The sequence below is a fragment of the Salarias fasciatus genome, chromosome 16, assembly GCF_902148845.1.
Source record: "Salarias fasciatus chromosome 16, fSalaFa1.1, whole genome shotgun sequence".
Lineage (NCBI taxonomy): Eukaryota > Metazoa > Chordata > Actinopteri > Blenniiformes > Blenniidae > Salarias > Salarias fasciatus.
The window spans coordinates 6,773,634-6,844,685 of record NC_043760.1 but is presented as its reverse complement, the minus strand read 5'-3'; the positions used below and the strand labels follow the sequence as shown (position 1 = coordinate 6,844,685).

At 45.1% G+C, this 71,052-nt stretch overlaps 4 protein-coding genes across 4 annotated transcripts; all 4 read left to right on the top strand.

Moving 5' to 3' along the window:
- The first annotated feature begins 2,689 nt into the window (after positions 1-2,689).
- LOC115403337 (ileal sodium/bile acid cotransporter-like) lies at positions 2,690-6,128 on the top strand. The gene is made up of 6 exons (XM_030112199.1): positions 2,690-3,057; positions 3,773-3,891; positions 4,030-4,118; positions 4,249-4,424; positions 4,554-4,711; positions 5,980-6,128. The coding sequence occupies exons 1-6, from the start codon at positions 2,690-2,692 to the stop codon at positions 6,126-6,128; spliced, it is 1,059 nt and encodes a 352-aa protein (XP_029968059.1).
- Positions 6,129-15,377: 9,249 nt separating this feature from the next.
- Positions 15,378-21,935, top strand: LOC115403334 (ileal sodium/bile acid cotransporter-like). The gene is made up of 7 exons (XM_030112196.1): positions 15,378-15,745; positions 16,992-17,110; positions 17,212-17,300; positions 17,431-17,606; positions 17,737-17,894; positions 19,725-19,899; positions 21,878-21,935. Exons 1-7 carry the CDS (start codon positions 15,378-15,380, stop codon positions 21,933-21,935), a joined length of 1,143 nt encoding a protein of 380 aa, XP_029968056.1.
- A 6,456-nt stretch (positions 21,936-28,391) lies between these two features.
- klhdc3l (kelch domain containing 3-like) lies at positions 28,392-37,364 on the top strand. The gene is made up of 8 exons (XM_030112855.1): positions 28,392-28,442; positions 32,242-32,424; positions 32,530-32,612; positions 32,697-32,775; positions 33,092-33,138; positions 33,248-33,368; positions 33,477-33,666; positions 35,209-37,364. The coding sequence occupies exons 2-8, from the start codon at positions 32,265-32,267 to the stop codon at positions 35,822-35,824; spliced, it is 1,296 nt and encodes a 431-aa protein (XP_029968715.1). The 5' UTR covers positions 28,392-28,442; positions 32,242-32,264; the 3' UTR covers positions 35,825-37,364.
- Positions 37,365-41,023: 3,659 nt separating this feature from the next.
- On the top strand, positions 41,024-51,154 carry LOC115403665 (inhibin beta B chain-like). The gene is made up of 2 exons (XM_030112641.1): positions 41,024-42,141; positions 48,869-51,154. Exons 1-2 carry the CDS (start codon positions 41,760-41,762, stop codon positions 49,705-49,707), a joined length of 1,221 nt encoding a protein of 406 aa, XP_029968501.1. The 5' UTR covers positions 41,024-41,759; the 3' UTR covers positions 49,708-51,154.
- Positions 51,155-71,052: the final 19,898 nt, after the last annotated feature.

The window sequence follows — 71,052 nt, the reverse complement described above, 5'->3', positions numbered from 1 at the left end:
GGATTATCTGGATTATGGATCATCTGTGATTAGTTATGAGCTTTCAAAGATGAGTTGTGCTGTTTACTTTATTTGCTGTTTGTTGGACAAATGTGTTTATATTACCCGCTGTGGTAATCACATCTGAAAGTGGTTTATACCAACGGATTCATGAGAATATCAGCTTTCTAACAGTACATAGTGTGTCCGTGGAATTTGTAAAATGCGTCTTCACATTTGATAAATGCATCGGGAGACGTTTACCAGCCCGTGGGCGGGCCGGTCTGAGCTTAAAGGGCTAGCAACCGCTCAAATAAATTAACTGTTTTAAACTCCCTTTGATTAGCTGAAAAATACATCATTATTAACTGTTGATTGAACCACCCAAAAGTGTACATATTAGCTAAAATTAGCACAAGCTTAAACATCTGCAGTAGTAATATACAGTATAATAATCCAAAAACATCCCATACAATGGCAAGCACTTTTCATTCATATTTCATAAAGGGTTTGTCGTCTTATCCTGGAATGCAGCATTGATTTTGCTGTCTTTCATTTTCAGTGCGGTTGTGTTGTTGGTATTAATGGATAGCCATGACAGCCGTGGTGTGTCTGCGCTGGAAACGGGGCTCGAACTTCCTACATCCGTTAGCGGGGCAAATGCTCAGACCAGCACCGGACCATCGGGACCCACGCCCCCGATCTGCAGCTGCTGCGGCATGCGCTTGACGCGCTCCCCCCGGAGCCATCGCAACACTGCTCTCACGAAACACCGTTACCAGCCAGCACCAACCCGGAAGTGCAAGAACCAGAGGACAACACAGACGTACGAGGGGGTTTTTATAGTGCCCCCAGCCAATAGGCTGAGAACAATAATAAACACACCAATCCAGCCACATTCTGATATCCATGACTTGAGTCGACTCTGGTTAGCAGTAGAATCAAGGAGCAGCGACTAGCGCGCATAGATAGACGTGAACGCTTCTTCTGGACAGGCGGCAGACTGTTGGCTGCTCTCCAGCGCATGCTGCCACTCTCTGGTGAATTCCATGTGCATGGAACTCAGAGCACCACACTCCACAGGATTTGCGATCAGAAATATTAAACATGTTCATTATCTACGATCTCCCCTTCCGACGCCTCCCGAGAGGCTCCAACCGGAAAAAATCTCTCTGAACCCCCCGAACACTACACGAAGATCGGACCCGAACTCATTAGCATACTCCCGGACCTTGTCTTCGGTAGGGAGGAGAAAATTGGGGCAAAATTCGGCCTGATCCTTCTGTAGTGTGTGCTGGACTACAGGTTGACGTGACCCGCCCACGTTTCCCGCCGGCAAAAACCAAAACACAGGCGACAGAACTTCCGGGTCACGGAGATCGAAGAAATTGAAAAATCACATTAAAGTCTGCTCTGTGGCCGTATTTCAACTTTCCTTTATTTGATCTGTCTTAACAAACGGGATATTGAAAAACGAACCAATTTTCATTTATTTGTTTTCATTTTAAAAACGAAAAAAGGAAAAACGACTCATTTTTCAATATTTTGTTTTTTGATTCTAAATTGAATATCAATTGAACGAATGATACACGGATTCATACGAGCTTTCAGTACCGTTTGGTCCTTGCTCATTGTACCTCCACCTCAATCGTGAGCTTGTGGTTAGTGAGGAAGACATGGGACCAGAACGTCTCTGGTTTGAGACCCGCAGTGTCCCTATGGGTGATCAGCTCCATGGAGCAATTTATTATGAAGAAAAGGTATTTCCTCAAGATAATATAAATATTTAAAAGAAAGCAGAGCAGTGCAGCCGCTAGAAAAGTTACAGGTGTCAGCAGTAGTCTGGGAAATTTTCACTATAGTTCAGGAAATATTATCTTATTGATCTTCTTTATTTGGTCCTCCATTGAATCAAATATGTCGCTCATCAGATGTGCCTCTGTCAGTATTATGGGTGACACAGGTAGTCCACCTGTACATTTACTGTTATGTTGTGATCACCGGCCTCGGTCACTACCACATCATGTTGAATCTGGATGCAGGTGAAGCCACTGCAGGTGTCATCCAAGTAACACCAATACTGAAGTCTTAGTGTTTTGGTTTTCAAGAAACAAGCTCGCCTTTTGTGCTTTGGTCTTGTCGAGTTTTTTTCTTCTGACTGTACAGAGTGAGTGTTTCTACTGATGAATGTAATAATCCATCACTTTGCCATTTCCTGTCTGAAAAATAACAAAAACCCCAATAAAATAAGGATACCTTGGAGGTGATTCTTATGAATGTTGTGCAGAGAAAGCGTACCTGATGTCCTCGATAATGGACGTATGCAGGCATCCCTCCCCGCTGCCAGTACATTGTAATGATGCTGCATAGTATAACTGTCCAATAGTAGGTACAAGGTACAAGTTTTGGCACAATAGCTTTTCATATTTCAACATGATTCTTCTTTTATAGTATGTAGCAGCGCCTGAACACTGACCTCATAAAACATTAAGTATTGGTTAATTTTTGATTTTTTTTTCATCTGATTTCCTCCCTCCCAGTCGTATTGGGCTGCCACAGTGTAGACATAAAGAGCGGCAGGCAGGACACTCCTTCCACCGTCTCTGCTGGATATCAGGGAGGAACTGGGGACGTGTCTGATCAGTGAGGAAGCTACCTCCCAGCCGGGAAGACACTCAGAATCTCAATGTCTGTACTGCGAGCAGCAAATATGGCCACCTGCGACGCTGCCGCCACGGTTTGCTCAGGCACCGACTGTCTCGTTCCTCCCAGCACCTACAATCAGACCCTCAGTACGGTGCTGAGCGCCGTGATCACCGTCATGATGGCCATTGTCATGTTCTCCATGGGCTGCACGGTGGACGCCAGGAAGCTGTGGGGCCACTTGAAGAGACCCTGGGGCATCATCATCGGCTTCCTCTGCCAGTTTGGCCTCATGCCCTTAATCGCGTTCCTCTTGGCGCTCGCCTTCGATGTGCTGCCAGTGCAGGCGATTGTGATCATCATCATGGGCTGCTGTCCTGGAGGTTCGGGGTCGAACATCATCTGCTACTGGCTGGACGGAGACATGGACCTCAGGTAAGAGTTTCAGTTTCAGTTTTGACAACTCAGAGGTGAGTTTTCTGCTGTTTCGATTCTTGTCTGTCCGTACTGTTAAAAACTGACAAATGAAAACTTGACACTTTTTCACTTCAGTTAATTTTGTTACCACTTTTTTAAATGTGCTCCAAGTGATTTAGAATCATCCAACAAGATTGGAAACTAAGACTAGTAAATCTGCTTTAGAAAACACTCCAGCAAAATTATTCAGTGTAATATCACTTACAACACATTCTAACCCATGTTTCTCCATAACATCTCCAAATTTTCAATCTGATGGTCAGATTGCTTAATTCTCTACAAAACCATGTGGAACGTTTGAGTACAAGATATATTGTGAGACAACACAATATGCAGTGTGATCTGATTTGATGTGATATAAACTCATCATGGTTTTGTTTATTTTCCGGACTTTCCTTAAATATTTTCATAGACTATCTTAACAAATCCCCCATCTTGCATAATAATTTTCTAGTTTTCTCCATGAATCTGTTCATTGAACAAGAGACACATTTCCAGCCTCCACAGCAGGCACGTCTCGCTGCCTCAGTGACATGACGTCGCCTGTTTTCTTGGAAAGCCTCCATGAATACAGACTCTCACTGACGTTTCTTCATGTGCTGCTTGAGTGTCTGCTTGAGTGGCTGCTTGAGAGGTGGTTGCACCAACACAGTGTGTTTTCTCTCCTCCTCAGTATCAGTATGACGGCCTGCTCCTCCATCCTGGCTTTGGGGATGATGCCCCTCTGTCTGCTCATTTACACCACCGTCTGGACCAGTGGCGGCACCATCACCGTCCCCTACGACACCATGTGTACGGGAGTGATTTATTTATCCAGATTGGTTGACTTGCATGTCGTCTATTAGTTTTGATGTTTGACCACAACTTACTCTTGCCTTCAGAATCATTTTAAAATGTATAGTCATGCTGTTGTGAAACCTGTGTCCACAGGCATCACGCTTGCATCTCTTCTTATCCCGATTGCTGCGGGGATGATTGCGAAAACCAAGTTTCCCAACTTCGCAAAAAAGATCCTCAAGGTTGGAATGATTAACATGTTCTACAAAATTTCATGAGTCGTTGTTTGAATTCTCCTAAATCGGCTTCCTCAGGCAGTACGAATCCTGCACCTTGGTTCTACTGAACTGCTTGTGTTCCTGCTGTGCACAGATCGGGTCCATTTTCGGCTTTTTGCTCATCGTTATCATCGCTGTGGTTGGAGGAGTCCTCTACCAGTCGTCTTGGGAAATTGATCCGACGCTGTGGATTATCGGAAGTATCTATCCCTTTATCGGATTCGGCCTGGGGTTCCTCCTGGCCTGGTTTGTGGGTCAGCCTTTGTACAGGTGAGCATTCAAGATGGTCTGAAACAATCTTTCTTCAATAGATTTCATTTCCTCAGTGGCGCATCGGTAAAGATTTCCGATCAAAGCAAATGACTCACACGGTTGTTTGTCACTGCATGGTTTGTTCAGGTGTCGGACCATTGCTCTGGAAACGGGCATCCAGAATGCCTCACTGTGCAGCACCATCGTCCAGCTGTCCTTCAGTCCCGAGGAGCTGGAACTCATGTTTGCATTCCCACTCATCTACAGCATCTTCCAGATCGTGGCCGCCATCTTGGCAGTAGGAGGTAAGACGCACACGTGGACATCATCCATCCATTCATCTATCTATCCATCCATCCATCTGAATACTTGTTATCTATCGTAACCAACCAGACTGGAATCTGCTTTGAGTACTTGGCTTTGAGGGTCTTGGCAAACTCTTTACTGAAGATGTGAAAGGCTCCTGTCACAGTAGCTAGCATGTGTTACTGCAAAGTCATTCTAACTGTTGCTATTAGAAAAGTTAAAGGGGCTGTATCATGAAAAATTCACTTTTTGTATGTTTTAACCTTGTTATGTGGCTATGTACTCACCAAAAACACCCCAAAGCGTTTTTTTCCTTCGTGCCTGTGCGTTTGAGCTTTCCTCCTGTTTCTGCTGCTCAGAGAGGCAGCCCCTCCCGCACCCGTGAAAACGCTGTTTTCCCACGTTCACGTCACACAGTGAAGATGGCTCCCCTGAGCCCCCCTCCCGCAGGCCCTCGGCAATCAGCATTGCCGCTTTTTTGTAACTCTGATTACGGAGATAAACTTTAACCATCATCTGAAAGCAACAGTCAAGCAAGAGCAAGAGTCTGAAGGGTCTGCGCTTGGCGAGTTTCTAACAGGAAAAGACGTTTTCGCGTGTATTTCCGTGTAGAGAAGCTAGAGCTAAAGAGCTAAAGCTAACCCTTAGAGACGCTAACGAAGCGCTGATTGGTTGAAGTACGCTGTCAGTCAAAGTCCACAGGGGGAGAGGCGGGATTTTCAATGAAACAGAGCGTTTTCTCTTCCGGGTTTCAGAATTTGCCCCAGAAAATCTTTTATTTCACACAAAATGACTTTTCCTTTGCGCCAAAAGTAAACTATTACCATGTTAATGCAATTTCTAGGGTTTGGACTAGCTAAAAAAGCATGATACAGCCCCTTTAAACACACTTTGTGCCACTTCAGCTAACAAATTATGTTCAGGTATGATAATGATCCTTAAGTTTTTTTTATAGGCCAGATGACAGGAAACAATAGTTTTTTACAGGTGCTTTTTAACAAAAAAAAAAAAAGGTTGTTAATATTCTTATTCTTATTCTTATTATTACTATTATTATTATTGTTATTATTATTATTATTATTATTATTATTACTATTATTATATTGTCTTTTATTTAATAACATTTTACATGTCTTACCATACAGCATTGCTATTTTTGACCTCACTGAAGTTTTACTGGACTGGTTGTCACTTGGACAGCACAGTGTCTTTCATGTGTGTTTTAAATTGTCAGTCTTTCTGACTCCAAGCTTCATGTTGTCTTCAGGTTACCTTTGCTACAAGAAGCGCTGCTCGCGCAATGTGGGCGAGTCCGTCAGTGAGGACGGCGAAGTTCAAGAGGACATTCAGAAATACAGGAGCCGCGCTCAGGATAATTACGGCTTCGAGGGCCAAGAGATGGACAGGGGCAAGTGAAGAGCATTGACAAGAGCACCATGATGTGACCCTGCAGACCCAGACAACAGAAAGACTGAACTCACAGCGCCCCCTGCAGGCCCCAGGACTGCTGTGCACCTCCTTGTCAAGGATTCTGGCCTCAAGACTGTTAACGCCATCGAGGGTGGGACTGACCGACACAGCCTTTGTGTTTGGACATGAGGACCCCCACCCCACCCTTTAATTTATTCTTATCTTGATATTTAAGCTGACGTTCCTCTGCGCTTTCTGAGGAACTGTTTTTCCTGAGTGTTCTTCTTGCTATCAGTGATTTCATTAAAATGTCTGATCTAACTGCTGTGGATGCAACAAGAAAATGTTTTTGTTTATTTTTTAATGTTAAGGATTAGATTCCTTTAAACACACGGACTAAAACAGTCCTACTTCATATGAGTCCTCACACTTTATCTCTTCCTGCAATCATTTTTGTTTAAATCTCTTTTTTTCTTCTGCAATGTCTAACGTTGTGTAAATCTGTTTTGTTGCTGCTGATGCTGTAAAATGTGATCTATTTCATATGTCGGTGAGGGTTTCTGCAGCAGTTTGAGCTCCCAGGCCACCTGGACTACTTCTCTTCCTACCCCGCAAAACACCTGCAGCGTGGAGACTCTCTGGCTGCATCCTCATCTCAGTTTCTACAGATATTTCAACTTCCAGCAAATGAAGCTTTGAAGACCACCTGCTTCCTGATACAGCACCACCACTGACAGACACATGTCAGTGGTCTACTGTTATGGCAACAATGGTCATATTCTGATAAATGAAGAAAACTAATTTGCATTTTGGCATTTTCCAACTCAAGTTAGCTACCTCAGCTTATTTTCTGAAGTCAGTTCAACTCCGACAAACAGTTTTTTTCTTACTAATAAAATGAAGTTTTGCTGACTGATGTTTGATTGTGAATGATTTGACACAACAAGGAAGATTGACATCAGCCTTCCTCTTACCCTCATTTCAACCAGTTTATCACAGCAAACGTGAAAAGTCAAGTGTGTTGAACTTGTGGCAGTTTGTGTTGGATTTATGTAAATAATGAGAAAATATGGCACTCTTCATTTGAATATATCCACTTTAAACTGAGCTCTTCTTGGATTTTTGCCTTTAAAAATGACCTCTTCCTGAGGACACTGTAAATAATCTACACACTGTGGCTCTCTATCCATTTTTGAAAAACTCATCACAGAGAAAGTTTAGCTGTAGCTTGTTTTGACTTGGCCTTGTGAGACATGACGATGGACGTTGCGTGACATTAAGTAGAAAAAAAAAACAGATCGGAGAAAAAAAAAGTGCAGCTATATTATCCTTAGAAGTTTATAGTTTGTTTTAAGTAGGTCTAGTATTGTTTTAGAGGATATAGTTTAGTGAAATTGCCGTTTTCATGCAGAGCTCAGGGAATACACATCTTGCTGCTCTCGATGGCCCCCCATCACAGTGAAAGTTTAAACCTTTTAAACAAACATTATGGTAAACCATTTCCCACTAAGATTCTTTATTTGTACAGTACATTATAAGACATGCACTACAGGATTCACAGTGAATGTACAGCATATTTAACATATTTAAAATATAAAAATACAAGAATTAAATGCATTGAAACATTCTTTTATGATCACTTGTATACATAAAATATAACGCAATGAAGTAAGTTATTAACTCCATCTGATTATATCAGTTGATTCCAGTTGACGAGAGTGAGCGCCTGATCCTGATCCAGACAAACACGTCCAAATTTCAGCCATGAAAATGTAACACAGACAATCGTAGACCCTGATTGGATGAACGTCACCGGGCACAATTCCAAAAAGCAGCGCGGGAGGAAGGACCTGATCCAACCCCAGTGGTGCGTCGCTGTCAGACTTCTGGTATTGTCACGGATTGTCAAAAAAAGACACGTTTGAACTCAAGGCTACTTGGTACCAAAGCTCCCTGGTTTCAGGTCGATAATTGCCTTTATTGTCATTTCACTTGATCAGACCCTGATCAGAAAGTGTCTGAAGTATTAATATTTACATCTAGCGCTCAGCCAGAAGGTTCCGGTTCAAAGTGATTTAAGAAAATAATGAGCTCTGTGCTTTTTTTATGATGTTGAGAGGGTCTGTCGTCCTCACAGTCCCTCCACTGGTGTGTGTTTTTTTAAATCCTCTGACAGCTGCCTCTGTATCCTCAGACATGGACCTCTGGACCACATCTCAGAAGTGGAGTTCCCCAAGAGACCCAAGTTGTGATTGTGGTGCCAGGAAAGATCAAGGAACTGATCAGTTGACCCGTGTAGCTTTTGGAGACCGAAGCCTCTGACATATTTTAATATTTGATCTAATAGGTAATACATTTTGTCACTTTAGTTTATTAAATCAATATTAGCTTCGAGCTCCTGCAGACCACAGGAAGTGATGAGACAGACCAAATATAACCCTAAAGTTTCAGTTTCACACATGTATCATGTTTGAGATTATCTAGCTTAACCGACTGGTGTCTTTCGATGTTAGATAAACAGGGATTTGTGATCTTCTGTGTAGGACTGAGGACCAGGTTCAAGAAAACATCCATCCATCCATCCATTCATTTTCTACCGCTTATCCGTCGCCGGGTCGCAGGGGCAGCAGTTTCAGCAGGGATGCCCAGACTTCCCTGTCCCCAGACACTTCCTCCATCTCCTCTGGGAGGATCCCAAGGCATTCCCAGGCCAGCCACGAGACATAGTCTCTCCAGCGTGTCCTGGGTCTTCCCCAGGGTCTCCTCCCAGTGGGACATGCCTGGAACACCTCCCTAGGGAGGCGTCCAGGAGGCATCCTAAACAGATGTCCGAGCCACCTCAGCTGGTTCCTCTCGATGTGGAGGAGTAGCGGCTCTAGTCCGAGCTCCTCCCTGGTGACTGAGCTCCTCACCCTATCTCTAAGGGGGCGCCCAGCCACCCTACGGAGGAAGCTCATTTCGGCCGCTTGTATCCGGGATCTTGTCCTTTCGGTCATGACCCAAAGCTCATGACCATAGGTGAGGGTGGGAACGTAGATTGACCGGTAAACCTTCTTCACCACGACGGACCGATACAATGACTGCATCACTGCAGACGCTGCACCGATCCGCCTGTCAATCTCATGCGCCATCCGTCCCCCACTCGTGAACAAGACCCCAAGATACTTGAACTCCTCCACTTGGGCTAGGGTCTCTCCACCAACCTGGAGGGGGCAAGCCACCTTCCTCCGGTCGAGGACCATGGCCTCGGATTTGGAGGTGCTGATCCTCATCCCTGCCGCTTCACGCTCGGCTGCAAACCGCCCCAGTGCATGCTGTGGGTCCGGGTTCGATGAAGCCAACAGGACAACATCATCTGCAAAAAGCAGAGATGAAATCCTGTGGTTCCCGAACCGGACCCCCTCCAGCCCCTGGCTGCACCTAGAAATTCTGTCCATGAAGATTATGAACAGAACCGGTGACAAAGGGCAGCCCTGCCGGAGTCCAACATGCACCGGGAACAGGTCCGACTTACTGCCGGCAATGTGGACCAGACTCCTACTCCGGTCATACAAAGACCGGACGGCCCTTAACAAGGGGCCCCGGACTCCGTATTCCCGGAGCACCCCCCACAAGACACCACGAGGGACACGGTCGAATGCCTTCTCCAAATCCACAAAACACATGTGGACTGGTTGGGCAAACTCCCACGAACCCTCGAGCACCCTATGGAGGGTATAGAGCTGGTCCACTGTTCCACGACCAGGACGAAAACCGTATTGTTCCTCCTGGATCCGAGGTTCGACTATCGGTCGGATCCTCCTCTCCAGTACCCTGGAATAGACTTTCCCGGGGAGACTGAGGAGTGTGATCCCCCTATAGTTGGAGCACACCCTCCGGTCCCCCTTTTTAAACAGGGGGACCACCACCCCAGTCTGCCAATCCAGAGACACTGTCCCTGACCGCCACGCGATGTTGCAGAGACGTGTCAACCAAGACAGTCCCTGCACATCCAGAGACTTAAAGTACTCAGGGCGAATCTCGTCCACCCCCGGTGCCTTGCCACCGAGGAGCTTACCGACCACCTCGGTGACTTCAGCTTGGGTGATGGACGAGTCCACCTCTGGGACCTCAGCATCTGCTTCCTCTACGAAAGACGTGGCGATGGGATTGAGGAGGTCCTCGAAGTATTCCTTCCACCGTCCTATGATATCCCCAGTTGAGGTCAGCAGCTCCCCACCTCCACTGTAAACAGTGTTGGCGGAAACCTGCTTTCCCCTCCTGAGGCACTGGACGGTTTGCCAGAATTTCTTCGAGGCCGACTGATAGTCCTCCTCCATGGCCTCATCGAACTACTCCCAGACCCGAGTTTTTGCCTCCAGAACCACTCGGGCTGCAGTTTGCTTGGCCAGCCGGTACCTGTCAGCTGCTTCTGGAGTCCCACAAGCCAACAAGGCTCGATAGGACTCCTTCTTCAGTTTGACAGCAGCCCTTACTTCCCGTGTCCACCACCAGGTTCGGGGGTTGCCGCCACGACAGGCACCGGAGATCTTACGACCATGGCTCCGGGCAGCTGCAATGGAGGTGGAGAACATGGTTCACTCGGACTCAATGTCCCCAGCCTCCCTCGGGACATGAGCGAAGCTCTCCCAGAGATGGGAGTTGAAAACCATGCTGACAGAGGGTTCCGCCAGACGTTCCCAGCAGACCCTCACAACACGTTTGGGTCTGCCAAGTCTGTCCGGTTTCCTCCTCCGCCAGCGAATCCAACTCACCACCAGGTGGTGATCGGTCGACAGCTCTGCCCCTCTCTTCACCCGAGTGTCCAAAACACGCGGCCGGAGGTCAGATGACACGACAACAAAGTCGATCATTGACCTCCGACCTAGGGTGTCCTGGTGCCAAGTGCACTTATGGACACCCCTGTGCTCGAACATGATGTTTGTTATGGACAAACTGTGACTAGTACAGAAGTCCAATAACAGAACACCACTCGGGTTCACATCAGAGAGGCCGTGCGTCCCAATCACCCCCCTCCAGGTCTCACTGTTGCTGCCCACGTGAGCGTTGGAAGTCCCCCAGTAGAACAATGGAGTCCCCTGTCGGAGCACTGTCCAGCGCTCCTTCCAGGGACTCCAAAAAGGCCAGGTACTCTACACTGCTGTTCGGCCCGTAAGCCGAAACAACAGTGAGGTACCTGTCCCTGAACCGAAGGCGCAGGGATGCGACCCTCTCATTCACTGGGGTGAACTCCCAAACATGGCGGCTGAGCTGTGGGGCTATAAACAAACCCAAACCAGCCCACCGCCTCTCACCGCGGGCAATGCCAGAGAAGTGGAGATTCCAGCTCTTCTCGAGAGGTTGGGTTCCAGAGCCCAGGCTGTGTGTGGAGGTGAGCCCGACTATATCTTGCCGGTATCTCTCAACCTCCCTCAAAAGCTCGGGCTCCTTCCCCCAAACGAGGTGACATTCCATGTCCCTAGGGCACTGTTTAGGCTCTTAAAATATACTAAATTACCTCGTTAAGAATTAATTATGGACGTTACGCGCTCAGGACACTTGGATTACAGCGGACGAGCAGTATGAAGGAAAATGGGCACGCTTTGTGGACTTTATGGACCATTTTTTCTGTCGGGCGCTGTCGGTCCCTCTTTGTTGACTACGAAAGTCCCCAAACATCTCCAACTGCATTTTAAACATAAAAAAAACTGCTCCAGAGTGTTTCTCAGCATGAGGGTGAGTAGAAAATGAGGCCAAATCGTTTTTTGGGTGGAGTATTCCTTTAACGTTAAGATTTTATAGTTTTCCAAAAGTGGAAAAGACAAACGTGAAAACTTTTGCTAAAAAGCAGTATTGCTAATAATGGCGTTAGAGCATAACGGTGTTAGTAACGGCATTATTTCTTTCAGTAATGAATAATCTAATTAATTACTTTTCTCATCGTTGCAACGCCGTTACCATTACTGAGAATATGAAGTTGCGAGTTACTACAGTTAGGTTGAATGAAGCACGAGTGTCAGCTTCTGCTGCACACATCAGCTGCAGGAGAGAGCAGGGAGGAGGGAGGGAGAGGGGTGGGGGTGATGAAGACACAATAATAATTGGCTGGTGGGCGGAACATGCCCTGCTCACGTGTCTCCCTCACTGCACGCGCTGACTGGTAAACACAACAAGACAGAGACAATGGCGTCGAACTCGAGCCCAGGACGTTCAAAGGTAGTGTTCTGAAACTGGAAGTCTCACTGGAAGACTTTATCCACGTCTGTCTCGAGCAACTCGAACCTTATGAAGCACCTCAGGTCAAAACATGCTAGCATGACACTTGTTGCTGCTGCTGCTGCTAACCCCACCCCAAGCCCGAATGCAGCCAGGAGGGAAACGGAGCCGCTCTGTTAAAACAAGCAACGCTCAATTTTTGGGGGGGCAGCAGATGACCAAAGCTGAGCTGAACACACTGATTGCCAGATACACTGGTACACAGTAGGCCTAATGTGCAGTTACAGAGATTTGCACTACTTAATGGCCAGAAGTTTACATTTGTGTTTTCTTAACAGGCTGCAATTTAGTTCAAATAAATACCAAATGTTCTAAAATACTGTATGAAGCGTTTTTTTTCTTCAATCAGTTGACATAAATATATTTGATGTTATAGATGTTAGAGACTGTAGCAACATGAAACAACATGAAAAATAACGTCAGTTACTTTGCTGAGTAACTAACTACTTTTACAATGAGGTACCTGAGTTACTGATTCAATTACTTTTGGGGAGAAGTAATTTGTAATTCTAACTAATTACTTTTTAAAACTAACTTGCCCAACACTGCTAAAAAGAGAATTATCCGATCAGGATATTCCGAGCCTGTAGCAGTTGGGAAATGATTAGCAGTCTGAGAGTAGTGGGCCTGAAAAACGCCCACGACCTCTGCCTTGGACATGTGCAGCTGTGGTCTGGCTGACGCACTCGGTGCCTCTGAGTCCTTCCTCTTCATCACTGCTCATACTTACTGCTTTCTCCCGACGGCTGCACTGACTTGACCTTTGAGTTCGGGATCTTTGCCGTCTTATCTCAGGCTTCGGTGATAGCAAATGCCAAACAAAATTCCAGAGTAGTTCTGTTTTGATGCTGAGAGTTTAACGCAGAAAACCCAAGATTCCCGGTCTGGTTTCGACATGTCTGCTGAGGAGTGACGGTGTCGCCACTAAATACATCCTGAGAGACACCATCAGAGGTCTGGACTGTGTGATCGCCACACATAACCAACAGATCAAAGCATTCATTTATCCATTAGTCCACTGATGCATTTAGTCCATCATTTCATCCACCCATTCATTCCTCCTCCGTCAATCTTCAGATTTATTCATCTTTTCATTACAATTATCCATCCATTGTTATCCTATTGATAGTGAATCTTCTCATTGACCAATTCATCCCTTCATCATCGATCCATCCACTAATCTATCAATCTATTTATTAATTTATCAATCATCAATAACTTACCCATCCATATAACTATCTGTCCTTCCATTAATCTGTTGATACATTCATTTTCTTATTAATTTCTACAAAATCCATGCATCTGTCACTTTCACACTCATCCACACATCCATCTACTTTATTTATCAATTTATCCATCACAATTAATTCATTTATCCATTAATTCATCTCTCCATCCACCCAGTCATTTCTCATCCATCCCCCATCTATTTGTTCATTCGTCCATCTTTTGTAGTCTCTTCCATTGAGTGATTTGTGAGCGGCGGAGTGAAGTGAGTTCTGCGATGTTCTTTGTTGCACACTGTTCCGACAGTCTTTAAAAACTGGTGCAGGTAAAGTTACTCTATAAAGGAGCAGCACCAGCTCATTAGGCAGAGCGAGTAGAGATATTCTGTTTTGGTTCCGTCCCGTGACCATCCATGTGCAGATGGACAACACAGTGGTAACGCCCACTGACCTTGTAAAGTGTGCTGGGACTGTTAAACACTGTGTAAAGAGTTTATATGCTGGAACAGTTCAATTATAATTGATAACATGGGTGCAAATGGACGAGAGCCAGGACGATGGAACATCATCAGATTTTTACGTAAACAAGACTGCAGACAGAGAAAATCCAGACATGAGCAAAGCCGAAAAAGGGCTGAATACGAGCTTTCAGTACCCTTTGGTCCTTGCTCATTGTACCTCCACCTCAATCGTGAGCTCGAGGTTAGTGAGGAAGACATGGGACCAGAATGTCTCCGGTTTGAGACCCGCAGTGTCCCTATGGGTGATCAGCTCCATGGAGCAATTTATTATGAAGAAAAGGTATTTCCTCAAGATGATAAAAATATTTAAAAGAAAGCAGAGCAGTGCAGCCGCTAGAAAAGTCACAGGTGTCAGCAGTCATCTGGTAAATTTTCACCATAGTTCAGGAAAAATTATCTTATTGATCCTCTTTATTTGGTCCTCCATTGAATCAAATATGTCGCTCATCAGATGTGCCTCTGTCAGTATTATGGGTGACACAGGTAGTCTACCTGTAAATTTACTGTTATGTTGTGATCACCGGCCTCGGTCACTACCACCTCATGTTGAATCTGGATGCGGGTGAAGCCACTGCAGGTGTCATCCAAGTCACACCAATACTGAAGTCTTAGTGTTTTGGTTTTCAAGAAACAAGCTCACCTTTTGTGCTTTGGTGTTGTCGTGTTTTTTTCTTCTGACTGTACAGAGTGAGTGTTTCTACTGATGAATGTAATAATCTATCACTTTGCCATTTCCTGTCTGAAAAATAACAAAAACCCGAATAAAATAAGGATACCTTGGAGGTGATTCTTATGAATGTTGTGCAGAGAAAGCGTACCTGATGTCCTCCATAATGGACGTACGCAGGCATCCCTCCCTGCTGCCAGTACATTGTGATGATGCTGCACAGCATAACTGTCCAATAAAGTTTTAAGACCCATGGGGTCTTAAAACTGTAAAAGGTACAAGTTGTGGCACAATAATTTTTCATATTTCAACGTGATTCTCTTTTATAGGTAGCAGCTCCTGAACACTGACCCCATAAAACATTAAGTATTGGTTAATTTTTGATTTTTTTTTTCATCTGATTTCCTCCCTCCCAGTCGTATCGGGCTGCCACAGTGTAGACATAAAGAGCAGCAGGCAGGACACTCCTTCCACCGTCTCTGCTGGATATCAGGGAGGAACTGGGGACGTGTCTGATCAGTGAGGAAGCTACCTCCCAGCCGGGAAGACACTCAGAATCCCAATGTCTGTACTGCTAGCAGCAAAGATGGCCACCTGCGAAGGAGCCGCCACGGTCTGCTCGGGCGCCAACTGTCTCGTACCTCCCAGCAACTACAATCTGGTCCTCGGTACGGTGCTGAGCACCGTGCTCACTGTTATGTTGGCCATTGTCATGTTCTCCATGGGCTGCACGGTGGACGCCAAGAACCTGTGGGGCCACTTGAAGAGACCCTGGGGCATCATCATCGGCTTCCTCTGCCAGTTTGGCCTCATGCCCTTAATCGCGTTCCTCTTGGCGCTCGCCTTCGATGTGCTGCCAGTGCAGGCGATTGTGATCATCATCATGGGCTGCTGTCCTGGAGGTTCGGGGTCGAACGTCATCTGCTACTGGCTGGACGGAGACATGGACCTCAGGTAAGAGTTTCAGCTCGAATCCAGAGAAGCATTTAGAGTTTTGACAGCTCAGAGGTGAGTTTTCTGCTGCTTCTGTTCTTGTCCGTCCGTACTGTTACAAACTCACAAATGAAAACTTGACACTTTTTCACTTCAGTTAGTTTTGTAACCAGTTTTTTCAGCTGTGCTTCATGTGATTCAGAATCACCCAACAAGATTGGAAAGTAAGACTAGTAAATCTGGTTTAGAAAACACCTCAACAAAATTATTCAGTGTAATATCACTACAACATATTCTAACCCATGTTTCTCCATAACATCTCCAAATTTTCAATCTGATGGTCAGATTCCTTAATTCTCTACAAAACCATGGGGAACGTTTGAATACAAGATATATTGTGACATGAGACAACACATTATGCAGTGTGATCTGATTTGATGTGATATGAACTCATCATGGTTTTGTTTATTTTCCGGCCTTAAAGATTTTTGTAGAGTATCTTAAAGCTCGTGTCCAGAGTTTTGAAAGAATGAGTTTTTTTTAATCCAACGTCTCAAGGTTCTGCCCTCACTCTGCTTTCATGAGCGACCAAGCCATGCCCCTTTAATTGTGTACGCGCATTATCCGTCGGGTGAAAATGAGACCCTCCAAGTTCTACATGTTTAGCTGTTACGTTGGATGTTCAGCAGACAATGGATATATCCGAGGTAAGCAGGGCGGCTGCTGCATAGCTAACTCACCTCTGCCTGGGCGAGTGCACGTGCTCTCTGGCTGCCAGCACACATTGATTGACAGCATGACAAAGCAGAAGCTCGAAATCTATTGGCTGAAGCTGACCGCCGCTTTTTCGGATAACATGGGGGACTATGAGAAGAAGGCGGAGCTCATAAATACATTTTTATATTGCTTTATGCTAATATTATATTATAGTATCGAACCAGACCAACACATTTAAGCTCTGTTAAAAAATGATACACACATTGGAAACGAACGGAAACTCCGGACACAAGCTTTAACAAATCCCACGTCTTGAGAAATAATTTTCTAGTTTTCTCCATGAATCTGTTCATTGACCAAGAGACACATTTCCAGCCTCCACAGCAGACACGTCTCGCTGCCTCAGTGACACGACGTCGCCTGTTTTCTTGGAAAGCCTCCGTGAATACAGACTCTCACTGACGTTTCTTCATGTGCTGCTTGAGTGTCTGCTTGAGTGGCTGCTTGAGAGGTGGTTGCACCAACACAGTGTGTTTTCTCTCCTCCTCAGTATCAGTATGACGGCCTGCTCCTCCATCCTGGCTTTGGGGATGATGCCCCTCTGTCTGCTCATTTACACCACCGTCTGGACCAGCGGTGGCTCCATCGCCATCCCCTACGACACCATGTGTAAGGGAGTGATTTATTTTTTCCGGAATGGTTGATTTGCATGTCGTCTATTAGTTTTTATGTTTGACCACAACTTACCCTTGTGAAACCTGTGTCCACAGGCATCACGCTTGCATCTCTTCTTATCCCGATTGCTGCAGGGATATTAGTGAAAAACAAGTTTCCCAACTTCGCAAAAAAGATCCTCAAGGTTGGAATGATTAACGTGTTCTACAAAATTTCATGAGTCGTTGTTTGAATTCTCCTAACTCGGCTTCCTCAGGCAGTACGAATCCTGCACCTTGGTTCTACTGAATTGCTTGTGTTCCTGCTGTGCACAGATCGGGTCCATTTTCGGCTTTTTGCTCATCGTTATCATCGCTGTGGTTGGAGGAGTCCTCTACCAGTCGTCTTGGGAAATTGATCCGGCGCTGTGGATTATCGGAACTATGTATCCCTTTATCGGATTCGGCCTGGGGTTCGTCCTGGCCTGGATTGTGGGTCAGCCTTTGCACAGGTGAGCATTCGAGATGGTCTGAAACAATCTTTCCTTTTATAGATTTCATTTCCTCAGTGGCGCATCGGTAAAGATTTCCGATCAAACTAAATGACTCACACGGTTGTTTGTCACTGCATGGTTTATTCAGGTGTCGGACCATTGCTCTGGAAACGGGCATCCAGAACTCCTCGCTGTGCAGCACCATCGTCCAGCTGTCCTTCAGTCCCGAGGACCTGGAACTCATGTTTGCATTCCCACTCATCTACAGCATCTTCCAGATCGTGGCCGCCATCTTGGCAGTAGGAGGTAAGACGCACACGTGGACATCATCCATCCATTCATTCGTCCATCCATCTGAATACTTGTTATCTAACGGAACCCAGGACCAACCAGACTGGAATCTGCTTTGAGTATACTTTGTCTTTAATGTATTGATCTCGGCTTTGAGGGTCTTGGCAAACTCTTTCCTGATGATGTGAAGGGTTTCTGTTACAGTAGCTAGCTTAAAACCCTTTAAAGTACGCCGGCCCACCCACGGGCCGGTAAACATCTCCAGATGCATTTACCAAATGTGGAGACGCATTCTGCAGATTCCACGGACACACTATGTATCGTTAGAAAGCTTAAATTCTCATGACTCCATCGGTATAAACCACTTTCAGATGTGATTAACACAGCGGGTAATATAAACACATTTGTCCAACAAACAGCAAATAAAGTAAACAGCGCAACTCACCTTTGAAAGCTCATAACTCATCACAGATGAAAATAATCCAGCAAAAACTGCCACAGTCCAAACGTATGCATCCAGACAAAGCATTTTGTCCAAAGCATGTCTTGAAATAAGTAAATAATCCAGAATTAGACGTGCCACCACACGCGCACGCGGCCTGTCTCTCCGCTTGCGCGTCCTATAATAATCCATACTTTTTTCACTCGCGCTGAGGATATCCAATATGGCGGCTGAACGGTTTTCGTTGCTTATTCATCACATTTCAACCAATCAAGTGACTCATTGCTGCCTCCGACGGCTAACCAGCGAACCGTTTCCGAGACTGATGGACCCTCGTCATCGGTCGTCATCGTTCGTTATCGATGAATTCTGAGCCAATCACGTTGGAGGAAACGTTTGACTGACAGGGCTGGTAGCCATTGAGCTTGCTGGATGACTGAAAGTGGGGTTTTGGGACTTCAGACAGTCTACTGAGGGCTGAAAACTGCGGCATTTCTCGGTTCCTCTCAATCTGTGTGCCGTATCCCACAATGAAGCCTATCTGAAGTGACTTTTGAGTACTTTATGAGTTTTTGGAGTGAAAATAATGTAAAAGCGGGCTAAAAACCAACATATATAATTTTACAGAGGGTATACAGAGGATGTCCAAAATTGACACCGCCGGGGCATAGCAGTACAAATACATGTGTGAAACACTCATTTCTTGTAGTACTGCTCTGACATTTTGACCTGAACTATGTAAGACTGCAGGCTTTAGCAAAATTGTGTTTTCAAGCTCTCACAGTCCTGCCAGGCTTATTTTCAGGTGTTTTATGAGGGAAAAAAATTCAGGCGAGAATGAAATTCATCCTAATTCAGTGTGTTGCAACATAAATAAATATGTGCCAGTAGCACCTAGAGCAGTTCTGGGCACTGGATGAAAATACAGGTTGTCAGCTTTCAAATGAGACCCCAACCATGCATGTACTCCAGACAGTACAAGAACAGCATTCAATTTACTTTCTGTACATCTTCAGCAGAAATTTCGGGCAGAAATTGTCTGGACTATTTAACATGTGTTACTGCAAGGTCACGCTAACTGTTGCTATTATGAAAAGTTAAACACCCTTTGTGTCACGTCAGCTAACAAATGTATGTTCAGGTACGTTAATGATCCTGAAGCTTTTTTGGAGTCCAGATGACAGGAAACAGACATTTTTTACAGGTGTTTTTTTTTAAAACAAAAATATTATTATTATATTGTCTTTTATTTAATAATATTTTACATGTCTTACCATATAGCATTGCTATTTTTGACCTCACTGAAGTTTTACTGGACTGGTTGTCACTTGGACAGCACAGTGTCTTTCATGTGTGTTTTAAATTGTCAGTCTTTCTGATTCTAAGCTTCATGTTGTCTTCAGGTTACCAGTGGTACAAGAAGCGCTGCTCGCGCAATGCGGGCGATTCGGTCAGTGAGGACGGCGAAGTTCAAGGCGACATTCAGAAATACAGGAGCCGCACTCAGGATAATTACGACTTCGACGGCCAAGAGATGAAAAGGGGCAACGTGAAGAGCATCGACAAGAGCACCATGATGTGAGCCTGCAGACCTGGACGACAGAAAGACTGAACTCACAGCGCCTCCTGCAGGCCCCAGGACCGCTGTGCACCTCCTTGTCAAGGATTCTGGCCTCAAGACTGTTAACGCCATCAAGGGTGGGACTGACCGACACAGCCTTTGTGTTTGGACATGAGGACCCCCACCCCACCCTTTAATTTATTCTTATCTTAATATTTAAGCTGACGTTCCTCCGCGCTTTCTGAGGAACTGTTTTTCCTGGGTGTTCTTCTTGCTATCAGTGATTTCATTAAAATGTCTGATCTAACTGCTGTGGATGCAACAAGAAAATGTTTTTGTTTCTTTTGTAATGTTAAGGATTAGATTCCTTTAAACACACGGACTAAAACAGTCCTACTTCATATGAGTTCCCGCACTTTATCTCTTCCTGCGATCATTTTTGTTTAAATCTCTTTTTTTCTTCTGCAGTGTCTAACGTTGTGTAAATCTGTTTTGTTGCTGCTGATGCTGTAAAATGTGATCTATTTCATATGTCGGTGAGGGTTTCTGCAACAGTTTGAGCTCCCAGGCCACCTGGACTCCTTCTCTTCCTACCCCGCAAAACACCTGCAGCGCAGAGACGCTCTGGCTGCATCCTCATCTCAGTTTTTACAGATATCTGTACTTCCAGCAAATAAAGCTCTGAAGACCACCTGCTTCCTGATACAGCACCACCACTGACAGACACATGTCAGTGGTCTTACTGTTATGCCGACAACAGTCGTATTCTGATAAATGAAGAAACCTAATTTGCATTTTGGCATTTTCGTTGGCATTTAAGTTAGCTACCTCAGCTTATTTTCTGAAGTCAGTTCAACTTCTCTTACTAATAAAATGAAGTTTTCCTGACTGATGTTTGATTGCGAATGATTTCACATAACAAGGAAGATCGACATTAGCCCTCCTCTTAGCCTCATTTCAACCAGTTTATCACAGCAGACGTGAAAAGGTGTGTTGAACTCATGGCAGTTTGTGTTGGATTTGTATAAATAATGAGAAAATATGACACTCCTCATTTGAATATTTCCATTTTAAGCTGAGCTCTTCTTGGATTTTGGCTTTAAAAATTACCTCTTCCTGAAGACACTGTGGATCAGCTATAAAGAACTGAGACACTGTGTTTAATAATCTACATGCTGGCTCTCTTTATCCATTTTTGAAAAACTCGTCACAGTGAACGTTTAAACCTTTAAAAGAAACATTAAGGTAAACTATTGTTACCTTTGTACACACAATTCTTAATCAATGAAGATGATTAGAGTAAAGAAAAAGATTCTTCGTTTGTACAGTACATTATATGTCATGCACTATATGATTCACACTGAATGTACAACATATTTAACAGATTTAAAACATAAAAATACAAGAATTAAATGCATTGAAGCTTTCTTGTATGATCACTTGCAATATACATAAAATATAATGAAATAAAGTAAATTATTGACTCCATTTTATTATATCAGTTGATTCCAGCTGACGAGAGCGAGCGCCTGATCCCGATCCAGAAAAACATGTGAAACTTCAACCATAAAGACGGAACACAGACGATCGTAGACCCTGATTGGATGAACGTCACCGGGCACAGACAAACAAGCAGCGCGGGAGGAAGGACCTGATCCCAACCCCAGTGGTGCGTCGCTGTCAGACTTCTGGTATTGTCACAGATTGTCAAAAAAAGACAAGTTTGAACTCAAGGCTACTTGGCACCAAAGCTCCCTGGTTTCAGGTCGATTATTGCCTTTATTGTCATTTCACCTGATCAGACCCTGATCAGGAAGTGTTTGAAATATTAATTTTTACATCTAGCGCTCAGCCAGAAGGTTCCGGTTCAAAGTCATTTAGGAAAATGTTGAGTTTAGTGCTTCTTTATGATGTTGAGAGGGTCTGTCGTCCTCACAGTCCCTCCACCGGTGTGTGTTTTTTTAAATCCTCTGACAGCTGCCTCTGTATCCTCAGACATGGACCTCTGGACCGCATCTCAGAAGTGGAGTTCCCCAAGAGACCCAAGTTGTGATCGTGGTGCCGGGAAAGATCAAGGAACTGATCAGTTGACTCGTGTAGCTTTTAGAGACTGAAGCCTCTGACATGTTTTAATATTTGATCTAATAAGTAATACATCTTGTCACTTTAGTTTATTAAACTAATATTAGCTTTGAGCTCCTGCAGACCACATGAAGTTATGAGACGGACCAGATTTAACCCTAAAGTTTCAGTCTGACACATGTATCGTGTTTGAGATGATGTAGTTTAACCGACTGGTGTCTTTCCATGTTAGATAAATGGGGATTTGTGATCTTCTGTGTAGGACTGAGGACCAGGTTCAAGAAAACAGTTGACATAAATCAGTCTTCCTCAGTTTTGTCTCGTAGCTGTGATCCAATTTTCCTGAATTTCAAATTCAGTAAATAAACTATTCAAAACTCTATTTATAAAACTGTAATTTGAGCCACCTGTAGGGCACATCCATTAGCTCTATTAGCCCAGGGCCCCGCAGGCACAAACTTATCCCCTGAAGAAAGCAGACACTTTCAAAATGAAAGCAAAAGCTGTTGTGTGGGACGTACATGTACACTCGTTTTTATCAATATTGTGATTTCATTCATCATTCCTCCCTCACATCCGGCCAGCCACATATTGTCTCTGGACCTCACTGGGCTAACTCCTGTGCTACTCATTCACACTTTAAATTATTTATTAGTTCAGTTTAATTCAATTCAGCTTTATTTAAATAGCGCTAAATACAACACGGTCATCTCTAGGCACTTTTACAGAGAAAACCTAACAGCTCCACATGAGCAGCAAGAGCAACTGTGGAAAGGAAAAACTCCCTTAGAGTTGGTAAACAGATTCTGTTGACTAATAGAAGCTTTATTATATTAGTTTGAGTTAGTTAAAAGGAAAAAAAAGCCTGTTTCTGAGCATTCAGATTCATTATGTTTGTTATTGGTGTGTGTGTGTGTGTGTGTGTGTGTGTGTGTGTGTGTGTGTGTGTGTGTGTGTGTGTGTGTGTGTGTGTGTGTGTGTGTGTGTGTGTGTGTGTGTGTGCTTGCTCCCAGTGGAAAAGTACCAATTCCGTGAGACCTTCATCCTTTTAATGTCATGTGATAAAATAAAAGCACGTAGTGGGAGTAAAAGGTCGGAGGCAGCGTCGTAAACTTGTTCCATCCAGAGTCCAAAGTGTGACTGAAACGGCCTCCGAGCCAGACGAAAACATCCCGTCGTTACCTAACGTACAGATAAAGACGCTCAGCTGGTGTTGACGTGCGGTTTGATCACTGACCTGCAAGTCGACATGTGGAGTGTGTGAAGAGGATGTTTTATCCCATTGTCCCTGTCCTCCACCCTGAAACCTGTCACTGCCAGTCCTGTCCTGTACTGGAAACAGTTGGTCTTTTATTTCAGTTAGGCTTCATCTTCACAAACACTGATTCCATAGCAGATTCATTTTTTTATGGTAAAGATGTCACATTTGGAAACTAACCTCTAAACTATATTTGCTTCAGTATTCAGTGACGGATGAGACATTTTGAGACTCTGAGGCAGGGGTTGTCGGTTTGATTGCCATCAGGGGGTTTCTGAACTTCCTCAAATGGGGCAAAACTACACTGGCAAATAAAAATGAAAATAAAGAGACGTGTCAAGTTACTCAATATGTTGATGAAGGTTTGTGGTGTTTCACGGCAGTCAGCCACAGGAACGAGTGTCTCTGTGCCTTTGGGCTCTATGGCAGTGTGTCACTTTGGTCTCTCTGACATTAATGCAGATAAACACAGCCCACTTCCTGTGGTGTCTGTGTGAGAAAACCTCCCAAAACCTGAAACACAGTCTAACTTGTTTTATTTTCTCCAAAAGTCTAACTTAAAAAGATTAAAGTGAAGAGGAGTTATAGACTTTCATGAAACTGAAATGCTCAAAAATGATTTATGACACTATTTCCGCAGATCAGATCCATGAGTTTATGTTCTTTCAGACACTGTGATAGATCTGTGCTCTATGGGGGACAGGGCTTTTCAGGCTGCAGCACCCCGACTGTGGAATGCCCTGCCTGCCCACCTGAGGGCGCCACAGTCGGTGGACTCATTTAAATCTTGTCTGAAAACGTTTTTATTTAAGAAAGCTTTTGAATGATTTAACTTTGTGTCTTATTGTATTTTATGTGGTGTAAAAGTATGAGTGTGTTGTCTTTCACAACTACTTTTATTGATTTAGCCTGTATTTGCTACTTTTAATTGTTATTGTTGTTTTTAAACTCCACTGTAGCACTTTGAGATTTGTTTTACAGATGTAAAGTGCATGTTAAAAAAATTTATTAATAGTATTATTATCTCTTCTGCAACTTGAGTTTATTTCACATATGTTCATCTGTGGGAAAACATTTGAGCGCTTGCTTTCCTGGATTTTATTTTAGTAAGAATTCAATACCTCAATAAAACACTAGGAGGCGGTGAAGACATTCGCTCCTTTCCTTTGTGCTGCCATCATAATTCAATCCAAAGCATCAGTGGACTCAAGCAGTTCATTGTTTATGATGGTCATTGGATGTTTTTTGTTTGTTTGTTTAATTTCTATACACTAGGAAGTCACTGAACGGGGAAAAAGTTAGAAAAAGATGCCCAAGGTCACAGATCAGGAAGGCTTTGTGGATTAAAAGCCAGGTTATTATTTCACATATCAAGAATTAAACGGCCTTACAATTTGTTGTGTTCAAAGTGTTCTGATGAATTTCTCAGATTTATCCTGTTGAATGGTCCAATCAACAACAGTAAGATTGATCTATGTGGGTAAACAATTCACTTTCCAATTCAATTTTAGTTATATAGCACGAACAACAATATCAGTTAGATTTCATGATGCTTTTTGTGTCTGATATTGAGGAAATTTTAATTGTTACAGCTGCCGGTGAATAAATAGAAGAGCAGCAAAACAAGACAACATACACAATAAATAATAAGTATGTAAAACACCAATAATAACAATAGAAAATTCACCATCACTGTGTGATCGTCATTGTTTACTGGGAGGAAGGCTCGGCCATCACTGTCCTCCCTCCCAATTGTTCAGGTGGACTCTCAGGTACTTGCAAGATGTCAACCTTCTCAATAAAGTACAGTAACAATGTAGGCTGAGGACACTTTTTTCAGCAAACCATTCCACCCGGAGTTGGAAAGCTGAAGAAGAACCCTAATAAAACCAGACTGTCTCCAGAACCAGGTTCAGGGGGAAAGACTTTCTGAAGAATCATACTCAGAGGTGGAGACTTCTATGGCCATACATTTTAATTTTTAAATAGCTGAACTTGACTATCTGGAATTAACATAATTGATATCAATAAATTCATTTTGACTAGTTGGATTTATAATATGGCTTTTGCTGTTCTGGTTTTGGAGGCTTTAGGTTAGAGACATGGAGAGGACAAAGACACAGATCAATAAGCAACAATCAGAAGGCAGCTTGTTCAGATCAGGAGCTCCCAGTTTAACTACCCAGAGATCCTACAGAAAGGTATAGAGAGAGAACAGATGACACCAGAAAGACAGACAATATGAAGAAAATGAATATCAGGTCAACCAATAAAGACGCAAAGCAGTTAGACTTTGGAAACCATCAAGGGTTTCCTGAGTAGCTCTAAGACTATGACAGTTAACTGTTTCTTTCAGGTCGTCTGAGATTGTCTTTAATTGATAATGAAGGGTTGTGGTTCCAATGTGAGAAAGACGCTGGACAGGTGTCACAGAAAGAAGCACTTGGTGTTTCAGTTAATATAAAACTGCAACATTGAGAACATTAAAACCTATTTATCTACATGTCATATCTTGTCATGGACTTCAGTTCTATTGGATTTGGACTCTGGAACTCTCTGCCTCTGGAGTTACGCTCCATCATGGACCTGCCCCTGTTCAAGGTCAGGCTGAAGACTCGTTTGTTTAGGTCAGCCTTTGACTGTTAAAATTTTACTTCATGTAATGAACTGACATATTTTATATATATTTGTTTTCTACTCATGTTTTTTACTCATGTTCAGCGCTTTGATCAGCCTGGGTTGTTGTAAAGTGCTATGTAAATAAAATTTGATTGATTGATTGATTGATTGGATTTTAGGGGCCGCTCTACTTCAGCCGTCCCAAACACGTTCAGCGTTGTGAATTGCATTAAACACACACATTTACACACCAATCGTGATGGCTGCCATGGGAAATCCATGTGGGGTTCTGTCACTTCAGCACACTTTAACTGCCTGAACTTGAAATCCTTCAATTGAAAGACGGCTTGCTCTGCCAGCTGAGGAACAAACTGAAAGCTGGACTGGGAGCGTTACAGACGGACTGAGGAGACGTTGATTGCAGACCTTGTTGCAACACTGATTTGTCCTACAGTCTCCGGGTTACCGGTGTGTTGCCTAACTGTGTCCTCCACCTTGTCTGGAAAATGTTTATCCATAGCTGAAACTTCAGGCCTCAGTGATTGAATGGAAAAGGCTCTAATCTCCTCTAGGAAAGGGATTGTTGGTTCAAGTCCCCCTGGGGATCATGGGGTTTGGGTGTTTTCCTAAAACTCAGAGAGCACAGCTTCTTTTATGTTGAATTTCCTGTTCAGCTGTTAATAGACCATGTCTAGATAATGATGCCGCATTCTTGTTTTTTTTTGTTTGGACATGCCAGAGGAAATCATAAATACATTTTCAGAATCAGAAGCTGTGGTGGGTCTTGGAGCCATGAAGTGTGGAGGGCTCTGCCATCAGTTCCACATCAAATAATCATATCTTACAGCTTGTTACATAGTTCTGATAAACTGCTCCTGCTCTGCATGAAGGTGTCAGTGTGCTTTGTCATTTTTTTTTACTCTCAAATTCAGGTAAATATGTAGTCAAGATTGTGGATTAACAATTCTTGGCATGGCTGGAGATGTTGCACATTCAAAAAAAAAAAAAAAAAAAAAAACAGAATAATTTAATTGCACACACCAGATTTACTATTTCTCATTTTGTCCCTATTTTTTCATTGACAGGTTGGATTAAGAACAGATGAAACTGCCACATATGTGCTTTTATTTTGAAGGTTCCTCATTTTATATGAAAAGTTCTGAAGTGTTTGGCTTCACTGGAATGTTTTGGAATAGCCGAGATTTCAGAAGAAGTGGGCAGCTTGTCCCAGACGGGTGGGGTCCTTGGGGAAAAAAGCTGATAACCAATGAACTGAGCTCCCCATGATTTGTGTCAATTGGATGACAAGTGTAAACATGCTCCAAGACTGCTGGCCGCCAGCTGTTGCTCCACCGCATTTCTCTCACGTTTTCTGAACTCACAATCCCCGGGTGATTGTTGCTTGTCTCTGTCTGCAAACAGTGGAACGACTGTTGCATCACCAAAAGGATGAGGGATCCTTAAACAAAGTGTTGCTGGATTTTTAGTTGAAAAGAAGCATTTTCACTTCCACGAGAAGGTTCCTGTTTCGCAAACACAGAGATTATTCAATCAAGACAAATTTTACAGACCTCACAGACTTTATGGTTCATATTTCATGTGTTTACAACCCTCTATCATAAAAGTGCAATTTTGATACAGGGCCAATAATTTGGCCATAATATCCTGTTATGTGTGTTTAACCCTTGTGGTCTTCATATTTTTGTTACTCAGTCAATGTTTGTGAATTTATGAATCTATGAATACTGATTCATATCGTGGTTTATCGTCCTCTTGAGGTCTGGAAATCTCTGGTTGAGTTGACAAAATTTGCATCGATGGTCTAAAGTTAAAATGCCCGTGATGTTAATGTTTGCGTGGTTGCAAGACCCATATAAATGAAAAACTGAATGAAACACACATACATATCTGTGATTGGCCAATATCTCTGCCTAATTCTATACCATAGTAATAAAGAAGTCACTGCTGCTGGCATCTGGTGCGTCCCCTTGCTGATCTGCTCTTTCTATTGCAACAATAAAGATTTCTAACTATGTGACTATGTGGAAAGCAATAGTAATCACTATTAATAGTAATTAATTGTGTCATTTTTCTTTTAATAAAACATGAAAATGGGCCCCAAGGACCCAAACATGAGGCCATTAAGGGATTTCAATCATCTCACTGTCCAAAAAAAAAAAAAAAAAAAAGTTTTTTGTTTGTTTTTTGGCATTTTATTGCTGACCCATTAACCAATAGTAAAGTCTTAATTCGCATTGACACTTTATGTTGTGATCTATTGTATAAACAACAACAAAAACAAAAATATTGTAGGGTTGGTATATAAATATCATTATGTTTTTTTTCACTATTTAATACTTTTTATTTATTTAGAGTTAAAAAGAAGAAGAAACTAAAACATTTCTTTATGGGACTTTTTCTTTTTTTCAATTTCATTTTTCAAGCCGCGGGTCGAATAGTTTACGAGGTCACCTTGAACGCAGCACACGACAGTTTATGTAGACACGAAGTTCTCCAGTTTACGAGGCAACGTGAACGTTGCACAGGACCGTTTGCAGAGACAGCGAAAGGAAGAAGAGGAGGAGGAGGAGGAGATTTATCGTAAGTACCTGATTATTATTTTAACATAATACGTACTTTTACACTAAACAAAGGATGTTTTCAACTTTAAAGTGGTTTTTTCGACGACACCACACCCTGTCTTGTGTCTTGCTGGCAACAAAAATCCGTTGGAGTCATCAAGTAGTCTAAAAAACTTCCTCTTCTCAACTTACTGTCGCCTGCTCAGCTCCAGATTCTCACTGCCACTTCATTATTTCAAAGTTTAGAAAGGGAAAATCTTCCGCTGTGTTCACTTTGGCAGCTGTGGTCGGTTTGTCCCGTTAAGTGTAGAAAACAGCGGGCGGCGGATGGTCCTCAGGGTGTACCCGCCGGGAGTTAACGGGTTTACGGGGCTCGCGGGGCGGATGTCATAGCGGGGGGAAGACCCGGTAAACTTCCGCGGATCAGATCCCCCAGCTGCTGGAGATCATCTCTGCTTTTCATTCTCATATTTATTCTGAGCGAACTGGACGGTGCTGCAGACCATGGACACTGCAGCAGGGGCGGCCCTGGACACTCAGGGGGGCACTGAAGAAGCTCTTGGGAGGCCGTGGACGAAGGACTCAGGGGGGGCCCATGAACGCATTACCCCCGGGTGGCCGTGGACAGATCACTCCGGGGGCTGATGGAGAAACCTCTGCTGTCATAGGAGAAACACCGACCCATTCGAGGGCCATGGGGGTCTCAGGACGCTCTGGACTTGGTCTTGACTCGGTCTCGGGTTCGGTCGTCTTTACTCCAACACCGACCACAGTAACAACGTTCATTGCGTAATATGCCACCATTATGTCTTTATTGTGTAAAGGTCTTCCACAGTAGGGAGAGCGATGGCAGCCCCGTGAGTCTCTCCTGGAAAGTTTGACCCCTCATAGGTTTTTGAGAACCTGTTGATTTTGTCTATGTTCGCATGCTGTGCTTCTTTATTCCTTCGTGTTCACAGCCTCGTTATCAGGAAGCAGTTGGCAAGCAGAGGGGCACATTAGGTAGATTCTCAACCTGTGGTTGTAATGTAAAGGAGTTGATGTGGACCAAATGACAGCTGTCTCAGGAAAGCTCCTTTCTATCCGTGGAGAGGAGACAGTTTGACACGATATCAAATTCACAAAGGTTTAAAGCTTACTGCTTCGAGATCAATTAGTGGGCCTTTGTGATTTCCACTGTTAATACAACATCATGTTCATTACTTGGAGTTCATTCATATGTTGATCAGTCTGTCTGCCCGTCCATCCATCCATCCATCCATCCTTCCCTCCCTCCCTCCCTCCCTCCATCCATCCTCTTAACAGAAGCGAGCTTCTCCACCCCTCTCATCATCATCCTCCAGTTTCTAAGACCTCCAGATCATGCTGTACTCTTAATATTTCAGTTTCTTGGTATAACATCTGAAGAAAGCACATCTTCAGACATGGAGCTAAATAACAAACTTTATGATGTCTGTAAAGGCTAACCTCGTGACAGCTTTTTACTGTTTTAAAGTACATTATACAAGTGTATTCAAAGGAGTGGCAGGTGTTATCCATCGTGTGTATTTGGTGGTTTTAACAAAAGTTCTTAAAGTTTGACTCCAGCCTCACACCTAGTCAAAAAAAACATCCTAAATCCTGAAATGTAATGCATTCAGAGGCAGCAGTGTTGAATGGATTCAACACCTGTCCAGTATAACTGAATAGGATTTGTATGACGTTGGTCCTGTTGGTATTTTATAGGGTGTGGCCGAAGGTGTTGCATTTTTCTCTTTTCCTGGAGTGTTTGGACACAGCCTGGCTGTGTGTGTTGCTCCAGGGTCACCACCTCACAGCTGTTTGCTCACGTGACAGCTACACACACTGGAGCAGCTCCTCGTGAGTCATAGTGGAAAACCTGAGCCCGTTACCTGCTCAGCCGCAGGCACGGCCGCTGACGTGCCTCATCAATATTGTAAAAGGTTGACCCATCAGTTTCCTGCAACTAAATGTTTCGCAATAATGAAGCAACCATGGGCTGTGATGTCTGCTTTAATGAGAGGTTCATGTTGAGATACTAAATAGTAGGAAAACCTGTGTGAACATTTCCAAGTAATGGAATGATTTTCATCTTATTGTTTCAGCTGTGGTTGTGTTTATGGAGACAGTATTCCATTGGGCTCCATCAGGTATATTTAATATTGCTGTCTGCACTGAATGTTGTGATTGAGAGCTTCAGAATAAAAGCTTGATATAAAGCTTACTTATTATTTTGGCTCATAGCACAATGTGAAGGGCCAGAAACAAAGCAATCAGTAGAAGTTGTGTGTTTTTCTTCTGATTAAAAAGTTACTGTAAGTAATTCTTTTTTACAAGTTGAGAAAAGTTTGAATCCCTCTGGTTTATCAGTGGTTCTATCTATAGAAAGCACAGGCTGCTCGCCCCCCTGACAACCAGTCAGGTGCTCTGTGACTCACAGTCCCAGCTGAGCACCCAAAGGAGCAACGCTCCCTCCCTCAACCACAACAACTGATACCCAGTGGCTTTCTTCACAGCTTTATGGATATTCAGCCGTGAAGTGCAGAGGGAAGGCAGCAAGTGTTCTGGACTTGATGAGAGATCTGCACCTTGCAGCTTCCACGTTGCATATTAACTGTTTTCACTTTACATTTTTTTGCACAAGAGGTGCCTTTCAAAGGCAGTCTACATGTAGCTCGTCTTTGCAACAAAATCTAAAGTAAAAACGAGTCAATGTGCAGCGTGAAAGCCATAGGGTGCAGATCTCGCATCTAGGGAGTATTATTCATAAAGAAGGTTGTAGAGGTAAGTTGGGGTGAGATGTGGAGAGTTTTTTAGGGGAGCAGAAGGTTTTGTTGCGTTTTGGTATTGTACTACAGGAAGCCAGTGAAGTTGGATGAGATCAGGGTCGATGTGGTCTGATGGTTTGATGTGAGTGATGATCCTGGTGACTGAGTTTTAAATGTTTTGCTGTCTGTGGATGAATTTTGTGGGGAGTCTGGTAGAGGAGGCCTTGCAGTACTCGATGCAAGTGAACCAGGGTGTGGTATTCGGGTGCGGGATTAGGACAGTGATGGGGGGGAGGGGGGTCATGTTGCACATCTTAGTTGTATTTTGGTAAGTGGAGGATGCATCCCATCACACTAGTTTCTCACCTTCAATCCTCCCTGCTGGTTTACATGGATGTTCATATATGAAGATATGTTTACAAAAAGTTTTTCAACTTTTATTTTAATTTGAAAGCTAAAAGGTTGCAGACCCCCAGATCGCTGAAACTCGTGAAATTATCATACCTCTTTCCTCTTTGAAGCATCAGGGTCTTTGTCTACATTCACACTGCAGCTCTGATGCTCAATTCTGAGTTTTTGCTCACTCCAGGTGTCAGCAAGTGGTGCAAGTTAATGAAAACACTCAAACAACCACCAGTGGAAGTGCCAGTAAGAACTAATAAAAATGTATAAAACTAATTTTAGATGAACTCTTACCAGGCCTTCTTAGCTAGCCTGCAGAGACTACACTGTTGAAACAAGAAAATCATGCCTGCCAGAAAATAATGGAGATTTGACAGGAGAGTGTAGGCATCTTCATGCTTTTTACACCAACTCAGTGGATTTTCAGATGGCTTTAATGGCTCTGCCTCTCGTGGTCACCTTGAAAAATATCAGACACATATGTTTGTTGGTACCATATGAATGAGGTCTGGATCTGGTGTGAAAAAAAAATCAAAATTGTAATGGGGCCTTTGTGGGTTCACAGTCCTTTAGCTTTGGTCATTGTTGTTCATGAGTAATGCAATGTGTGGCGTGTTTTTATTAACATAAAGCAGCTCTCTGTTTTAGAAAATGGTCCGGTAACATTGGAGATGAGTCAAAGAGGCCCGAGTCTGTGGACGGTGCTCCCTCAGAGCAGCCAGGCGCCGCGCGACCGCTACAAACACGCATGCTGCAGCTACGACGGACACGTGTACCTCCTGGGAGGCCGGGAGAAGCGCTCCCTGAGGGACTTCTGGAGGTACAGCGTCGGTAAGAGCCTCACTTCATGGACCGAAGCTGAAATATTCACGTCGCTTTAAGCAGGGCAGTGTGAGTTTCCCGATGAGCTACCAACGTGCAGCCGTGTGGTTTCAGTGTACGATGAGTGGACGGAGCTGAGCTGTGCCGGTGAGGCTGCTCCAGAAGAGCTGGAGGAGCACTCCATGGTGGCTCACCAGGTACAAACTCACTCCTGCAGCATGCAGGCGACGTGCCGTCGCTCTCCAAACTCTGTCAACAGTCATTTTTTTTCTGTTTTCCAGGGTTTCCTCTATGTGTTTGGAGGCATGCTGGATTCTGCGTACACCAAGTTCAGATGTGCCCTCTGGGCGTTTGACGTGGGTGAGTTTCTCCACACACACACACACACACACACACACACACGATGCCAGTTGTTGTGAATGTCAGCCCACTGTCAGGCGTCGCAGCTTCGGACATGCTGCAGCATGTCTGTTTCACACACCATCCTGGTGTGTAAAGCAGGACAGAGCTGTGAAAATGGTTGAAGCTACTCTGCTGCGCCACCTGCTGGTCGCCCTCCAGGGACTCTGGTTTCCTGCTCTGAACTTTAGTGCTCACGCGATCACTATTCCATACAATCGGGGCCCCTGTACGTCGTTATTTAATGCGAGTGTCTTGTTTGTTTGGTGTGTTTCAGAAAAGCAGAAGTGGGTTCACTGCCACGGAAAGACCAGCTCCCCTCAGGTGAGCTTGTTGATGGAATAGTTCTGGACAGTTGGACTCAGTGAAGGAAGTCTTTTTTCATAAAAGAGGGATGTGTGTATTAAATGCATTACTGTCTGTGTTTCTGTAGAGATTAATGCCGACCAACAGGAAAGGACACAGTGCTGTGGTGCTCGGCTCTGCCATGGTCGTGTACGGAGGGTTCGTCGACATTAAAGGATCCTCCAAAGAATTGTGGCGTTTAGATTTGGGTGAGTGTAAAACTGCAGCTTTGGTACTGTGAATGTACTCTACAAAAAGGTTTAGTTACCGTGTGTTTTTGTGTGTGTCTGTGTGTGTGTGTGTGTGTGTGTGTATAGACACCATGTCGTGGTCCATGCTGAGCAGCACTCTGAACGACTCGGCGGGCCCCGGCCCGCGACACAAACACTCCGCCGTGGCCCACCAGGGCTGCATGTACCTGTTCGGGGGCCTGAAGGGCCTGCAGGAGCAGAATGACCTGTGGAGGTGGACGAGCAGCAGCAACACCTGGACCTCCCTCAAGACCCGGTGAGAATCGCAGCTGCGGCTGGACGTCTGCCTGAAGGAGGGACGGAGCTGCAGAGTTCAGCACACGTCAGCAAGCGTCACACATGTTCAGAGAACTTTGTTTTCTGTGGAAACAATGTGCGGCTTGTTGCGAGGGGCATTTTATTCAGGCTTAGACTCCACAGTCGGTCTGCTGAGGCTTTGGATTGACAACAGAAATCAGTCATGTTGGAAATGCAGGGAGGGTTTAGGACAAGGGTCGCTTTTCATCTGGCAGCGTGCAGAACTCAGGCCGACCTGAGGAGAGAAGGCTTCAGAGCAGAAAGAGACAGAGAGCAGTGAGGAAAACAGGCTTAACGAAGTTTCACTAAGAACAGAGAAACTTGAAGGTGTACAGAGTTTGTCTGGATGCTGGAACCTGATGTAGTGTATGGAACAAGAGCTTCCTCTCAGCTCAGAGCACATCCTCTAAAGCAGGGCATGTTGAGCCGGCCCTTTAAGAGCCACGTGCACTTCAATCTTCATCTATTGCTTTTACATGGGTGGAAAAGATGAAGGCCTCTGTAAACAGCTCTGCTTTTGGATGAATCTGAAGTGTTGAGAGTTAATTTTGTCAGTAGTGATAATAGAATTAAGTTATAAGTTACTGAAAAAGTAACTACCGTATTTAACTTGAAAAGTAAGCACTTTTTCGTGTGACATTTTTGTCTTTCCCTCTATCAGCTGTTCCATCACTTAGTGGAAGAAGATGCTCTATTACCTGCACGTTAATGGAACAGATTGAGAAACTAATGAAACGACAACCTTTGAGAAAAACTATCAACATTTATCCTGCAAAAGCTTAAAACCTTCAGTCCATTAGTCTTGTTTTCAATCAAAATGTCTCATCCCACTAGATTTAAGATAAATTTAAGATAGAGAAACTTGTTTTGTTTATTTCATATTCTTACATCAAGATCTCCTTTTAAGTAAAATTTACTTGCTGCATGGACAGATAATTTTTCAAGTTTTAGGTGTAATTTTCTTAAATCTAGTGTAATTTCTTTGGACTACCCTGCCTACCCGTTTTTTGCAGTGTAGGCAGCTGACTGCTCCTCACACAGCTTGTATGGATTGAGGCTCGTACTAATGTGACTCACAGCTGCACCTAAAACATGTAAAAAACTATTATGTTTTCCTGAAACAGTTTCATTTCAGTGCTGAAAAGAGATGATTGATGTTGACTGTAAAACTGCTAAAACCCCGAAACAGTTAAACAAATGTCAACAGTTTTCACACTAATTCATGAAGTCAAGATACGCCACAGATAAATAGCCAACTCGATGACTTTGTGGGTTGTTTTGTCTTGATTTTGGGGGTTCGGCGTGTTTTGTTTCTCCAGATGATTTCAAAGTAAAGAGGTCGACGGTCTTGTTTCTTTATGAAGGATTACGTGCAGTGACCAGAGGAAGTCAGACATGAGAGCAGAGCTTTAAGATATCGCTCCTTCCTGACCTTTCATCGCCCTTCCTCTGTTGTACTGTGTTCCTTCCTGATGGCCCCCTCCCCCCTGCTGGTTCTCAGGTCCGGCCCCCCCCGGCTGATGGGCCACTCCGCCGTCACCTACCAGGGCAGCATGCTCCTCTTCGGCGGCGGCCAGAGCCAGAGCGCTCCCAAGAGCTGCCTGTGGAGGTACAGCTTCGCCACCCAGACCTGGAGCCAGGTGGCCGCGCTGGCAGGCTCCGCCCCCCCCGCCAAGATCCACCACTGCTGCACCGGGCTGGGGCCGGGCTACAGCCAGAGACTGCCAGAGGCCCCGCAGGACTGGAAACACCGGCCCTTTAAGAACAAATGCTTCCCGGCGCCGCTCACCTTCCTGGGCTCGGAAGGCGCCATTGAGCTGCAGACATTCAGCAGAACTTCCCACAGGTCCCCCGAGCCCCCCGAGCTGGAGGCTCTGAGGGGGAGGGAGGCGCTGTGGACCCACAACTGTCTGACCTTGGAGAACAAAGGCTTCAGGAAGCAGTGGAGCTGCAGCGAGGACGAGCACCAGAGCCAGGACCAGGACCAGGACCAGGACCAGGACCAGGACCAGGACGTGGCTCAGCACCTGCCCGACCTGCTGCTGCTGCTGGGGGGGAAACCCTGCTCCACACTGAAGCCCATCTCCGTGTGGCAGGTCACCCTCTGTGACTCCTAACGGCCTGTTACACCCCCCACCCTGACCCAGCACGTTTACTGAACCCGCTCTCTGGTTTTCTCATCTTCTGCAGTCGTTTGCACAAAACCTTCTTACAGGACAGGGAATAATGAGCACATCCAATAAATCTGGTTTTATAGAGACAGAAGCTGAGGCAACCTTCAGACTCTGTGTTCAAATGTCTTTCTATCGTCAGCGCAATGCTCAGGATCTCCACAGGAGGGCGCCAGAGTCACCTGATCACACTCAAACCTGTCACGTTCTCATTTACCTGATTACAGTTACGATTTGCCTGATCCTGTTAAAGTTACTTTTAAATGTCTGGATTTATGGGAGTGTCTTCATAATCTGTATTATTGCGGTGTTTCTGGTGTCAGGTCTGCTCTGCAGCCTGCAGCCCCTCCACAGCGGCTCCACGAAGCGTCACCCGATTCAGTATCAAAGACGTCTCTGGGAGGATTTTCCCAGAGGATTGATAGTTTACACTTTGAAATAAATAAATAAAGGTTTGATGTAGCATTTCCTTTTACTCATGGATGTATTGTTGACATGTGGCGAACAACTGAAAAGTCATGGTGGAAAAACTGAATGACTGCAACAGATAACCTTTGCTACTATGTGCTAAAGAATGTGCTAAAATAGTTATTACAGCTGAAACATTTGCTTCTTCCCTTCCTGAACAAGCACGGCAAAAACTAGAGATAAAAGAAATGAATGGGTGAATTCTAATTTAAAGATTTGTTAAAAGATAAGGAAAACATTGAATCTTCCACTGTCTAGATATAGAGAAACAAAACGGGCTTCTATCCATCACTTCCTCCCTGCTGAACCTGACAGAAGTTGAGTTTGGCAGGACAGAGAAGGGTCCGACTGCAGTGGATCAGCCTCGGGCTTCTCACACCTGCAGACTCACTATGGCATTGGTCAAGACTTGTTTAGATCCTTTCAAAATAAGACACAATTTGATGACTCATAAAGATTGGGGCCATCTAACATTGAGATGCTGAAAATTAAAAACCATGTTCAAGAAAACTAATATACATACACAGATAACAACATTCTAATGGACACAACTGACTACACAATTAATTTTAAAGATTATTGGGAATTGAAAACCAATGTCGGGACTGCGGATGAGGAATGAGAGAGGTCCTGGCTGTTGTGGCAAAAACGTTTAAATGGCCCAAACTTGGAGAGAATGAGATATTTTAAACCATTTTGTTGATTTTTACATTTGATAAGAAATCTTTCTACCTTTACTGCAGACTGGGAACATTTTGGGAAAGAGTAAAAAAATGGAAAATTTAACCCTTTGTGAACCTTTTGGGCCAATTTTTGGATGTGTTAGGGAAAAATATGTTCTCAGAGAACTTATAGCACACAGTGATGCCAGTAAATTAGCCGAATCTTCAGCCAGCCACCCTGGACCAGTGGAAGACTGTACTTCACACTGAGCTGAGGCTGGAGGATTGACGTGTCAACAGCAGCATCTGTACACTTGCATATCATTCTGTCTGCCAATGATGTGAAATATATTGTCAAGGGATTCTTTTAATAAAAGTTACAAAAAAAAAATAGAGCTACAATTTCTTTTATTTGATGAAAAGTGTTCAAACTCCTGGAAATTTAACTAACGCTTATCACTTATCAGCAGGAAGATGTTGGTGTTTAAACTTCTTTTTGATCTGTTTGTGGTTTAACTGTGATTCTTACAGTCTAGTGATTTCAACAGAAAGTCTTTAACCGTGCTCTTAACACATTACACTTGAAATATCTGTAACAAAATGAATTTACTGGACTGCAGTAGCGCGCTTAAAGTCCTGATCCTTCCATACAGCTAACGGCACGGCAGAAAAATAACCATGATTATGGCTTCATCTCTCTCCAACCTCCACTGACCACTTGATGTTTAGCTCATAAGAAAGATCTCTTTTCTTTCACCCGAACACAATAAGTTCTCATAGTGACATTCTGCACAGCGCCTGTGATTGCCGCTGTAAATCAGCACTATTACATTCTGCGCGGAGTGATCCAGTGATACAGTGACATGATGGTTATTGCTTTACACAGACTTGATGCTCCGGTGTCTAAAAATTTGGTGAGAAGAGAGGAAAATGATATTAAACGGACAGGAGACACGACAGAATCACTAGAGATCGCTATATTTCTCACAATAATATTCAAAACGCTAACACCATTATCTTTAATTTCATTTGGAGGAATAAAATGCATTATATTAAAAGATCTCAAATGGTTAAAGACTTTCAACATGGTGGCATTAATCGGTGAAAGCTTTATTTTTCACATCCTGACTCTGGTGCCATAACCCAAGATCTCTTCTTTAGAAGAATTGGAGGGTTTGAATTTCTCCTCAAGTATAATTTTGAAGTAAACATGATTGTCTAGTTTCTACAAACAAATTTTGCTTTTCTAAAAAATGTTATTTTCCCACAATTCATCACCTCAGAGTTCAACTATTTGGAAAAACAGAGTGGTAACAAAAATCTATATTTGAAGAAAAATGTCTTTGCTTACACTGTCGGAGGATTATTAAACAAATGGATTTGGCTTTGAGGTAAATCCTTGTTTGTTCTGTGACGAATTAAATGAATCCTTCGAGCATTTATTTTTCTTCTGTCATATTTAAAATAAATTTTGGGATGATATGAAGGATTAGATTTCTCTTGAGATTATTGACATTAGGAGTTTTGATCTCTCTGATATTTTATATTACAAACATATCCAGACACAGCATTATCTACTCTTATTAATACATTTCTTTTGTTGGGAAAATATTATTTATATTGTAGTAAATGGAGAAACAAAAACTGCCCTTCAACACTTAAAAATCAGGTTAATCTTTATTTTTTTTCTCTGTTAAAAAGATGCCGGTACTGTTTCCAAAAAAATATGCAGAGATATGTCCCTCTTGATTTGATTTCAGCATGAAAGGCCCAGATGAGGGTACATTTAGATAGATGTTATCTTGTGTTGGTTTGCTCGCACCTTTGTTTAGTTTTTTGCACCTCCCTGTTTGCTTCTGTTCTCTTTTCTTGATTGTCTGAGTGATCGCCTCCACTGGAGCTTGTATATGTTCTTGTCTGCCAACCGAAATTTTAAAAAAAAGAAAAAACTTGATGCCCCGCCCCTTTGTTCTGACAGCTGGACAATGGAGGAGAAAAGTGTTCAAGACTGACTAGAGATGAGGTGAAACTTTTATGAAAACAATGACATCAACACCAATCACTATTGATCCCCACTGATCATCTGCACTCTGATTCTTCTCCCCACCTGCTCATAAATCAACTGGCTATAAGCCTTTTCTTCTATAATATCATCTATAGATCATCTACATACGTTTATAATTCATTAACAGGTGGTGAGAATGGTTTGTCTTTTTTGTCTATTTAATTAGTTGCATTTGTTTCCTCTGAATGGTTTTAACAGCATTTCTGTTTCAATTTTATAGGATAAAATCATCAGACCTTTATTCTTATTGACCATTTAATTGTTTTTTACATGAATATAAAGAAAAACTATTATCAGAGGTTTTTTCCCCTCATATTTCCAAATGTGATAATTATTTGCATTAAATGCTTAATTCAATTAAATATGAAACACTTTATTGTGTTTTGTCAGAGCAAAAAACTATTTTGGTTAAAAATGATACATTGTTGCCGACTAGTCAGTCAGCAGGGTTCTAAATGATGTCATCTAATTTGCATAGCTGATCATTTGCATGTCTAGGTCAAATTAAGAGATGACGTCTTTTAAAACGATACATTGTTGCCATGCAGCTCCTCAGTCAGAAAGTTCTAAATTATGTCATCATACAGAAAGAAGGAACCGTATTGGTGCAAAGTGTGTCACGTGACCTGACAGCAACGCAGCCACAGAGCCCTGATCATTCAGAGACCGATTAAGTACAGACATCTGTTGATATATATTTGGTTTGCTTTATTATTTTTTTAAAATGGAGAGAATCTATCTGCAGCTCCAAATTTAATTTGATTGATGTTTTTTCTCATATTATTGCAAAGCAACAATACAACATGTCCTGTTAAATTATTCTGTCATTTCATTAATCATATGTTCAACTTTGTAATAAATACCTGTACATGTAGCTTAAAGTTCCAGAGGGGATCCAAATTCTATGAAACATTTAAACACTTTTTTTAAGTAATACAGTATTTACTTTACCTCGTGATTAGTTACTTACAATATACTGTAGCTGTTACTAGTTACTTTTTTTGAAGAAGTGGAAACTATAACTAAGTACTTTTTAAAAGTTACTTGCCCAACACTGCACCTCTACTATGAACCAATGAAAAGAAACAACTGAATAAACAAAATAAAAAGCAGTGGATAACCAGCTACAGTGATGCAGCATGGACGGATGATGGATGGATGGATGGATGGATGGATGGAGGGAGGGGTGGAGGGATGGAGGGAGGGATACACAGCTGCTCAGATATTCTTCATATTAACCACAGCCTTCAGTCTGATGCAAGCTGTTCCTCTGCTAAATTCGACAGTTCACACTGAGAAACCTTCGTGAAGACATCGGATTGAAGTGTATTGAAGGTGGAAACGCACAGGAGCTCGCTGCAGCGTGCAACAACGCGAATAGGTCGCTAGATGGCGCTGTTTGTCTGGTAATCCACACTATGAAGAGTGGACGCCTCACTGTAGTTTACAATCAATAGGAGATGTTCCTCTGACCACACCATGAGTAAATTTTAAGTGTGTGACTTGGAAATAGGAAAATTCAGTATGAAAACATCTGTCCTGTGCTGGAGTCCTGTTTGGGGTCCTGTGGGGCTCCTATGGGGCCCGTCAGGGTCCTGTGTTCCCTGTGGTGGGCTCCTGTTGTGGGGCTCTGAGGTGGTCCCCTGTGGGCCCCTGTGGGTTCTTGTGGGCCCTGCTGGTCCTTGCAGCTCTGCTCTTTGGGCCGTTGAAGCTGTGGCCGGACAGCGCACCGTGCGATCACCAGACCTTTCAGCAGTTTGTGGTTTGAAAGTCGGATGATTGAATTAGGTGTCACACAGTCGGTAGCTGGAATAAAAAAGAAAAAAAAAAGAAAAAAAAAAGAAACCTCACTCAATTTGGGGGAGAGAAAAAAATTATGCAACCCCTCCTGGCCGCGTGTTACCATAATAAAAGCTTGTTCCTCCACCGGCGGGGTGAGTTGTGGCTGTGTGGAAACGTAGTAGTCTAATAATCCCTCGAGTCCAGTTGGTGGAAATCCCCACGTGGTTTCCACTCCTGTATAAAAACTTTGGGTGTGTGGAGCCCCTGTTGTCGTGATTGCAAGGAGAGAAAAGGGTCTCCGTGAGCAGGATCTTGCACAGGACGCACGGAGAGCTGGCCGGCAGCGCGCACCGGACACGGTCCAAACCCAGGCGCGTAAAGACAGAACACCCGGGGACTTCACCCAGCGGAGCGGTTTCCTTTCTCCCCTTCTGGCTGTTTGAATGGGAACGAGCGGACAGAACGTTTTTGGACACCCGAGGGCTTTCTTGATTTATGGGCTCGGCGGTGTGCTTGTTCCCTTTTGTTTTGGCACATTCTGAAGCAAACGTGGTCTGACAGAAGCGCGTCAACAATCCAAACTCCCGAGTGCGCCTTGCAATCAGAGAGATGAACTAACTTTTTATTCTGGCGCTGGATAAGAGGCTGAATGCATGATGAGCGCAGGGAATTAGCCTTGTAGTTTGAGCTCCGTGTTTTGGGGATTACAAAGGTTTCAGGGGCTTCTGTGGATTTCTTTCCCCCCCGAGGTGTCTCACTTTTTGTTTTGTTTTGTTTTGCTTTGTTTTCGAGCACCGGTGGATGTTCCCTCGGAACTTGCAGAGTTGTAGAACAATAAAAGAAGCTTTATCGTCATTTAATCATATTTTTTGGTCATATTTTGATGTGAAGAGGCTGCAGTAAGATGCGCGTGTACAGTGTGGCGTTGTGCTGTTTGCTGGCGTGCCTCCTCCCGGTGCGCTGCGGCGCGGCGGAGGCTCCGGGCGCGCCGCGCCAGGAGTCGTGCGCGTCCTGCGGTCTCAGGGCGCCCGACCAGTCGGAGCGGCTCAACGTGGACTTCTTGGAGGCGGTGAAGAGGCACATACTGAACAGGCTGCAGATGAGAGAAAGACCCAACATCACCCACCCCATCCCCAAGGCTGCGATGGTGACGGCGCTGCGGAGGCTGCACGCCGGCAAAGTGCGGGAGGACGGCCGGGTGGAGATCCCCAGCTTCGACGGGCAGGCTGCCTACAGCAACGAGGTCCAAGCAGAGACCTCGGAGATCATCAGCTTCGCCGAATCAGGTAATAATCAATAATTCATGGCGCGTGTCTAAATCGACCCCTGCGTGAACCCGCTCGCCTTCTGACTGAGAGTATGAGCCCTGCTGGGGGTGAAGGCTGGCAGGTGAGTTCACAACCTGAAATCAGGCTCTTTTATAGATTAAGCCTCACTTTGTTGAGGGCTTATCCAGTCTGTGTGATTACCCGCCAGAGACATCCTCTGCGTTTGTTGAAAAACGGCCATAAACTAATTGGATCCAGTGTAGTCATCATTTTCATCATCTTATTACATCACTGCCGCCCGAAGCCAGCAGCTCCCGGTAAATCCTCCCGTTTCAGACCGATGGAAATCAAAAAAAGAAAGAAATGAAACCAAAGACAGAGTCCTTAAATTACCCCCATGTGTTGTCTAGGGGATAAAAAGAACCTCTGAATCCAATTTCATCACTAAAGCTGTGCTCACACTCAATACTCCAATGTATAAAGCCCTCTTTTAAATACGGACAAAGTCCCTCAATTGGCCATTTATCCCTTCCTCTAAGAATGTGTATCTAACTAATTCTCAGACGTCCAAAGAGAACACCCTTTCCTCTCTCCAACCAAACACACACACACACACACACACACACACACACACACATACACACACCACCCCTCAACACACACACCTAAAATCTTCTGTGCTTGACAGGATCCAATATTTGAACCCAATCGGCGACACAAAATGAAATCACACAATCAAACACACCCATGATGTCAAACACACACACACACACACACACACACACACACACACACACACACACACACACACACACACACACACAGAAATCTAGATGAAGTGTACGTGGGTACAATTAGGCTGAATGAGCTGCAAGGCGCTGCCTTCCAATGGGAATGATCTGAGCAGCTTCATGACAAGGGAACAAAGCCAGGCAATTATTATAAAAGCACGATGCGCTCCTGCTGAACACGACATGTCAACGTTATGAAGAAGAGGAAGATGAAGAGAGGAGAGGGGGTTTAAAAAAAAGCAGTGAAAACAAAAGAAATTGCTCGGAATAATGCATGAGACATTTGAGTCGGTGCAGGGTCTGATCGAGGAGGGGGGAGCAGAGGTACAGTTTGTGAGTTGATATTGCGCGTGTGCCCATGTTGCAGTGTTGCAGAATGCCGTGGAGCCTCTAAAGCCCCTCAGCTTCTTCTTTTGCTGCTGTTTCTTTTTTCCCCCCCAAACACTATTCTCCCTCACACCGTTGAGCCTTTGTGCAGCATTGTACCATGGAGCTGGCTTGGGTCCCTGCTCCCGAGACCCTGTCGGCCTCCTGGCCAGCTGGCTCATGCCCCCCGCCCCAAACACCCCCTTCCACCCATCACCACCCCCCACCAGGATCGGATGCTGCCAGCCGGGGGGCAATAGCTCGGAGGCGAGGTCCCCAGAATGCTCCGAAGCCTGGGGGGGTGGGGGGCTTGTCCCCACAAGCATGAGGGAGCCTGAATTGTTGTCTCAGGATGAGGCGGGTTGGAGGGGTGAGCAGGAGGGGGGGTGGGCGAGGTTGGCATATATTTAGCCAGCAGCTCAGCAGCCAATGGAGGTGGATCGGTGTTTGTGTGAGGGTCAGCTCATGTCCTCTGCTAACCCCCCCCCCCCCTCCTGCTCGGCACCGGTTCACGACGGCCCCCTTATCTCTGGTTGCAGTGGTGCAGAGGTAAGAGGTCTGCCAAGCCGGCCCCGGGCAGGTGAGGGGAGATGATGCCAATCTCCGTCTCCTCTGACATGCTCCCGTGGGTCGCTCGCCGAGGGATTCGATGTCCCGTATTCAAGGGAGCGGAGCGAGAAACACAGGCAGGGAAAGAAGGGAGGGTAGAGAGAAGAAGTGACGGGGGGGTAGAGGATGGCAGGGGTGGTAGAGGAGCTTTAGATTGGTGTTCTCGATTGCGCCGCTGTAGCTGTTTGGACCCAGTGAACCTGCAACCAGCTGGTCCAAGACGCTGAATTAGGACTTCATTATGGGAGGTCATCAACTCCGGCCCGGTTCCTCCAGAGGATCGGGTTGGCAGGTTTACTCCGGGACACGGCTCTTTCATGAGGAGCTGTCAGTCAAGGCCACGCCTGGACCGACTCCAGATATTTTCCACATTCGCTTGCAGAGGGTGTGTTAGTGTTTCAGCCTCAGTGGCGTTCGTTGGCTCGTCATCATGCGAGGCCTTCATGAGACGTTATCAAAAATTTAAAAAGCCCCGGGGAGTAACGCTCAAACAGCAGCTCACTTAGCCGTGATCTCCGGGCAAAGGTCGTCGGCTTCAGCCTCTCCACCCGGGTCCATCTCGGTGTCTGACTCCACCACCCTTCAGTCTCCTCCACAGCTCCGCTGAGTAATGAGCTGTAGAGCTCTCATCTTTGCTCCTGCGGCCTCCTCCCCAACCATGGCGGCGCAGGTGGAGACACGCTGCAGCTCTTTATCCACCCGCGCCCACCCAGGTGTCCTGCCTGCCCGATAATCACCTGCAGCTTGTTGCAGTGCAGGGTCAGGCGAGGCGTGTCCAGGCCAGCTTGTGATTGTATGCAGCACTGGAAGAAAAGAATAATTGGTCCTTTGGAAGGACCTGGCTGCCGAGCGATGGCAACAAAGTTCTCACACTGCATGCTTACATTGTCTATGTTGAGTGAATCAGTGAGTTCAGACTATAAAATAAGTCAATATCTGACTGGTTACAGTATTGTCCACTTAGCAAATTCTCTATAACACAAAAAGATCAGCACCAGTGGACACAGAAATTTCATTTTATGTTGGCTTTTTTTCATGTATAATTCAAGAAGATACATAAAGCAAATCGGTTGGTAGGCGATTAATCTATCTACGCATCGAACCATCCATCCAGCTATCCAAATATCCATCCTTCCAGGAACTGTCTGTCTGTCCATACATCCAACAAACACCGGATAGTTCTAAGGAGTCTGACTTAATTGTCTGACATATTAGTGGACAAACAGAAGTTGTCGCAGTTGGTGTAGATGAGAAGGAGCACATAATCTGACATTGACATCAAGTGCCTATAAAGGTCATTTATCAGTGTACCCACATTTAAATGTTACAGATCATTGCTGTGTCGTTACAAGACATTTCATTAAAAGCTGCTGAGCGGGAGATCAAAACCAACATAGACAGGAAGAATTGACAGTGTCTTTTCTTGTTAGTCAGAAAAACAGAAGATCCACTCATTGTTCAAGAAGGATGAGTACACATACAAGTAGCAACTTTTAGCTGCTTGGAGATACTGAGTACCGATACGACTTCTTGTTAAATGCCAATAAACCTAACTCAGACTCTGTGAGAAATGCGTGAAAGCTTTGCGTCGCCGTGAACCACCTCCTCACAGCCTCTCTGTCGACGCTATGCTCACGTAGGATATGCATATTGTGAACTCTGGACTGAGGGACCGACTCACTGTTAATGAGTATATCCGTCAGACTTTAATCATGGGTAACATGGCGTGCGAGTCCCGAAACTCTTTAGCATGTAGAATGCAGCACGGCTCGCATTATGTGCTGAGCGGCATCGCTGACGCATAACGTCATGTAATACTCTCCAGGTTGTATCGGGGATCTTTTTCTGAGTAAGAGTACTCTGATGTACTGGACCCGATTCCCGACCCTGGTGCATCCCTACTAAGGATGGAGCACATTCACATTCACAGGAGCAGAGGATCTAGATTGTTGAACAGCTTAGAAACGTCAGTGTTTTACTGCCTCGGTCAACATTAGTGTCATATCTGCAAATATGCAAAGGGATTGTGCGTGTCCTACGCTATCGACCAAATCTTTCAGCATGGAGCTAGTTTTAAAACTACAAAGTTGTGTAGTAATTCAGATTTGTTGCATGAGCTCTTTACAAATCGGAGTGCAAAGTCAACTTACAAACTCATGAGAGGCAAAAAGTAGCTTTTGGTGTTTGAATAGACACCAAACTGTCATTGTATCATGATCGCTCTGCAGCTGCCCCATGCAGAACAAACATTGATGCACTGTTTGTTCTGACTCCATTCTGTTGCAGTTTCAACACTTGCACACTTGTGATAGATATAGAGCACTGCAGACTGTCAGCACCCCGCAAGAGCTGCAGTTTCTGAGATTCTCTGATCCAGTTGTCCAGGCAGTACAGCAGAGTCCATGTCAAACTCACTCACATCCTTACACCTTACCATTTTTCTGCTTTCAGCACCGAAAAAACTGAGATATAAATGTTCCCCTGTGCAGACTTACGTACCTCACCCACCAACAGGTGCCACGACCGACAGTCGTAATGTTATAGCTGACTGGTGTGCTTCACTCTCCCACCTGCAGTCCCCAGTGTTAAAGTGGAGCATGCCATGTGAAGGCATTGCTCTGTGCTGCTGTTGCATTTCTGTTTGTGTCAAAGTGCCAAAAACTGTCAGCCCTTCAGGCCCCTGCTCTCTGTGGGAGTGCTGTAATTGCACCTGATTTGGGTGTCCTCGGGGAACGCAGTTCAGGGACGAGCTCCGGTGGGTTAGTAAACAAAGTCATAACCGGCATCATAAACAAATAAGACAAGCTTTTCCCACCACACACACCCTGTGCCTGTTTGTCAGGCTGTCACGGTGTGCTTGCTGTTCACCACTCCGACCCCCCCACCCCCACCCCCACCCCCACCCCCTATATTTTTCCTGAGCTCGGAGCTGTCGAGGCTTGTCAGAGCGCACGGCGCTGACTGCGGTGAGGTTAGTTACTTGTAGCCCCGAGGGGCCTCTGCGGCGGTGGTGGCGGGCTTCAGAGTCACCGTTCAGCTGATTCCTTCGCGTTGTTTTAAATCTGGGTGGATTTCGGCCCTGCAAGACTTTAACTCACAAGGGCTTTGGTGAGCAGAACGGGCTGATATTCGCTGTGCTGCTCACTGTCGGGATGGGTGTGTCTACATGTGTGTGTGTCTTTGCACACGAATGGATGCTCGCGTGTGCGAAGTGCCTGAGCAGTGCAGAGTGCCGAGCTGGTCTGGACAGGTCCCCTGAGTGAACGTCGGAAGAGGCGTGAGGCGCCTCGCAGTGGGCGGGTGAGGGGAGAGAGAGAGGAGCGAGGGGGGCATCTCTGGCGGGCCACCTGTTGACATTGACACAAACTAATCAGTCGGCAAACAAAGTAATTTAGCCGCTTTCAAAGGGGGCTGCTGTTCTTGGGGACATTGTACCAAATCTCTTGAAATAGAAACCTTTCAAGTTACCTCGGGGGCAATTTGGAAGACATCATTAGGAAGGGAAGAAAAAGTGCCAGGCGGGGGAAAGCCCAGCGCCACCTTTAGACACCCGGGATCTCTTCATTGTGCTGCTGCAGAAAGTCTCCAGTGTCATGTAAATGGCTTTTATTTTTGCCTCATCATGCTTTTTTTCCCCCTCGCCGCTGGAAAGCCACGCGTGTGAATGGCGGGCTGCAGCGCGGCTGTCTCCCACTGCCTCACAGGGGGCTTTGTGCTGTCACTCTCAGGGTGCCGTCTCTCTCCCCTCCTGGAGGGCGGTGGGAAGGGGTGGGGTAAGGGCTGGGCGCCTACGGCGAACTCGTTGAACCCCCCTCGGAGGGACCCTTGGCCGTGTCGGCAAGCCCTCCCACCTTCTCCTGCTTGCATCCTTCCTCCTTCCCTCAAGTTGTCCTCCTCCCTGTCTTTCTCTCGCTGTTTTTTTTTTTTTTTGGCCTCTGTCACTTACAAAAAGTGCACCCAAAGCCAACTGGGCCTGATCCCAGAACTGGCCTTGTCACAGCTGGCCTATCAGGAGCTGCCACAGGGGTCACCTGACACAGGGATTGAGGGTGAACAGAGGAAAACACATCTCTAAAAACAAAGCTGTGCCCTGTGAGCGAGGTTTTCGCCTTTCTGAGTGAACACACTGAAATACACACAATTTCAAGGCATCTCGAGAACCTGCAGCTTTTTAACAAAACGCCTTGTTGTTCAGCAGGTGACTTGGTTGTCATGGAGATGGTCACGTGGCCTGCGATAACTAGTGGTTTCGACAGTGATGTTTGATACCATCTGAGAACTGATCCAACGTTTCCTCCATCTGAATGGCGCAGTTGATTGAATTTAAAAGAAATACTTTTTTTTCATGTAATTTTTCTTTACTCCAAAGTTAAAGTTCATGCATTTCAAACAATAGTTTCTACAAATATCTTGAAATTAAAACAATCAGTAACATTTGAACAGTGATCCTGTAAAAACTGAAGTACCCAGAGGAAACCCACGCACACAAAGAGAGAACATGCAAACTCCACACAGAAAGGCCCGGCTGGTATTTGAACCTTCTTCTCATGAGGCAAGAGCACTCATCACAACGCCACCGCACAGTGGAAATATGTACCTCAGCAAAATCTTTTAGTTTTACGTGATCAGATGAGTGAAAACCTTTGGATGAACAAACCTGAGAATAATATTATTCACGGTGTGAATCTTCCTGCTCCTCCTCCAATGGCTCCTAGAATATCGGGAAAACCAGCAGTATTGTAACTGCGTCGCATAACGTTAGATTCAAGATGATCATTCATATTTTCATTCAAGTTTTATCCATTTTGATCTTTTCAGGAAGACAACAGACCAAATAACAATAGTTTCTTCCTTTTCTTAATCATAGGTCAAGGTTTTTCTAGCTATAACTTCTGTTTCAATAAGTGTTGATATGAATCAAATGTTTTTTCCAAGACACAAATTGATGATAAAATCTTCTGTTTCTGTGTCTCCCTCAGATGAGAACACGTCCTCCAAAACCGGTCTGTACTTCCTGGTCTCCAACGAGGGCAATCAGAACCTGTTTGTGTCTCAGGCCAACCTGTGGCTGTACTTCCGCGTGCTGCCGGCCGGTCCGGAGAAGGGCGTTCGGAGGAAGGTGACGGTCAAAATCCACCACCAGGAGGCCGCGGCATCGAGTGGGGCCGACGGGAGCCCGGGAGGCGGCGGCGGCGGCGGCGGTGGCGGCGGGGGGTCGGGCCGCTGGGCCCTGGTGGAGAAGCGGGTGGATCTGAAGCGCAGCGGCTGGCACACCTTCCCCCTCTCGGAGGCCGTGCGGGCCGTGTTCGGGAAAGGAAGCCGGCGGCAGGACCTGGAGGTGCACTGCGACGGCTGCGAGGCGGCGGGCGTGGCCCCGGTGCTGGTGGATCCGGGAGACCCGTCCCACCGACCCTTCCTGGTGGTGCGCGCCCGGCAGGTGGACGGGAAGCACCGCATCCGCAAGCGAGGGCTGGAGTGCGACGGCACCAGCGGCGGCTTGTGCTGCCGGCAGCAGTTCTACATAGACTTCCGCCTCATCGGCTGGAACGACTGGATCATCGCGCCGGCCGGTTACTACGGCAACTACTGCGAGGGCAGCTGCCCGGCCTACATGGCGGGGGTACCCGGCTCGGCTTCGTCCTTCCACACGGCGGTAGTGAATCAGTATCGGATGCGGGGGATGAGCCCGGGCTCCGTCAACTCCTGCTGCATCCCCACCAAGCTCAGTACTATGTCCATGCTCTACTTCGACGATGAGTACAACATCGTGAAGCGGGACGTGCCCAACATGATTGTGGAGGAGTGCGGCTGCGCTTGAGTCCGCGCTGACCCTTCTGTCCTCTGAACTTGGACCAGTCCAGAAAGACTTTTCTACAAACTGGACGCTATTGTACGGTACACATATATATCTATACCTACTGTATGTGTGAGCAGCACGCATCGGTATCATCAAGCGCCCGTACCGGTGTGGTGTCCGTGTGTTTGCATGTGCAAATGTGCGTTATTTATCAGACTGAGCAACCGCGCTCGCTGTCCGAGTTCTGTCCACCAGCCGCTCGGCGACGGGACAAGAAGGGAACGATCGTCACCAAATGCTACTTTCTTCTAGTTTGCCATTTCTAGTCAAAAAATAATGGCTCAACATCTCCTCTTTGAATGAAGATTTTCAATAAAAAGCGCTTAAGGAAAGAGACCTGATCAGCCAACGGCAGACAGAGATTGGCTCGGTCGCCCACGCTCCCGACCCTCGCTCCTCCAACCCTCTTTTGTACTTTAAAGCACATGACGGACTTTTGTTTTGACGAAGCACTGACTATGTTCATCAGCTGACACATTTCAGAACACCAGCACTTCCCTACTATGCAGGCAGACACAGTCTGACTGTCCTCTGTGGTGGAATCGGACCAGCAGCGCTTATTGCCTTGCAGGATTACAGCCCCGGTGGCAAAACAACGGAGCTGCCGCCGCCGCCGCCGCCGCCGCCGTGGTCTTTCTAGTCGTCCGCTCCCGCCGTCGACTCCTGGGGCCTCTACCTCGACTTTCTGCCCTTCAAGAGCTTTGCAGGCCCCTGCTGCCATGACAACCAGGTGAAGACAGATCTCACAAGTGCACTTCACTTGTGCACTGGGAGTGACGGAGAGAGAACCGCCCCGCCCCCGCCCCCGCCCCGTCACGACGGGCCCGTGCGGACACAGGGACTCCAGCTTCGGCCCAGCGGGTCGCCACGGTGCAGTGCAGCACTTGCAGAAACTGAAATGCACACCCTAAATAGCACTTGTATAAAGAAATGCCTTCTAAGGGGTACTGAGTGTCCTGTCCTATCACTAAATAAGTGCCACATGAGCTATGCAATGTATAGTAACCTATACCCATACTCAACATGCTCTATTAGACTTAACTCTTTCCACTTTTCTCTCTCTCTCTCTCTCTTTGTCTCTCTTTCTCACCCTCTCTCAATTTGCCTCTTTCCTTTTTTTTTCCTTACTTCAGTCCTTGACTCTTTATCAATACTTGAAATGTAATCTTTCGCTTCCTTTCCAAAGCGAATGATTGTTGTGACGTTTGCACTGAAAAGTTGCGGGATTAGCGAAACGAAAAACTGCCATTGAAAAGTTATTTTTATAGAAGTAAATTGAATTTTGTTTCAGATGTATTTTACCTAATTAATGGAACCAAAGAGGCCAAGATTTTAGCTTATTGTAGCGAGATGGCGTGGCCATCGAGTTACTGTGTACAATACTGTTGTTGATCATTTGCAAAAAAAAGGCCTACCACTGTATCAGGGTACGATATATGATTTTCATTTCTTAGCTCTATTTTCATTCTGTTTTGTACAATAAGCAACACTTCATGTTTTCATCTTTAATTCTATTTTTTGTTTCAGTTTTCTATTTAATAAGAAAGTTATTTTTAGTTCCTGTCTAAGAATCATTTAGTCAAATAAATGTCATCTGTACAGTTTATGTAAAATAAAATGTTTTCTTAAATATTTTGTAACTTTAAATTCTTTTCTGTGTCTTCTTATTGAAATTTGGAGTCGCTGTTGAGTCAGTTAAGGTTTTGGGAGACGACGCTGTGTGTGTGTCTGACAGCTGTGACAAAGAAACACCGCTGGTCTCTCAGATTTCTGTGAAACCCTAAACTTCAACATGCTGACTGTAGGTGCTCGTCGGACTGCGCCATAAAAGCTGGGCAGACTGTAGAATCACTTTCAAAATCTTGCTAATAGTCCATAAAGCACTTTAGTGTTTTTCCTGACTCCAACACAAGCAGGCCCCTCACGTCCTCAGGCAGAGTATTAACTATACCTCAAATCAGGTCCAGGCTGGTGTGTGTGTGTGCGTGCGCATGTGTGTGTTTAAGTATCTTGACCAAAAACCCAGTAACAATGACTTGAAACCAGAGGTGGAATGAGTACTGAAAATGTCTACTCAACTATAAGTACTCGATTACAAGTAAAAGTGCTGGTATTATAAAAATACTTGAGTAAGAGACAAAGTGCTCTTCTCAAAAAATACTAACGGAGGTTTTATTGCGTCGTCACTGATTTGATTCCCTGGATAAAACATCTACGTTCAAACTTCATTTCTCAGATGATCAGTGTATAGAAAAATGACACAAAACCAGTTTGCTCTGTAAACAAACGCAGATATAATTCAGGAATTTATTTTGTTAAAAGAATGACAAATCTTTTGAAACTATATTTTCCCAGTAGACTGAGGAACAGGCAGGTGAGTGTATTCAGCTCTCAGATGTTCTAGCGTTTCCGTCAGACTTCACTTTCTGCTCAGTTTTCAGCAGGAGCTGGTTTTCGAGTTCATCTGGCTTCGTTTGGCTGTGGAGTAGATCAGCGCAGCTAAAAAAAAAAAAATCACTTTTAGCAGAAGCTAGTGGAGGTGTGTCCAGCTTGAGAGAGAGAGACGAGCTGCAGCTCCACGACATCAAGCTCAACTGGACTTTACTGGAGAAGAAATCATCTTCACCAGGTGACTCTCTTTGCTGATCCTCACTCTCATTCTCCTGTATGTGTTAAGTCTGCAACGGCAAGTAGATAACAAAACTTTATTTAAACTTCAATGGATATTCATGAACACAAAATTAAATCAGCTGATTCCCCAAAGGGATTCTTTCATATTAAGGACAGACCATCAATAACTGGCAACCAATCAGGTGAGCTGAGACTGAGATGTTATCAAGCAAACTCACTTGTATGAGTTCAAACAAAATAACAGGGTTTATTTGGTCACCGCTGCTGCAATGATGTGATTATTATGAGGCAGGAGTGTGAACACATGGCACACGCATGAATCCTTTGGGCTCTATGACTCCAGGAGAGTTACAGCCTTCCAGTCAGCCCGTTCATTTGGAGCATTATTTACCCCCCTTAACAACAGGCTAACACGACATGGTTCGTTTTCAATGGATGTAATTAGTGTTGTAGTTTCATTCAACAGCGTCACTCTGGCTGCTAATATCTGGCTGCTGAATGTAGGATTAAATGACTCCACATTACTGACTCCATCTCATTTTAATATCAGCCCAGCCAATGGCAGAGACAATATCTTTGCAGAGTTATGTTCGTAGAGTTGTAAAACATCTTATAGCAGTGTTCTTTTGAGCTTAGACAATGAAGTATTGTAAATTGATTTCACCACAGAGGTTAAAAAAGTTTTTCTCCTGCACATAAAACATTCCTCCAGGTATGGCCACAAGCACTCGTCTCCATCTTTTCTTCAGTTTCACTGTTGCCTTCTGTCTCCATTTTGGCCTCGTTGTCTCCAAATTTTAAGTCCATCACTTTTTTACTGTATAAAGCCGCGTTCACGCCAAACGGTTTTTGACGCAAAAACGTGAGAAGTTGAACGCGCGTAAATTTTGAGGTCCGACGCTGAACAATTCCGGGCCCCCGAGGTCTTTGGTCGTAAGACGGGGCTTCCGGTTTTTCACTGTGTTAGCTTAGCATCATGGCTGATCCTTTTGAGCGAGTGGTATTTGCTTAATAAAGCCAGACAACGACGCCATCGGCGGACAGTACGCCATGCCTGGGTGCACGATATTATCCGAGTTTGGTGAGTTTCACCGTTCGCTCCAGGAGCTGCGGCAGGATGAGTGTCGCTTTCACTGGTCCCCCCTGACCTACGTCACCATAGAGACGCTCTCTGATTGGTTTGCTGCAAAAATGCGACCCGTCAAAAGTTCAGATTTCACAACTTCAGCGTCGCTCGCAAAAATCGCGACACCGATGCCAGAACGCCCCGAAGCGTTGCGTTTCGTCGCCGGTTGAACGCGCGTTCCCCATCGTTTTCAATTATATTTGGACGCAAAAACGCGGAAATCATTTGGTGGTGTGAACGCAGCTTAAGAACATTACCTCCAGAAATGTGATAACTGCACTGCTGGAGTCGAGCTGTCCCTGGCTTACATCACACGGTCGTGATCCGACGGCTTTATTAGCTGCAAACACAGACAGAAAGGTTTGGATATACAGTAAATTCGAGCTGTGGCGATTTGTAATTTTAAAAGTAGCAAAGGAGGTTACATGGTGTAACTTGTACTCAAGTAGTAAAATTGCAAACGTGAAAGACATACTCATAAAAGTACAAGTAACCAAAAAAATCTACATGAAACCTGTTTGAGACATGATTTTAGTTAAACATCATGTTCTCACATGGTGTTAATGTCTTCATATTGTGGGATTTACACTTCTTACAACCAGTTTTAATCACACACTCCCACAGCAAGTTTGTTTTTCTTTTCTCCCCGTCAGGTGTTCGTCTGCAGTTCGCCCATCAGTGTTTCAGAACAGAAGGAGTTTGTTAACTTGGTTGTTTTTTTAATTTTGTGCTTCTGACATCTGGCGCGTTGCCGTCAGGTATGAAACGATGTTGAAATAATGAAGTGAAATTGGATCTGTTGCCAAAATAATCTAGGGCAGTAGGGCATCATTTCATTGGCCAAAGAACATAAACTGCATAGAAACCTGGAACATGAACCCAAATTCAAAGTCTCTGATAAAAAGATGGCGACCAACATACTGATGGGGCCACAGATGGCCTTTATGTGTTTCTCTCCCAAACGTATGTGGGAAATGGCATCTCTGCTGGGATGAAACTGAAACAAACTCTTTGGTTTCGTGTTTTTCCGTCAGGTTGAAAGAAGGGCTGGAGTTGATTCTGTTGGGTTTTTCGGTCCGCCTGGTGGTTCTTTGGACTCATAAACAGAAGGGTGGGGCTGGAATAGTTGAGAGCTGCAGGAAAACGCCCTCAAGTTTACGTTTCTCCAAACATAAAACGCCCCTCTGCTGTCATCTGTCAAGACTGAGTGTCTCCCAAAAGCTGGAGCCGTACAACAGTAATTACCACCGTGATTTAACAGCTGCACTGGCATCCGCAGGAGGTGCCAGCAAACGCACATCTACATACCTGCTTCAGGCCGTCCTGGGCGCCGCGTGCGTGGACGTCCAACCGCTTTCGGTCACGAACGCTGGAACACTCTGTGGCATTCCCGTTGCGCGCAGTCCTCTTACATCAGAGCTGCTTCCCCCGCTGCAACCAGACCTCTCCGTTTCCCAAGGCAGGCTCGCTGTTGCCGTCATGTCGGGTGCAGCAACGGCACAAGGCTTGCCCTGCCCGAGTGTGTGTGTGTGTGTGTGTGTGTGTTCGTGCCAACACCTACCAACGGCTCCATTACAAGCGATGTTTCTGCCAGGCTCCATCAAAACACATCACGTGTTCTTCCCCCGTAAAATATCAGCAGGATAATTGCTGTAAATATGTCTATTAGGATCTGCCAAGAGGAGCAATGGGATTTGTTTGCCTGCGGGGCGAATAGCATGTCAGGGAGGGATCAGTATAAATAACTCTTTACCTGTAGGAGGCTGGATGACTCAGCTGAAGCATAAGTAGCAGAGGCAGGAGAGAAACAGAGCAAACAAATCAATATTATGGCGTGTGTGACTGACACGCAGGCGTTGGGGAAGAAAAACGGTCTGTCACACATGATATGTGGCGATTGGAGTTGTTTTTCATCTTGCCGGTGGAGCCTGCGCCTCCGTGGAAAGAGCGCGGCATGTTGTGCAGGAGGAGAGCAGGGAATGAGACGCGTAGCTGTCTTGTCATGCTTCCCGACGCATGCCAAAATCTCCACAGCTGGAATGTTAATGACGCCCGGGCCGGGGCTGCAGGCCATTACGCGTGCTGCTGTTCTTGGGCCGCGCTCCGGGCCACACACTCGCCTCGCCGTAGGTGTTCGCACGGGCGACACGGATCCAGTCCGCCGCCGTGTGTGGCTGTCCACCGGCCAGCGCCGCCTCTCACATTCTCCTTCCCAAATTCGCATGAACGCGAGCAGAAGACAGGCAGGCACGCACCACCCCTACAACCCGACTTATCAGCTTAAGCAAATATTGTCCCTCTGCCCTCCCCACGTATAACGCTGCCACAGGTTGGGGTCATGACAGCTGCCAGAGTTGATGGGGTCAACTGGTTTGTCACGATGCCAGAACGTTCTCTCTCCCAAAATCAGCCCGCTCTGCGTTCACTAATGAATTTATGACTATTCATCGCTCGGGGCCAGGCATTCCTGAGCTTCGCTTCTGTTTGGCTCGGCGGCCCCTGAGGATGATGGATATTTTGATCTCTCGTGCACCCTCCACCAGCGGAATTCTTGAGTCTGACCCCATCTGAGACGTTGTTTTCCTTCTTGTCAAACTGCTAATGCCTTTGCTCACAAAGATTCACACAATACATCTTCTAGTGCCAGCAGATAAAGCATCGACTTTTGTTTTAGTTTCAAGAGATCATGTCGAGCCACTCTCATTTCAAGGATTTATTCTGTGGGCCCCTTAAGACTGGGGGCTTATTCCACCCCTGTTTACTTCTCCCCTACAACCCAAAGTGACATTTTGACCTTTGGAGCAGCGTGGACTGCGGTCCCTGCATGTTCGTTCTCACAGTGGGATTACTGACAGAGTAAAAAGGCTTTGCAAGTTGAAAGCATATTTTTGAACACTAATGAGCAAAGTACTTCATTAATCCAGACATTCTTGATGGATCTCTGCTTTAATTTCTTTCCTGTTCCTAGTTTCCAGAACGAAGTGGAGATGTGGAAGTTGTATTGTCAGTGAGTGAAGGACCTGCAGAGCGCCTGTTCTTCTTCCTGTCATTCAACTGCAGGACAGACTCGAGCTGACTGACGCCGTCATCGGCTGTGGCGTCGTTGACCTAACACATTAACGCGCCCCCTGTAAGTCTGATTAGCAGGTCAATAATTCTATTTTCTGCTTCACTTTCTCCCCCCTGAGTGACTGAGGGGTGAGGGGGTCAGTGCTGCACAGTGCGAGTATTTTTGTGAGTCCACAATGTCATAATGTCAGGGTTGTTCCTCCACAGTTCCCTGAAACAACTGCAGCCTTGTCGCCAGGCTCGCTGGCACCCCCCTCACCCCCGTCAGTCTCTTAAGCGTCTCACCTTCTCACCCCACCGTCTCCCTTATCGACCTCCTGACTCCCACAGTATCCAAGACACGGTCGGGGGCCACAAAGCCCACGTTTGTACCGTCGACGTTGTCTTGCAGAGCAGAAGTGATCAGTGTAGAGATTCTCAGTCTTCACACTGTTTAAATTCACTTACTTCATGATTTCATCTCATTAAACTACATTATATTTGTATTTCTTTCCATCATTGAAGCAGCATTGGAGGCCAGCAGATCAGAGAATTAGACTTTGGACGGGGAATTCGCAGGTTCAATTCCCACAGCCGACAAGTCTCCACTGTGGCTCCCTGAGCATGACCTTTGACCCCTATCAGCTCTCTTGACCACCACTTCTAGAACCAGGATGGGTAATTGCAGATAAGTAGCTCCTCCAAGAGGATTAATAAACTGTTTTCTTCTTAGATTTTTTTTAAACTGCTGCCATATCCTGCAGTGCCCGGGATAAAAGCTGCTGCTGTTTAGAGCTTCAAGTCTCCATCATCTCCTCTTCCCATGTCGCCCTCCGCTGCTTCACATCATTCCTTTGGCGATCGGCCCCCCCGGACTCCTTTCCCTGCTAAATTTAACCCGCTGATGGTATTTTGGACTTTTTTTTTTTTCCTTTTACAACCTTATAAGTGGAAAGGCATCCTGGTGACTAACGTCTCCTCTGGTCCCGGGAGTCAAATGCAGAATCGGTACGTAAACAGTCTGGCTTTTGTTTCCAAGTAGCATAGTTTCTGTCCACATTCAAGTGACGCAGAGATATGCGGTGGTCCTGCCGACGGAGGAAGAACTGATACTGGATCGCACACACACACACACACACACGAGTCCATATTTGTGTTTCCTTGTGCTGGCAATGAGCGTGTGTGTTTGAACGCCACAGTTTTGTGTGTGTGTGTGTGTGTGTGTGTCAGAGGGGAAATTCCAGCCGGGGGGGATCTGAGGTGTGGCCACGGATCATCTCTGACCACTTTAAAGCTTCATCGACGCTTCTGTATGACTCCCAGCTCCCAGCTGCGTTGCTCTCTGAGGGCTCATTATTCTGGCAGGTGCCCTATTGTCCCACGTTTTGCGGGCCCTTTTCATGAGCATACCAAAAACACAACACCAAAATATGCAGGGAGGAGGAGGGACAAGGTCAAAGCGAAGAAGACGCCGCTCGGCATCAAGAGAAGAGAGGCGGCTTTGTTTGGATGCGGAGGGAATGTACCTGAAGGAGAGCGGCAGCTGGCCGGAGAGCTGTGAGTCACTGGGATGTGGTCTGAGCGGCTCCCGAGGAGAAGACACAGAGTGTGAGGAAGGCAGCTTTTATGAATGAACACATCACGAGCAGAGGCGCCAAGTCAAGAGGTTTGATGTCCCTTCTAACGACCGACAGATGGTAAACGGGGGATTAAAGGTGAGAAGAAGTTCTACCGGGATGATAGGAAGATGAAAGAACAGATTGAGTGAGAGATTTCATTTTATTTGAAATTGAGTTCAGTAAGGAGAACAAAGAACAACTTCATTTGAAATTGGAACAAATAGTAAAGAATCCAAACACAGACTGAATCCAGCTCACAGTTATATATGACGCCGAATCCCAAACAAAGGATTTAATTATCGGAAAGTTGAATGAAATCAGTTGCTGCATGTGAAGAAGGAAGCTCAGCACAAACCAAGCAGCCCTCCACAGTTTGGAAAATCAAACTCAAGAAGGAAAAGTGATAATATCTTTACTTTTTCTAATCTTGGGGGTCTTTCCTCACAGAGATTGCATGTTTTTCTTGTGTATGTGGGTTTTATGACTTCTTCTCAGTCCAGAAACAGATCGCGTGTCTTTGTGTGTCCTGTGATGTACCAGTGACCTGTGCAGGGTCTCTGCATGCATCTGCTCAGATTTTCCTTTCTGTTTCTTCTCAAGAAAGAGTCCGTGCGGGGGCTTCGACTCACCCGCCCATAGTGGCCCTGAGGTTGGTGGCAGTAGTGACCACGGCGGTTCATCACCTCGACCCAGTCCTGACTGGTTTTCATTCCCCTTTATGGCGGTTTTCTCCTGATGAATTTCACCTTGTACACTCAGCAGGCTGCGGGGGAATAATTGAGCGCGTTCGTCAGGGAATTGACGTCCCCCGCTGCGCCTGACCTCATGGGAAAGTCCTCTCGGTCTGGAAGAAACACAACAAAGGAGCCACTGGCAGATGTTTCAATGGAAGAGAAACAGGCGATGCATGCGCTTCAATCTGGAGACACGTCACAAGCACACACACACACACGCACACACACTGTTTGTGGTTCACATGAGAACCTGGTTTGAAAACTGTACTGTTGGATTATGGATGTTTGATTTGAGTGTCAACAGGCTTTTCCTGTAGTGTTTTCAGCTGACTGTATTTAGACAACAAAACATTGAAAATATGAACAGTTCTGGAGGAAAAAAATGACATCACATGAGAATGGGATGTTTTTGTTTTCCCACAAGCTGAGAAGAAAGGTAGAAAAGTGAGAAAAGAGACTTTATATCTTGGTACTTTTCGAGAAACATGCTTCAGTTTGTGAAACTTCAGGAAAACAAGTTGGAAAGTTGTAGAAATTAGAAAGAAATTCGTAAAGTTGGTGAAATTTTGGCTTGAAGAAACTTTGAGGATTACAGCTGGATGTCTAATGACTAAAATCCTCCATAAAGCATTTCCATGCTCATGCACCACACCAAGTGGGACACTGGATTGGCTGGAATGAAGGGTGGAGGTTGAGAGAAGGGTAAAAGGTGGAGAAAAGTTCAGATTAGGCATGTGGCTTAGGGAGGGGCAGGCAGCGGAGTATACTGGCTTTGGGATGACGGTCTTCACCCTGGTCCTGTGGGAAAAAAAACCTCCTGCTGATCTCATAATGGAGGAGGGGATGGAGACCTGGGTGGAGGAGGAGATGGAGACATGGATGCAAGAAGGCCTGCCAACCTCCAGAAGGAGCTGGGGATCTCCTCTCTAACTGGCTTATGTTTCCCTTTCCTTCACAAACAGACTGAGGAATGGACACAGCGGCCATGTATCACCGTGACTGTGATGTTGTTTAGCTCCACCCCATGTCCTTTTTTTGGTTAATTGCACTTCTTTTTGCCCGGTTCTCTAAGATTTCCCCACTTTGTGTGGCAGACAACCTCTCACGAGAACACAGGAAGAGTAACACATCTATTTAGAATTCCCAGTAACTTTCCCAGCCAACATTTGTGTGTGGGGCCTCTGAAGGTAGCACATGGGTTGCAACATCAACCTCATATAAGTATATATGATGGCCCCATGCCAAACGCCCATATGGGTCCAATACAGTATTTAATTATCCTCCCGATGTGGTGCCATTGTAGTTTGCCCGTCTGAAAACATTTCCCATTGCTGACCTAAGGACCCATAAAGAAAGCCTGTATAAGTGAATATACATGGGGCAACGTTTTCATGCCAATTACTACTGTACTAATGTCTCTCATTTTAAATTTGACATTTTTTTAAATTAATGATAATAATACAGACTTCAGACAAGTAAATGGTTTGAGGCCACCAGGAACACCAGCTCCCCAATGTACCTACAGAGTGCCTTCCTTTCAAAAGTACTCCGCTAAATAGCAAGCAAGATTTAATGTAAAACAGAAAATTAGATGAATATAGCCTCGGATGAGCCCACGCTGTCAGGGTGAGTGTTTTCACCTTGAAGGATAGTTTGGTCCCAGTGTGTTCGACGTCTCTCTGGCATTGGGATTGTTTCAGATAAAGCATCATTTCTCCAGTAAAGCTTCTTTTCTCTCCGACTTTGAAACGTTGCAGGCAGAATCTCAACTCTTCGCTGAACATCATGGTGACAATCAGGAAATTGGGAATTTTTCCCAGAGTCATTATTGTGTCTCAACGCCTATTTACATGTAGCAGAAACAGTGATATTCACTGTGTTGTTCACTCGTAAAGGAACGCCAAGTCACTGAAAACGAAAAGTAAACAAGACATCTCTATATTGAATTGTAAAAAGGGAAAAATAAAACCATGAGTTTCTAAATGAGCCTTGTGGATGAAGGCTGTTCAACCGAGTAGGACTGTCCTTCCATATATAAACTTGTACACATAGACAGTACCTGAGACCAAAGTGATAGAAATGTTCCCCAACCGAAAGTCTTTTGACAGCAAACAGAGTTTAAAGCACGAGATATTGCAAATAAATCAGGGGACCAGCAGGCTGCGAGGTATAACCCAGCACAGCCAACAGAGGAGCATCAAAAAGGCCAAGTGTACAAAGAAACACTTTCTCCCAACCACAGAGAAATGTGGCAAGGGGAAAGACTCTCCGTGGTGAGAAGAACAGCTCCAAGGACTTCAACACCACAAAGGACACACATCCGGTCGCTCTGAATCCCTTCCTCGAGGAAGGCAACGACTCCAGATGGAGTCACCGGAAAGATCCTTAAGGGCTGTGCAGACCGGATAGGGAAGGTATTGATTGCCATCTTCAATCTGTCACTGCAACAGCTGGAAATCCCCTCCAGCTTGAAGTCTGCTGCAATAGTCCCAGTGCCAAAAAAGAAAACAGTGAACTGCCTCAATGACTACTGGCCGGCTGCTCTTACACCAACCTATCCTTTCTCACATTATCTCTGCCATACAAGTTTAGCACAGCAACTACCGGTTTGCTTACAGGGCAGATAGGTCAACAGATGATGCCGACATAAAAGCCCTGCACTCAGCCCTGACTCACAAGGACATCAAAAACACTTTCACCTTAGACTTCAGCTCTACCTTAAACACTGCCATCCCTTATAGTTTGAAGCAGGAACTGAGCTACCTCGGCTTGGGCCATTCACTGTGTCAGAAACAGACCACAGACTGTCCAGACGGGGAAAGACACCTCATCCACTCTTTGCTTTAACAAAGGCACGCCGCAGGGCTGCCTTTAGCCTCAACCTCTACACCAGTGATTCCCAACCAGGTGAGTCCCAACCCCATGGGGAATCATGAAGGCGTTAACAGCTCAGTAAACTTCACCTGGACCGCACCAAACAGAGACTGTACTTCCTCAAAAAGTTAAAGCTGACACGTTTCTCTCAATACCTGCTCACCAACTTCTGCAGATGAGTTATTGAGATCATTCTGACCCAAAGCTGCATTGCGTCGTTCTCCAGCTGCACACAGGAGAACAGACAGCACCAGGTGAAGCGCAAGGTTTGATTCCCCATTTCAAGACATCAAATCTTCCATTTTTCTATACCACCTATATCCTGTTCAGGTTCACAGGGTGCTGGAGTGATCCCAGTTTATTATGGGTGGGGACAGGTACACCCGGACAGTTGAGGACAGGCGTGTTCAGGTACATCTGGACAGGTGAAGAAAGGTATAACTAGACAGGTCTGTTCAGATACATGCGGAGAGGTGTTCGGGTACACCTGGACAGGTGAGGACAGGTGTGATCAGGTACGCCTGGACAAAGGCCTGGCCAGAAATCACACCTATGAGAGGGTTTCAACCATGTCTCAAGACACTGAACTGCAAATTGCTCCTAGTGAAGGTCGAGCGCTCTGCAGCCGTTCGTGACTGATTGAATGTAATTGACTGTGTGTTTTTGAGTCTGGTGACGCAGTGAAAATTCACTCTGCAAGAAAAGTAAGTACGTCACATTTCATCACTAACTGTGCGTAGTTTACTTTCAAAAATTCTTTTCCTGGAAACATGACGAATCTCAGCGTACTTTACAAGTCAGCACAGACGGATCTTGTGTGCTGTTGGGGTGGCAGAAGCTGCAGGTTTGATTTCTGGAACTCGGTGTAAACATTTGAGAGAGAGAGAGAGAGAGAGAGAGAGAGAGAGAGAGGGGGGGGGGTCGGGGGACATATGAACTCCACCTCGACACGCAACACTAAACGGTTCAAACTGCCTCCATGACAACACAGCTTCCAGTGGCAGAGAAAAACCAAAAGGGAAAAAATAAATAAGAAAATAAAACACACAATTGCTGGTATGTCAGTGACGACAGTGGAGAGAGAGACATTTACTTTCGCCTTCTTTCTGCGAAACTGACATTCCTGATGCTTTTAGCTGCCTAGCTGCCTCGTGAGCGGAGCAGCTCGGGGTGTGGGGTCCTCTCTGGGCGTGGACCCTCGGCTCCAGCTCAGGATATCGCTCAGATCAAAATGAATTTTGCAGCACGTTGGCTGGGGATCAGGGTGAGCGAGTGTGCCACACACAGCCTTTGATTGTCTCCGATGGCTCAGATGATGCAGGAGAGGAGATAACATCTGAAGTTACCCACCCTCTAAAGTCTTTTTTCCCTACACTTGTTTTCTTTCTTTCTTTATCTCAGATTACAGTGGTGGAACAGGATCCCTGCCTGTGCTGTACCTCTGTGCTGCGCCGAGAGTACACACAACAAAGACATCTGTTGTATCGGGCAGTCATCGTGTGCAATTTAATGTCTCCTAAATACTTTTATTGTTGACTTTTTCAGGTGCATTCTGAACATTCCTTGTGACTGTGCCAAGAAGCCGCACAGGTTACAGTTAAAGAAGAAAACAATTATTGCTTTTGAGGATTCAGGGCAAGAAAAAAAAAATCCCCAGAACACTGCAAAAAAAACGCCTCACAAATATTTAAAAAACTCACAAAAACATGGAATAAAGTGGGCACGATTACTGAATTTATAACTGTAGCTTTTTGTTATGCATGAAACTCTTCTGAATCTCTTCTATAGCTCCTCAATTTTCCAAAACTTCGATCTCATAACATTTTTCCCTTAATGCCAAACAGATTTGTTTGATGTGACGCTCTGCACTTTGATTTCTGTGCATTTCATAAGTGATCAGCATCAATCAATTTGCATAAGCATGCATTTCATTCTGTTTTATTCCGGTTCTTCTCAGGTCAAAACCAAAGAGACTGTTCTATTTCCAGATTACTTTCCCTCCAAGAGCCAGGATCACTAACTTCCACATTGTTCCTGCTCCTGGATTGAACCAGTCTTTAATGGTTTCAATATGTCTCTCCTCTAACACAGCTGATTGGATTGAAGATCAAGTTGTAAGGCTTGCTGCAGAGTCATGGTGACACATTAGACAACATCTGTAGTATTCCAGGACAAAGAGGGCCCACCTCTGAGCTGGATACATTGGTATAATGAGTGTGGATTTTCCAAGCGGTTGTAAACTAAAAGTGGCAAATGAGCTTCAGAACTGAGGACGACTGTGTGGTCACTACTCCACAGTTTCTGTTACTGCTCAGCTGCCGCAAGTAAAGGAAAAGAACACAACATCATCCTCAACATATACCATTTTCTTTTTTGAGTTAATAGGTGAATGTGACAGACAAAACCATTTTACAAAAACTCGACGTAAATTAGTCAACTTGCCATTTCTCGATGATAAACTGATGACGAGTGAAAAATATTGCTAATGGATCCAATAGATCAAATACACTGATCTTTTCTTTCCAGATTGTCATTTCATGCAGTTTTTAACTCATGTTTAAAGTACTGTCAGCCTTTCTTGTGTATCCTTTATGACTCATGGGTACTTACTTGCATTCGGGATTTCTCTTTGCAGGATAAATGGTTTTAGTTAATGTTTTTGCTTATTAAGAAGTCAGATTTATTTTTTGAAATCAGGTCAGCCTTTTGAAACAGGGTGTCAGCAAAAACCAAACCAACATCAACACATTAAATACCTCTCAAGACATACATATAAAAAAAAATAATTCTCAATAAAATTACCAGAAACGCAAACTACCAGAACTTGCCAGAGATTTAGCCGGTTTGATTTTTTGCAGTGTATGTGTGCTTATACGAAGGACCCAACAAATTGACACATTCTCAGGTGAACAAGCACAGACAGGGCCTTTAATTGCACCCAAACCCAGCCAACCTCATAATGTGAAATTATTAGTCAGAGGATTTTCACCTACCACATGCAGACAATCATAAAGACAATGAACCCAGGCTGGCTGCCCAAAATAGGTACCACCTCCAGGCTGTGTGTGCGTGCGTGCGTACATGCATGCGTGTGTGTGTGTGTGCGTGTGTTTTTCTTCCACAGCTACCACAACAGGAGTTTGTAAAAGGCTGCAGACTGAGGTAATGACCTGCAAGAGATTCCTGCCGCCTTACCTCATGCCTGTCTGATTGAGAAACGCCTCACTTATCGCAGCCACTTCCTTCTCTTGACCACATGCATATCAGCTGAGGTAAGGACGGAGTGGCTCGGGTCAGCAAGCAGGCTGCAGTGACCTGATTAGACTGGTGCCTCTAGAGTCAGGTGGCATGGTGGGGAGGGGTTGCAAGCAAAGTGGATCACATGGTCAACAGTCTGTTTTGATAATTACATCTTTATCTTGGAGACCTTATATAAGAGATTAAAACACAGTGCAATGATGCACAGTGATTTGTGGGTGAAACACAGGGAAGGTGGTTTTTGGTTCTCCGAATGCAGAATTCCTGTGTCTGGTCTGACTGTCTGATACGACCCCTCCTTTTGTCTTTGCTCATAACCACGTCAGGTTATTTCCATTAAGGGTTGACTCAGACGTTGCAGAACAAAAAACAGATAAAACCCCAAGAACGTCGTTGAATCATCTGCTATGCCGACATCTTCTGCCCTGTCTGAGCTTCCTTGGCTCGCCAGCGTTCCTTTCCTGCGTTGTCCCATATTTTTCCACTTCATTTTTACCGCTGTGCATTCTGGGTGTGTTTCCCTCGAACGCAGAACCGGCTGGATTATCGGCCGTGAGTAATCAGGGCCCTGACCGGCAGGGACCCAGATGCTTCGCATGCTTTCTCAACAACAGTGGGATCAGCGGTAACTGTAGCTGTATCTGGACTGGTTTCATTCAGAATCCCTTGCAATAACAGGGAATGGTTGCATTTAAGTCTAACCAAGCGGTAGTAAAGCCGCTGGGATTTACCAGAAAATCCACACAAGAGGTATCGTCAACACGTCAAGCGGCAGCAGTAAGCTAACTCCCTGGCCTCTGCCGATCGCGCGGCAAACCGGTTTGGAGTGTTTCATGTTGTCACCAAAGGCCCTGTTTCACGGTGCATTTACAAATTGGAAGCTGTTTCAATTAGATTCAAATCTGATGTGATTGTAGCTCATTGATACAGGTTTTTACGCTGCCATTCAAATCTTGCCCTGTACAAACAAACCAAGCAGATGATGAACGTGCAGGGAGTTAGCAGCTCGGCAGCTTTGTTGTTTTCTTCCACTGCTTTTACAGCCGGCAGCAACCGTTTGCTGACAGTTCTGTTGTTTGAACCATTTTTAAGACTATTTTAGTCTTCCATGTCCTAAAATTAGTTTGAATTGAATATTGTTGCCTTTTATAAGAACAATGATGTCACTTTTACAAGTGACATCATTGTAGTGTCTAACAATGATTTCATTATTTTGACAAATGTCTGAAACTCACAGTGCGTCTGATTTATAGGAGACAGTCGCCTGTAATGGCTAAAATGACTCTATAGATATGCGAGTCTGTAAGTGTGTGTGAGACTGAGTCAGTATACAGATGCTCTGCCTCATCTTAAGGAGCAGTTTTAAACACTTGTCTTAGTGCGTGTGGACACACACACACACACACACACACACAGGTTGTAATGTGGAAACTTCTTACTAACCTGAAGAAAAAGGGACTGGAGGGGTAAAGGAGGGGTCCAGTAGCAATTAAAGTGAGGCTGACAACTCACAGAGTCATTTCATAACTCATACATGCATGTAGGAGGCTGGCTGGACCTCTCGTCTCATAATCCCAAGCCCGTACAGGAAGTCGACCTTATAAGGCGATACTATGAAATACACACACACAGATTTACACACGCCTGAATACACAGGTGTGCCCTATTTGGAATAAGCCAGATATTTGAAAGTCAGACAGCTGCGGCTTAATCACACCTGGAGGGTATTCTGTAAGTGAGCTGATTTCATTTGAACTGGTGAAGTCATTCCTGACGTTATGGCCTTCTGTTCAAAGGATGAACTTCCCTTACCGTCCTGAGAAACGATGATGAATGCATGAACAGGAGGGGTCTGAGGAGCTGAAAGCAAATTTCCCCTCAGTTTCACTTGGAGTCACTCTGCCTGCCAGACATGGTCCGACCTGAGGAGCCCTTGACCACAGCAGCAGCGACTGTTCCTTTGGAGGGGGCAGTCTGAGTCATTTACAAAATGCCCCAACCTGTGGGAGGACAGGGAAACCAGCGCTTCTTATTTATACAACAGTCACATTACCAATGTAAGCACAGATGGGCAGTTTCAATTTCTAACAGAGCTCCTCTCTTCAAGAATTACAAAGACACAAAGGGCAGATTTCTGCAGACATACAGTACAAACGGCAGCAAGGAAAATTTATGTTTCAAAAATGTATGTCAGAAAATGAATGACTTGGAGAAAAGATGTTAAATGCTTCCCTAAATGTCATTTCTCACAAAGAAATAATACAATCGTGAGCAAGTTTGAATTACCTCAGGCAATTTATAAGAACATTTTCGAAAATATTGGAGGCATTTCTGGAAATACCCTCAGAAATTGTACAAGTCAGTTCATATTACGTTCAACCACCAATCAATTATTCTTTTAACCCGAGTCACTGAGCGGATCCAATTTGAAGGAATTTCTTACAGGCCTTACAGAGATACGCTACACCACAGACAAAACTGATACTGACGGCATCAGAGGAAGTCATTACGGTTAATGCTTCCACCCTCCAGCTGTGAGCAGATGAAAACATGAACGCCTCATTGTGGAAATATTGAGGAGAAACAATTACTTGTTTTTATATCTCATGCAATTTTTAATGTCAACGAAGCCACCATCCATCTTCTTCTTCGAGTGAATCGATTTTAAGTAGCAGTACTGAAAAAGAAGATGAGATGAGTTGTAAACAGGAACATGGAGACACTTCTACATTGTTGTGCTGCGCCTTCACTCTGTCTCTCACTGCTCAGAAATGACTCCAAATGTTAAAGTATGCAAGTAATTCACAAGTGGCATTCCATCTCAGAGGAATAATTATAGCAGACCTCCTCTCAGCTTTGTCAGAGGACCACTTCACGCTGAGTGTGGCCTTGAGACGAGGAGAAGGGTTAACTGGGCATTAGGCTTACTTCTGTGTTTATATGCAAGTGGAATGCACGTAAGCAGCGGGGCCTTGTTTGTGCCTTCACTGAGGGACACACAAAAAGCTCGCAGGTCTTTAAAAGGCTAGCATTAGGCTTTCTCATGAGCTGTGTTTCCCTAACCTTACATGTATTAGCTGGAGAGGTCAGCAATCAGCCCCTGGAAATGTGCCTATGGGTGTACCAGCCACCTGAAGATTATCTCCACATTCCTGTTTTTGCAGGGGGGGGTTGGGTTTGGAGCTCCCACCTGATCTGTGTGGGGAACACAGATGTAGCAAGGAGAGTCGGGGAGGAGGAGAAGGGACGAAGCAAAGGACGGTGGGAGGCATGAAAGGGACAGAGAGCAGGAGGGCGGAGTGGAGCTGGAGGTAGCTGCTGCGTGCCGCAGCATGTCCATCACGGCCACATTACCGACAGCCGTTCAGGGGCGGAGAGCCCCTGTGCAGCCCGTTAATCCACTGCCATGACTGACTTTGTCAGTCAAGGAGGGAAGCACGGGGGTCCATGGGACTGTACGGCACATTATCATTAAGTGGCTTATGCAAACCCGTGGTGGTGGGAATGGCCACGCCGTTGTAACACGAACAATGACCCCCACACCCCCCCTCCCCCTCGCCCGTTCCGTCCTGGGATCCCCCAGCAGCTTGTTTTAATGTGTGTTTTTAAAACTTCCTGTAAGTCAGTCTTTAAAGCAAGGCACTTAAGAAGACCTTTTAGATAAGGTTGTCAAGGTCCCCCTCCTCAGAAAAGCACCCTGCCACATCTTGTAAAAAGTTAGCCGAGAGACTAACATGTCCTGACACCCATAGCTTCCAAGGAGGCGGTGGAGAGAGCAGCACATGCCAAGACTGCGTTGTGTGTGTAAAGCGCGCTTTAGGTTGTCTGGCCAGGAGCTTCCTCACAGTTTCTGAGCTTAAGATTGCCAAACACGATGTCTGAGCCTGGATCCCGTTTTGGCCCTTCACACTGGCATGTCACCACGGATGTGATATGCAACGCAAGTCTAGAATGAAAATCATCTATGGTGGAAACATTTACATAAACCAACCAACTGAAGTTCAAAGTCCTTTGTATCAGGTTTGCAACACTCCTACATCTTCTACACCAACCCCCCACCCACTGGCTCCTTGGTCGTATGTCTTTTATGTATCCTACTGTCACAATTTTCCAGTGTGCAGCTAAACTAGAGTACACACTGAAATTTAGATTTACACTGGTATAATGTAAAGGTATAAGGTTTAACAACTTCCTCCAAAGTTGTCTAATAATTTTCATTCATATATTTCAAGCTTATGAATAATATTAATACAAATGGCCTGTACAGAATGAAATCAATATTACAAACACTTTCAATAGCCAGAACTTACAGGAATAGAACATTTTTATCATCAGTTACTCCATCTCTGCTACCTGCAAGAAAACAAACAGATCTGTTTCTAGCAGACTGCTCTCATGAAACCAGTATGAAGCATGCAGAACATTCAACAGGAAACTCATGTTATTCCTCATGTTATTCTTGGTTAATCACTCACAAAACACAGAGACTGAAAGTGCAATCCACTCATGTGAGTGTGCAACTTATTCATTAGGACACTTCATACAGGATCTTAGTAAATCAGTCCCAGAGTTCTTTGGAATAAATGTTGAAATGTTGGCTTTTTTACATTGTTACAGATTCGATGAAAGACAATGTCAGCAGATGATGCCAGCTGTTGTTTCAGTGGTGCCGGATCCGATTCCTGTGGATCTGGTTCCTGACTTGGCGCAGTAAGCAGCTCTCAGTTTGAAGTCGATGACGCTTAATTCAGTGGCAGGAGAAATTATGTTGATAGAGTAGTTTTATTGGTTTACTGTGGCAGAGATTAGACAAAGTTACAAGTTGAAGAAGAATTTCTTTTTGCCTAAAAACTTATTTCCCTGTCCAAACTAAGCCATCGTTATCTCACTTTTAGCATAGATGTTGTCTCCACAGCCTTTGCAACAAACAGATGAGGGTGTCCAGTAGATTGGGGGAGCTCGAGGAGAAACTCTTTCATGTCCCGGCAGAGGCATGTCACTTGGCCCACTGGGCTGTTTTAGGTGTCTGAAAAAGAAGCCCAGTGCTGCTCTTTATTGTGCAGAGAACCGTCGCTGCAAACGGCACCATTTCGACTTGACCACTTCACTTCTCTTCTTGGTGCTTGGCCCAGAGTCAAGCTCGACCACTGCAGACGTCACGGAGTGAACTTATACCTTGGTAGTGTTGCCTTGACTACAACACTGATGACCGCTAAGACATCCATCGTGGCGTCGTTACGTAATGCAACCCGTTACTTGAAATGTGAGTTTAGTGTAGCTACTCTGACTGCTCAAGGACACTGCAAAGTTCTCTAGCTGCGTGTGTGTGTGTGTGCGCGCGCGAGTGCATGCATGCATATCTGTGCGTGTGTGTGTGTGGTCATCTGGACATAAAGAACAGCTCTATTGTCTCCATTCAAAGGTGCGGGGGACGGGACCTGAAAGGCACCTCTCATCCAAACCCGTGCTTCTAGTAGCTACACTTGACATGCAGGGGACAATTCCCTCAGCAAAGAGTGAAAAGGTGCTGGCCAGCTGAGCGGGACACTCAGTTAAAAGGAAGGAGAGGCCGAGAGAGAGGCCTCGAGGGAGGAAGAGTGAAAGAGAGAGAGGATATAGAGAGAAATTAGAGGTGGGGGGGGGGGAGATTAAAACTAATAGGCGAATAATCTGGGATGATCTTTGTTGTTTCAATTGGTGCACAAGCACCGAGAAGACGCGTTCCTTTTGTGCAGAATTAAAAGATACAGGAATTGAACTGAGTTCTAAAGGGGGTGTGTTTGTCAAAAAAAAAAAAAAAAAAAAAAAAAAAGTGTGTTGTGGAGGTGAGTGGGGCCGTTAGGAGGGCCTGGGCTCTTTAAAAAGCACATCCTCTAGAACCCGGGGCATGCTATGAGAGGAATACCAAGCTCCGAGAACAATGGGGAGAGGGCAGAGTCACCCCTGCCCACCAGCCTTTCAGCACAGCGGCCGCTCAAAGGGCAAACACTGCACTGCAAGCTCGCCTGCAGTGCTT

Bases quoted from the DNA above. Each gene is read 5' to 3' on its own strand.
- LOC115403337 (XM_030112199.1), top strand. From the start codon at position 2,690: ATGGCCACCTGCGACGCTGCCGCCACGGTTTGCTCAGGCACCGACTGT. The intron at 3,058-3,772 runs GTAAGAGTTTCA...TCTCCTCCTCAG, and splicing joins GACGGAGACATGGACCTCAG to TATCAGTATGACGGCCTGCT. The intron at 4,119-4,248 runs GTTGGAATGATT...TGCTGTGCACAG, and splicing joins TCGCAAAAAAGATCCTCAAG to ATCGGGTCCATTTTCGGCTT.
- LOC115403334 (XM_030112196.1), top strand. From the start codon at position 15,378: ATGGCCACCTGCGAAGGAGCCGCCACGGTCTGCTCGGGCGCCAACTGT. The intron at 17,111-17,211 runs GTAAGGGAGTGA...CTGTGTCCACAG, and splicing joins CATCCCCTACGACACCATGT to GCATCACGCTTGCATCTCTT. The intron at 17,895-19,724 runs GTAAGACGCACA...TGTTGTCTTCAG, and splicing joins CGCCATCTTGGCAGTAGGAG to GTTACCAGTGGTACAAGAAG.
- klhdc3l (XM_030112855.1), top strand. From the start codon at position 32,265: ATGAGTCAAAGAGGCCCGAGTCTGTGGACGGTGCTCCCTCAGAGCAGC. The intron at 33,369-33,476 runs GTGAGTGTAAAA...GTGTGTGTATAG, and splicing joins ATTGTGGCGTTTAGATTTGG to ACACCATGTCGTGGTCCATG. The intron at 33,667-35,208 runs GTGAGAATCGCA...GCTGGTTCTCAG, and splicing joins TGGACCTCCCTCAAGACCCG to GTCCGGCCCCCCCCGGCTGA.
- LOC115403665 (XM_030112641.1), top strand. From the start codon at position 41,760: ATGCGCGTGTACAGTGTGGCGTTGTGCTGTTTGCTGGCGTGCCTCCTC. The intron at 42,142-48,868 runs GTAATAATCAAT...TGTCTCCCTCAG, and splicing joins CATCAGCTTCGCCGAATCAG to ATGAGAACACGTCCTCCAAA.